Consider the following 68,248-nt stretch of genomic DNA (forward strand, 5'->3'; position numbering starts at 1 on the left):
TAAATCTTTGCCATACATCTTAACAGGTAGCAGGGGAAAGACATAATTTGTTGCAGTGCTTAACCTTTTCTCCACCCTATTTTTCTGCTTCTCTAATTTTATGGCACAGGATGAGGAATGAAGCACTTCACTCCCTACTTCTCCAGATCTGCCCAACTTTGCATGGTTGAAAAGATTAGGGATGTTTTGCAACACATTACTATTAAAAATGTTGGTGCATCAGCACATGAGCAAGATTTCTTGAACATACTCTCTCGAACCTATCAGTTAAAAGCCACCATCCACTATGGGATTTCAACGACTGAATGGGTAAAGAGCATTAGTTCACACAGCTGTCATGCCGAAGCACCACTGCTGACAGACAGGGGCGTCCATGGAGGACAAATGAAGAAATGACACAAATTCCTCTTATGTGCTTGCATGAAATGTCATGATGTACTAAAAGGCAGAACATGCACTGTGATATAACAAAACAATTTCATCTATTTGGTGTCATCATGGCTAGCTGCAGATGCTTGTTTACAGAGAATTACACAAAAATGTGAAGCAAATTACATTTTAAATAATTATGTAATGCTGAATATAAAAGATGCACAGTACATTATTACTATGGTAAGATGGTTTTTTACCTAATAAAATTCTTGCAATATTCTCATGGATAGGCTGGGAGTTGGTTTATGCCATATAATTTGTAGTATTTTCTGCAAGGGCTGGATTATCACTGCTTGTTCAGAGATTATGAGAAACTCTCCTGAAGCTGTGACACGCCTCAAAAAATTTTAATTAAGAGGCAAGCTGTATCAAAGCATCTTTTAGAAGCTATTTTGTGGTTAAAACTGCAGCTGGGTCTCACTTGGCTTTTATTATGTTGAATGCTTTGGAGGAAAAAAGATCTCTTTATAAATAGTAGGAAAGTTACGTATCAAATCTCCTAAATCCCATACTGTCATGATCTCTCCCATGGTACAACCCACTAGCTAACCAGAAATTTCGAAATGAGAGACATTTTGTATGCAGATACAAGAAACCCCAAGGGCATTCAAGTTGCTTTTTAAATTACAGTGAAGTTTTCATAGTTTTACTTTTTTACTCTCTATGGAAAAATGTGGGGCAAAATCCACCCAAATGTGTTTATCATGTAACAATACATCTTCCCAACCTGTTGCCCCTCAGCTATATTACATGAAAATAGTGCAGTCTGTTTGAGACATGGTGGTTGGCCTCCCTCACTGCCCTAAGCAGTAAACTTTTGTTTGGTGTTGGCCTAGTGCAACATATGAACCAATCTATGGTGTCTGCAAGCCACAGCTTCTGTCTGTTTATTGGATGAACTCTGCCAATTGTGATTTAATTAACCAAGGCTAAACAAATCATGGTTTGTATAATATGTGAGCCAGTCACAGAATACATTAGGTATGTGCAATATTTGGATCAAAGCAGGTTAAGGCACTATGGATCCCACACGAGTACCCTCTCTGTGCCTGCTGGCTACTCTTTAAAGGAGCCCCACCTTTTCCAATGCTGGCAGGGGAGTCATGCAGGTTCAGGAAAATACACATCTGAGTTGTAGTTTCACCGTCTCAACTGACTGTAGACAGAGATATTAAAAGCCTTGCCATACTGTCCCATGAGAAAATAAGTGATTCTCTACCTAGACTCATACTATATGAAACAAGAATTTGGTTATTTTAGTTTTGAAATGGCAGAAACAGCTTTGATTTAAATAGGCAAAGCTTACACATTCTAGTATTTTGCAAAACTAACTGAACAAATGGATGTAGTAGAATGACATTCTTGACGAGTATGCTAAAATGCCAGCTCATCTGAAGTATTAAAATGAACAGTTAATTTTTACAAAATGCCACACTTTATTTATCTACAAGGCAGTACAGTGTATTATAAAAAGTGCAGACAAGGCTGCACCTAATTCTATTAAGGCAGCAACGTCTGACATAAAAAAAAAGAAGCCACTTTCTCTTAGCACTGAGAAAAGTTCAGATATGGCAGTCCCAGGGCCATAATTTTTTGATTTTATGTGCAGAGTCCAGTTATGGAATCTTTAAACGTGAGACAATTGAAGACATAAGCAAGATTGTGTTCTCCCAAAATACTAAAAATCTGCATTCTATGTTGTCAAAAGCCTTGAAAATACATACATGTAGGCGCATAAAAGCTTTCAAGAAGTGTTTCAAAATATTGCTTGTCCAAGAAAAGGGGGAGCATCAAAACAATATTGTAAAAATCAGAAATGCTAGTGCATAGTCAAGTTAGCTACCTGCTCCCCAACCAGGTTTTTTTTATATATAAATCTTTATGGTCCTTTAGTAACCCATCTACATGCTGCAAGTCCGTAGCAGCCAAAACAAAACAAAACAAAACCAACCCAAAGTCCATTTGGCATTTACAAAATTAAATTACTGAATAAAAATATAATTTGTTTTCATAAAACTATGCTTCATACAGTAAAAACAATTAAAAGCTTTTCTTAATAAAAAAGGAGAAGCTGTCTAGAGCTCCATTAAGTGGAACAGTACTTCAAATAATTAAAGGTAGGTGAGCATTTACAAACAAGGTATGCCCCTACCTAGACTTTTATATTAGCATTTGCAGTAATGCTTTTCTCGCAGTATTGCATACCAAGACATTTGTTCAATGATTTTAGAATAAGCTACTGAGTGCCAGCTCTCAGGAAGGAAAAAAACCCAACAAAAACCTAGACAACATTTTCACTGGCACTGGAACTCATGTAGCAACTCTTCACTGAATTAATACTGGTGCACTTGATCTCCCCAAACATTTGTAATCATTTAAAATCACTCTGTTGTTAAAATCTGCATCATTAATAACTGCATAAAATTCAATTATCTGATAAACTTAGTAAAGCATCATCAATAAAGAGAATTTTGCTCTGTCCATTTCTTTTTTAAAGTTGGGTGAATTCCAACCTGATTAATATATGCTTTTGTGAATGTATGCACTTTGTGCTGCTCCCAAATGCTGTACCATAACAACAAACAAACAAACACACAAGGTTTTTCTCCCATGTAGAGGAATGATCAATCCAAATCAACTGTAAGTGTTTTGAAAAGAAAACATAATGCTTGTTGGTGGACTTTTACATGACCAGAGTTCGAGCCGAGAACGCGCTCATGTATTTGCGGGCTGGGTCAGAGAAGGCCAGCTGATCCTCTGTCTTCCCACAGAAAGCTGAATCCCATGTGTTGCTAAAATGCTAAAGACAAAAGAGAGAGAGGGAGAATTGAGAAACAAGGTTTTTCTTCTCCAAGCGTTTATCACCTAGGGGGTTGGCATTGAGAAGAGGGAAGCCCAAGGTGATAAAATGATGACAGAATGTGTCATGACACAAACCCTGGCCTTTTGTGCATGCATGCTGACATCAGACACCCAAATCATGTGTACGGAATTGTGATACATGTTTCATCACTTGTCCCGTCTCAGATGTCTATAGGGAAGCCACTGGATTGCAATGTAGAAGACATGGGCAGACTTTTTAAAAATTTATTTTCTATCCCGTTATTTTTATAAATAACTCAAGGCAGCGAACATACAGTACCTAACACTCCTTCCTCCTCCTGTTTTCCCCACAACCACCACCCTGTGAGGTGAGTTGGGCTGAGAGAGAGTGACTGGCCCAAGGTCACCCAGCCGGCTTTCATGCCTAAGGTGGGACTGGAACTCTTAGTCTCCTGGTTTCTAGCCCAGCACCTTAACCACTAGACCAAGCTGACTTAGTCTCATGTAAAGACCAGTTAAGAAAGTAAGCTCAAACCTGATCTCCAAAAAAATGTTTACCCTCTACATTTGTTACCAGCTTTCTAATTTAGCTCTATATTCTCTCCCATCTCTTTTGTTCATATGATTAAACTTCTGACTGCCGAGACAGGAGCAGATCATTACATTTTGATTAGGAATCCATTACTCTGTCCAAAGGCTTCTGTTACAATTGTTAAAATGATACAAGGAGCCATGTCTGAAGATGACAGGGTTATAATGTCTTCTGGGCCTTTTATAACATTCTGTGAATGAGACTAGGAGCAAACTTCTAAAAGATGAGTATTATTGGTTGCTTTTGATCTGGTCTTCATGCTAATTTCAGGACATTTCTATAGAAGTAATTCTGATGTTGCACTGTGGTTATATATTCAGTATACAGTGCAGCAGATAACATTCTGTACTCTAAAACAATGGAATTCAGGGTTATAATAAAATGCATAGTAGATTTAATATTATCTAGGTCTCCATTCTCCTGTGCTAAGGGAATCAGTAAGCCTTAAGACTTCCTTCTCCCATACCAACCTGCCTGGATATTAAGATCTTTTAAGGCTCCTCTGACACAAGACAAGAAGTAACAGCTGCAGAACTTCCCCTGTGCTCTTACAGGTATGCTGCAGAAGAAAATGTGCCTGAAACCTTTTTATATTAAGGTAAGAGATTCTCTTATTTTTAAAAAAGGGAGCGTTCCCAATATTGTCTGCTCGTCCAATGATTATTTCTTCTGCTGCTGAGTTTGTTATACTTTATATTTGTCTGGGCCCTTTCAAGTTTTCAGGCCTCTACTTTGGCTCCTAAGGCATGAGGCATTGTGTGCCTTAGCAGACTTGCTGCTGTTTTTAGAACTGCTATTTGCTTTGCAAGCCTTGAACTGGCGAGCAGTGTATCAAAACCAAGTTAGCACTTAAGAATATTCCAAAACAAGAGAGAAGCAATGAAAACTGTACGCTGATGCACAAAAGGAATAAAATCTTCCATAGTGAAATATAAGTGGAAAGATGAAAAGTCTGCTAATAGAAACACATTTCTTAACCAAAGTCTGTGTTTGCGATGTTTACAAAGGTTGAAAGCTCAATTTAACAGTGTTAGAAAGTGATAAACCTGTTCTGTAGACTTGCAAACTATCTCTTGCTGCCTCCAGTCATTAGGAAGGACAAAAATGTCAGCATACCATGGAATTTGCTGATAGAGATAAGTATTGCTTTCTTCTAACCCATTTGTTAAAATTTATGCTGGGCAATCAGAACTGGTACTTTCACAACAGCAATTTCAGCAACCCTAATTATAAAACTTAACAAAGACACACCACCTTTTGTCTCTGTGACAGAAAAGATATGTTATGGTGTGGAACACAATATATACATATATTTTAATGTGGCTATCCATTGACCAAGTTATCCAAACCAATATAGAGATTTTTGTGACTGAGATCTCCAATAACACTTAAACCGTACATCCATCAAAATGTTTTTGGATGAAGCAACACTTTTACTTACTCTTCAAAACTCCAGGTCATTCCCACATTGAAATGACACAGTGTGATGCAAGCATTAAATAACTAAAATCCATTTCTTAAATAGTGTTCACTGCCTTGAGTTTACTGCAAGTATATTTACTGCAAATGCAATTTAACCAAGAATGGTACTGCTGGGTTTTTAGATATAATCAAACTCCATAAAATCAAGATCAGCCAAAATCATCTAAATCCCCGGAGAGGAAAACAAGTGATGTGACAAAGAATTTAGCCCTCTAATGTGAACATAATTATGCATTTTTAACTTGATCTTTATCTCTCCTTTAGTTTTTCTTTTGTCTTCAGTAGTCCTGTCACTATGCAATCCACCTCTTGTCAAAAACAGTCTGATTATGTAGCTATGGATTAGTGATACAGCACTCTCCTGCTTTATTAGTTTTTTACACAACATAATCCTCCGCTGACTACAGCCAAGGGCAGGTGTAACATAAATTTCACTTCACAAACATGCCACAGTGCTGTTCCTCTTCATGACTTCACTAAACAGCCTCCACTCTCTTGAGAAGCTGGTCAGAATTCAAGTAATTTTCAACCTCGGTGTAACTCCACTGACTCAGATCTGCTCAGGGGAAAGAGCAGCTGCCGCCGGAATGACCGACTTGTTTTTGTAAAGGGTACTGGAAACCAAAAAATGGCTCTGATCATGGAAGGTGATTAGCTGCTGGTACGATCTGCAGGGAGCAGTGGATGTTCCTTGGCCAGAATATGGGATAAAGAATGTGAGAAAGTGCTCCATGTCCCTTCTAATGTTGCCATCTAAGATGCCTGGCTAACAGGTTTCCTTCTTTTAACAAAGAAAAGTATAACCAGGTATACTGAAGTTAGATACATCCTAATGACATAACTAGGATTTATGATTAGGTCATTAGTTGCACACCCCTTGGTGTGCCACCTTTACAACTCCAGGAAGGGCTCCTGGAACTGCAGTTACCTGCAATAAAATACAGGAGATAAACAGTTGTGTTTATACCCCCTATGGGTGCTAAGAGTGGGGTTCATTTTTCTTTGAAATGAGTTGAGCAATATGGGAAGATTCCAGCCACGTTTGTTTAAAACTGTAGTTGATAAATATGTATTTTTTCCCATGGAAGTACACATACTTTAAGTTTTTATATGGCAAACCAAGTGTGTGTCAGTATTGGCGGGATGCAGACAAAATATGCCACCTTGCAAGATAGTCTCTAGTTTAGCAATTCTAGCTTGCATAGAGCAGTGTGAAAATGCTTCAATAAAATTGGGCTTTGGCTGACCTTACAGCATACTGGCCAAAACTGACTACCTGTGAAACTAAGAGAAAAGATTTAACAGATCTGATTTAATTGAAGAGTTGATGAATACACTCAGGAAAGTGATTATGTGCATTTAATTTTGAATAGAAGATGTAAAATTAATGCCAGAAACTATGATCTGATTTTGTCTAGTTTGCTGTAGGTGCATATGAAAATAGGAACTCTTAGGTTTGGGATTGTAGCATATAACACTCCCAAAAACAATGATATGGAAGAATAAGGGATGAGTTTTGGGCAAAAGTGGTTAACATTCTGAATCAATGAAATCCCCATGTCTGCTAGGTGGCATGAATGGATGGTGGGAGCAAGATGAAAAAGTAGCAAAAAAGGCACTGAGTGAGTGAAAATAATGACTGCTTGGTATGTCCTCTGAATTTTTGTTCAAATATGTGGGTTTAGTTTAAGTTTATTCGCATGGCAAAAGAATGAATATAAATCCAAAAGCGTGATTGTTATGATTATGATGAAAGATTGAATCAGTGAAGGCCTCAAGAATGGTAAGAATTTCTGAAAATGGGAGAGTTCATTTTTGATAGTGTGAAGAGTGAATCTTGGGGAAAAATGGACATAAAAAAAAGTAGAGAAAATGAGAGGAAACTACAAGAAAAAGCTTGAGTCTTGTATGAAGAAGTATTAGAGGACAGATTAGTCTTCCGATAGGAAGAATGAGAAATGGACTATTCCAAAAATGCACAGTAGAGAATGAATGAATCATACTGTATGATATGTATGTAGAGAAAGCTAATTGAAAAGAATGTTGTCAAACAGAGCAAGAAACTATTACAGTCAAAAGAGACAGAAAAACCAAGAGATTTTGATGAAAATAAAAAATTGAAAATTTCCAGCAGAATGAACGGAATTAAAAACAAAATTGATGAAATGATTTCTGATGAAACAGTCATGAGGGAATGCTGGAAGGGGTGTTTTAGAGATTTGCATGGGAGTATGTTGAAGAGCTGGTATCCAAGAAAAAAATTGATCAAAAGGAACAAATACTGTGAGAGTACTGAAAAATGGTAAGGATGCTAGTGGAGAAACATTAAAATACGATTGTGGTTTGCTTATGGAGTGGCTGTGCAACTTGTTAAATGTGAATGTGAGGACCACTTCCATGGCTGAGGCTTGGAAGACTACAGCTATGGTTTCCTCTTCTACGTTCTATAGCCCACAAAAGCTATGCTGTAATACAACCAATTACGTGTTAACAGGCTGCAAGACTTCGTGGGATGATGACAACTCAACTTCTGAACAATCTTCGCTCTGGTATCCCTGAGTTGAATGAGAATGAATCAAAGGGCACTGTAATGCATTTCAGCTTTAAATACTGTTTAGCTTTGAACGTTTTATAAAATGATTTACTGAAGCTTTAAGGTTTCATACCACACCAGGTCCATGTTTTTCATATGGTTCATTATTTGGTAGGGAGGAGGCAGATATTATTCAAATCAATAAATATGTGGTAGCAATTAGAAAATGATAAAGGTCCCAGTCTGGCTGTTGCCTGTTTCACATGATAAGGTTCCCTATAAACAGTGGCCTGGCCATTTTATCTAAAACCTACAGAAATGAGTAGAGATCAGTATTCATTTCAAGCATACAGTGACCTGATAATTACCAGGAACAGTCACACCCTAGGGCTCATAAAAACATTGGGATTATGTTTGTAAGTAAACAAAGGTGGTTGATTTATGAGAACAATTCTGAATAGTTTCCCTTACTGTAGTTTCAAAGCATTTGACCAGGTTCAAATGATGGTCTTAGCTTCCTGCTCTTCATTATCTAGGTTGAGAGCACTATCCCACTTGTAATATGCCCAATGTTTTTGTGTGAGCTAATACTGAAGCAGATGCATTGTATTAGTTACCATATGAGAATATAGCTATAGTAAAAATATTCACATTGTTCTCACAATAGCTAGGAGTGCTTTCAATTGCTATGATATGCTAGGTTTAGAAGCTGGTTTTGCACACATATACACATAAAAGCCCTTGGAATTCTCAGCTATAATTCCATACTTGTTTGTTTATTCGCTCACAGACATACATATTCATTTCAAAACCAGGATGCATGTTAAATTGTCTTTCTTGACTTCTGGGTATTATTTTGCTGGTCTATTTATTTTTTATTATATTGGTACAGATTGCCAACTGGTCATTTTATAATATAAAGTTAGAATGCATCAAGATAAAAAAGAGAAACAGTGTAAAAGAAATCCAGAAGAAAGCTATTCTTCTAAGGCACAAGAATGGTACTTGTGCGGTTGTTGCTTAGGATAAAAGGAAGCTTTGAATGCTGCACAACGAAGGGAAGGAAAAGGAAAAGTCACAATCAGACTTCGCTATACACTAATGCAAACTTCTAAATCAGTGTTTCTCAACCTTAGAGCTGAGTTGAGCATGGCTGGCTGGGGAACTCTGGGAGTTGAAGTCCACACATCTTAAAGTTGCTAAGGTGGAGAAACACTGTTCTAAACCCTCTGAAATTATAACTAGAGGCCACCTGCTTACAGGGGAATATGCTACATAGAAAAATGCCTCCACCTTGAGTCACAGACCAGGTGAAACTGTGAAGCCAATGAGTTTTTGCTGCCTGGAGTGAATACTATGCTGCTGCTTCTGTTCCTTCTCCTCCTCTTGTAGCGACTGCTCAGAAACAGAACATACTTTCTATACAGTGTCCTATTCTCTAGGCAGGTTTGAAGACAGGTTTGTGTGATCTAGTCCTGCGGCAGCCATCCTTGGTCTGGATGCCCTCCAGTACTGTGCAACTTGGCCCCCAGAATACACGACAATGGCCATGCTAACTATGGAATTCGAGGAGTTGTAATCCATCCTGAAGGCTCCCCATGATGGGGAAGGTTTTCTTACAAGCATGTTTTGTTAGTCAATGCTAGCATCCAGATGCTCCCACGGCTTCCTTCCTAATGACGCTCACTAAGAGAAGTTTAGGATTCCACTCACTTAAAGGTGCCCCTCATGAATAGTGGCCTTTACAACAAACCACTAACTTTTCACTAACTTCCATGTGACAATGCCACACACAGATCAAGGTGTTACTAAGTCAACAGTGCTTCTGTTCTCATGCTTGTTTCCTTATTTTCAACACAGTTTAGTTGCTTCTTTTTACTTGGTTGTGCTACATCAATGACTGCCTGCATGTTTTGCATTAGGACCACAGATCCTATGAAATTGTGGAAATCCTTGTTACCTTCCCACCCTCTTACGAAACAGATTTCTTTTTTCAAAACAGATTTCCTGTTAGCACTTTTCAAAAGTTAAAATATGGGTAACAAAGGCAACTTCTGTATGTTTACATTAAGTTCACATATTATTATCAAACCATGGAATATTTTCAGCTGTGTCACTCTTAGTTCATTTTGTTACATCATTAATCCTACCTGCATATCCTTCTGGCAACAAAATTATCTCACTTATCCTGTAACGTGTCTTCTGTTGCCCCAGGAAAGAGTGAACAGTAAACAAACTCTCAGAGTTTAACTGGGATATCCAGTTAAGTAAAAGTGAACCTCCAGGGAAAACAGAGCAGTAAAAGCAAGACTGTGCAAAGGTGCTTTCCTAAACCCACTCAATGTAACAGCAGATTCACACATTACATTTTCCTGCAAATAAGTACTCAAGAAACGTATGTCACATAGGTCAAACCAGCCTTCTCTTATCTGCCATCCTCTATGCCAGTGAACTCCAAATGTTTTCAGTAAAATATTTTAAAGAATGCACCAGTCAGTCATTCTATTTATTCTATCTATCTCAAGAGAGAGAAAGAGAGAGAGAGAGTCCCAGAGTCCCTCGAGGGGGAGATGGGCGGTGATAAAAATTTGAAAAATAAATAAATAAAATATATGTACTACTGCATTAATATAAAATGTACAGTATATTGAAAATATAGCCCCAATATATAAAAATAATTTTGCATATTAAGTATAGCATAGCTAAATGTCTTTCTTATAATTTAAGAGTAATGAATGAATAAATGAATAGAAAAATAAATAAATAGACATTCTAATATTTTCTTCCTATATCCTAATCAATTGTCTTGTGTGCTTCCTGGGAAGTATGTACCCCACTCTGGAGATCACTGTAGTAGGTGAATTGAGCCATGACTCCCATAATTCTCAATCAACATAACCAACTGACCATATTGGTGGGAATGATGGGAAAGTCCAATATATCTAGAGGACATAAAATAAGAGAAGTGTGTGCTGATTCTTACCTTCCTGTAGCTTACTCCATTTTAACTTACTTTTGTGAATTTATTTATTTATATATCAAATTTATATGGCCGCCCAACTCACAAGAAGTGACTCTGGGCGGCATACAACGAAGATATAAAACAAGAAACGTGTTAAAAACAATCATTATTAAAAAGTTAAAAAAGCATAAAGCACAGAAGAAATTAGATTAGCAGGGGAGCCCCCTCAAGATGAATACATTTCAGAATAAATGCAAATGAGAATATTGATCAACTGCTTACTCTTAAAAACAAATTGGCTGTCCAAGTCTACTGAAGTCAACACTATTCAAACTATTATACTAAGTTTGAGATATTTTCTACTGTGATAGTGACAGCTCTTCTTTATCTCTCTATGCAGTCATTTTTAAATGACTATGACCTCCAAAACCCCTAATGTGGGTTTTGTTGAATTGTGGTGCTTCTGCAGAAAAATATTACCTCCGAGCAGTACTTATATGAAAACTTTATTTCAAACAAAATCTCACCCACCTATCCTAAATCTGAATTATTAAGTTATCAAAAGCAACAGAGACAACTACTGAAGCACCATTGTTCACTGCATGACATTAGAACAGGTTGAGATGCCTCATAAATTTTTTTGGCTAATTTGCTTCTCCAAAGCAGCGCCATAGCAAAATTGACTCGTGTAGTAACATCAGAGCTTCTTCTTAGGAAAAATGACCGCAGCAGGAATAAACATAATGAAAGCCAGCAACCCAATCCAGGAATGGATTGAGCCCAAATACCTGGAACACTTGGGAAGGGAAGTAAATCTAGCTTCTGTGTACATTTCCATATGGCTTTCAGAAGGGATTACCATCTTTTTAGGTTAACGAAGGGAGGAAACATCATGTACAAATGTATTTTCCCTGCCTTTTCTGATCCAGCCCACCAAGTCATTGAATGGGTGACTTAATAGCTTTTATCTCCTCATTAGAAAGGGGAAATGGATCAAGGATTACACCATCTGAGTTTTCACATTCAAGGATCTAAACAAGTGCACACACACACAGATTTGCAATCTAAAAATATCTGGCTTCCCAAGAGCTGGAATGGGCAAAAGCCCATTTATCACCCATTTGTGAGTTCACACTGAACAAATAAAGAACTAATGCCAACTTCAAGTTAAGGTAACAAGCCATTTCTACTTCATTTACTCAGGGAATAATTGTTTCTAATGTACTTATTTACATAAAATAGCAGTAATAAAATAGTCTACATATTCTGTTGGCTCAGCTCTGTAGAAGTGATTAAGAATATATTCTCATGCACTTGGCCAACACAGCAGTAATTGTTGTCTAATTTATATTTGCAAATAGCAAAGCCAGAGGCAAACTACCATGCTTCATGCCTCTGAGACACACATTCAAGCATTAGTATTTTCTTGATGGGTGAAACAGATTTTCACCATTAGGCTGTTTTATGCAGGAACAAGAAAGAAGCATGTGAATCTGGTCTGTCTACAGTGGCTATCCCAGATCCTACAGAACAACAGTGAGAGATGTTTCTTAATCATTACCTTCTGCTTGTAGGCTTCCTGTAGATATCTTACAGACTCCAGTGAGAAACTAGATACTGAACTAGATACAGATCTTTGGTTTGATCTTGCAGGGTTTTTCTTATGATTAGAAAAATTGCAGTCTACCTCCAACTATTTGGGAATAGCCCCACTGAATCCAAAAGAGTTTATTTTAAGCAGACATCCATAGGATTGTACTGCAAAAGTTTTTACATCAGTTTTCTACTGGAAGTGAATTAAGAGTCAGAACACTGATCCAGCTGGCTCAGTATTTTCCATGTGGACCAGCAATGGAGTTCTGCAGAGTTTTTTTTCCAGCTATTTGAAGATGCCTGGTACTGAATCTAGGTTCTTTTTCATATAAAGCCTGAGTTCTACCACTGAAAAAGGGCAGTCCTACAGGGTTTGCTACACTTCCATTCAACTCAAAGCCCAGGCTTCATATGGAGTTGTCATGTGGTATCTGGTTGAAAATAAGCCGATCTGAGGAAGTTCATATTTCACTGTTACAAAAACAAGGCCACCAGAAACGAGGAGACAAAAAGTATCAATGTTTCTTGGCTTCCTTTTCCTTTACACTTTGACGGGATGCCCCAAATCTCCCCCGGTCCCAGACTGCAGAAGAAAAGAACTGCCGCTTTTGCACTACCGTACCAAATGTCAGCAGGTTCAGCTATAACGTTTTCCGAAGAGCTTCTTGTTCCTGGAATGTTCTACTTGGTCAATAATACTGGATTCAAGAGCTAATTAGGCTTGTATTCAATTCTTATTCAAACACATCTATAACATTTTTTTCCTTATACAATAAAGTGAGATTTTCAAGTTTTACAAACAAATTATTCTTTAACTTGAAAGAAGAATCATTTCTCTATTTGGAAGTAAGTTCAACAACTATCTATGGAGTTTTGCAAAAAGAGGAATTTTACCTGAAGTGGGCTACTTGATGATCTAGTTCTATGAAATGTGAATAATTTATGGTTGTTGTCTTCTTCTGATGTAGGCATCTTTAAATGAGAACTGGTAAGTAGGTTCTGAAAAAAACAATAAAGTCTTAACAATGTAAGAAGAATGACGTATAACATTGAATGGATCACTTATGATACAGTATTATAGGACTGTTTAGTTATCCCTGTCTACCCTCCTTTCCACCCTATCAGGTTGTACTTTAAAGGATATTTGGAATTTTGGAGTACCCGAACACTGGAGTCCTCTGAACAAACAAAGTGTGTAACAGATAAAATTTGAAGTCTGGTTAAAGAGCATTTATGTAAGGGACAGTGTTGTGTGTGTGTGTGTGTGTGTGTGTGTGTGTCAGAAGCACCTACCAAGGCACTTCTGTATTGAAAGGATTTGCTGGTGATGTCACTGTTGCCCGGGGGATGCCTGAGGGGGCTCCTTTCATGTCCCTGTTATTTTCCCACCGAAGTGGTACTTATTCATCTAATTGCATTTGCATGCTCTCGAACTGCTAGGTTAGCAGGAGCTGGGACAAGTTGACGGGAGCTCACTCCGTCATGTGGCTCGCGCTCTCGAGTTTTGAACTGCCAGGCTGCCGACCTTAATGGTCCTCTGACTCAGAGTCTTAACAACTGAGCCACCACGGCCCCCAGGGACAGTGTTACGTATAGGTAGTCTTCAAGTTACAATGGCAATTGGGACAGGAATTTCCATCACTAAGCAATGCAGTCATAAAGCGTTAATGTCGCTTGGTGATGGCAATCCTGGCAGTCCCAGTTGCCGTCGTAACTCCAGGACCATGCAGGTTGTTAAATGGGGACCTCGCCACAATAAAATAGGAAGAGGTAGGAGTCCCAGGGAAGCAAACCAGCTGGTGGGAGCTATGGGTGGGTGCCATGGGGGGGCAGGGGCTGTAGAGCACAGGTGGGTGCTAGAGAGCACAGGCCGTGGAGTGGGCGAAAAAGTGGCAGGAGCAAGTGCAACTTGCAACCTCCTATTGGCTTTCCTACTGACCTTAATTGTGGGAAGCCGGCAGGAAAGGTAGCAAATGGTGATTACATGTCTATGGGGATGCTGCAGCGCCCAAATTGTGATCATGTGATTATGGGGATGCTGCAACAGCCACACCTTTGAGGACTGATCATAAGTTCCCCTCGTTCAGCGCTGTCATAACTTTGAATGGTCACTTGAACGAGTGGTCATAACCTGTACAGTTCTATGAATTGTCACAATATTTACCAGGAAGAAATTTCTAAATGGAACTTCAAGTGAATGTCTGAACTGGCACTATGCTGATGTTATACAACCAAACCAAGTCACACATGTTAAAAAAAGTGGTTACAAATAATTCAGTATGAAAATTGGCAGTTAAGGAGAGAAAATTATTCTGGAGTAGCTGCTTAGAAGGGCAACAATTATGAGTCAACTAGCAGAGAAAAGGGTAAATATTTTTAGGGAGGGTTCAAGGAACACTGAATCATGTGCCAAAAAATTTCAGTGTAGAATATCTAGTATAACATTTGCATACACCACGCTGGATGAGATTCTCAGAACGTAGTAGACTTTACTTAAATCTTGGTTACTTAAGCAAAGCGATTCAAGTTCATAAGAAAAAAACTTTGATATTAAATGCAAATATTTTTCATTTATTTTTAGCAAACTTCAGCATAAAATTCCTGTACAATACACTGAATTGAAAGGGATTAAAACGAGGGCATGCATAGAAAACATGATTGACAAAATATTAAACCTATAATCTGACTAACACAGGCTACATCCAGAATAAAATTATCTGGTGCTAACACCCCCCATTAATTTAATTTTAATTTAATTTTTTATCCCACCTTGTACCAACTTAGTAAACATCTTAGTGATCCTGCACCTTAAAACGTATTAAGTCTATCTTTACCAGTAGAAGGAACCGATAGACATTAGGAAAAAAAACAGACTTTGGTATGATCAGGCTGACATTAACCCTATTAATATCACATTGTTTTCAACTGAGAAATTAAATTAACTGCCTCATGCTGGAATCAATGAGATTTTAATATCCTTTTTTTATACTAAGTGTTTTGTATTTCCAAAGCAAAATGGGCAAATTATAGAGAGCCAGTTTGGTCTAGTGGTTAAGGCACCAGGCTAGAAACCAGGGGACTGTGAGTTCTAGTCCTGCCTTAGGCATGAAAGCTGGCTGGGTGACCTTGGGCCAGTCACTCTCTCTCAGCCCAACTCACCTCACAGGGTGGTTGTTGTGGGGAAAATAGGTGGAAGAAGGAATATTAGGTATGTTCCTCGCCTTGAGTTATTTATAAAAATAATAAAGGCTGGATAGAAAATAAAATTAAATAAAAAAATGGGCACCAGACCATCAAGGCCTTTAGCCTGGGGGGAAAAGCCCTTTCCATCTTCTTTCTGGTCATTATATGACTATAATCTGGGGAACATCCAGACATGGGCTACAGGTAGTCCTTAAGTTATGACTGCAATTGGGACCAGGATTGCTGTTGCTAAGCGATGCAGCCGTAAAACATGTCATGTGACTACATCACTTAGCAACAGCAAACCAGGTAGTCCTGGTTGATGTGTGGGTTGTGCAGTTTGTTAAGCAAGAAGCAGAGGGAGTCCCAGGTAAAGGAGCACAGGGGTGCCACAGGGAGGTGGGGGAGGCCGTGGGAGCCCAGTGCAGGCTGTGTGCAAATTGGGGGAGGGGTGCTCAGTGTGGCGTGAGCTCAGAAAGGCTGTGGAATGAGGGTGTAGGTGTGTGTGTGTGATTGCAGGAGCTGTGGAAAGAGGGGTGCTCTGCTTGCATGTGAGCGCAGGGAGGCCGAGGAAAGAGGGCGTGAAGTGCTTGTGTGCGATTGCGGGGAAGCTACAGAAAGAGTGTGCAAGTGCAGGGAGGCCAGAGAAAGAGGGCGCAGGGTGTGTGTGTGAGTGAAGGGGGGCACGGTGCATACAAGCGAAGAAAGGCTGGGGGGTGGGAGAGACTTATTCCAGCAACTAGCAACCTTCCTTGCTGGCTTCCCATTGACTTTGCTTGGGGGAAACCAGCAGGGAAGGTCTCAAATGACAATCACGTGACAGTGGGATGCGGCAACTGGTTGTAGTGTGCTCTGGTTGCCAGGCACCTGAATTTTGTTCACAAGACTGCGGGGTCTCTGCAACAGACGGAACTTTGAGTACTGGTTGTAAGTCCCTTTGTTCAGCACTGTTGTAACTCTGAATGTTCGCTGAACGAGTGGTCGTAACTCGAGGTATTCTTTGTTTCTTTCGGCTTCAGAATATACAAGGTTGCAAAAACAAAACCACCCCCATCCCAAGATGTTGAGATTTGTGGCACTAATACATACAGGCACATCTTCTGATGATGATGCATATGTGAAGAGCTGTGTATTTAGCCCTTCCCCTTCCCAACTATTTGAGCAAAGGAAGTTTTCTGCTTTCCCTGCTGGAGAATCCACCTGCAAGCAGAAACAACAGCCATATTGAAACATGACTGACACACTCTGCCTTGCTTAACAGCCAGTGCATTTTCACATAAGCTTTGGCACTGAACTTAATTCAGTCAGCATACAATGTCCTGAACTGTCATGTTCTTACAACAGAGATCTGCAAAATGTTTTGAACTAGAAACAGCTGTTTTTGGTGTTCTGAGTGTGAAAGACAACACATTGTTTTGTTTCAACATGAAAGCATTTAGAGCGTTTGGACTGGGCTGTTTGGTGAATTATGATTGGGCCACTTTTTTCAAATCCTTTCCACCTTACCAATATAGCAGCAGGGGCCCATTATGTCCCTGCTGCTATTGGTATAGACCAGTGTTTCTCAATCTTGGCAACGTTAAGATGTGTGGACTTCAACTCCCAGAATTCCCCAGCCATCAAGGTTGAGAAACACTGGTTTAGACTATGTGGGGTGATACAGAAGTGAACTGTTGAGAAGGAAGAAATAATGAAGCACAGCCAAGACTGCTTGTAGCTGTATAACTCTCAGCCTGCCTGGTAAATTACTGCTGTTCAAAAAGGTGAAGTTTGAATTCATGTGGATGCACTGGTGGGTCCCATTGGTTACTATAACTGGAATATTTAAGATATTTTGAGTTTTGTTCTGAATGAACACAGAACACCCAAGTTGTTTGATTATTCCAAAGGAACCAAGCCAATTCAAATCATCCTGACAGAACATTTTGGGTGGGGCTGACTTGTTCCAAGTTTGAAATAAAATGAATATCCTGTTTCATGCACACCTATAATGCTGAACTCCAGCACTCAGGATCTGTTCATTTTAAACAGATTTTAACAGATTTAAACATGCTCTTATTTGATTGATATAACATGAATTTAGCCAGATTTCAAAGGCATTTATTTTCTTGAGAAATCTTCCCAAAGTTTACTGAAGATCGCATACTATGTTGAAAGACGTCTTTTCAGTAACTGGATTACAAGCCTGGACATGTTTTGCTAAATGCAAATTATTACTCTACTATGAAGATCCAAAATGATCTAATCTTAATAGATAGAGTAAAATCAGGCCACAATGAAATATTCTTCACTATCTGCACAGTGGAATTCTTGGGAACTGTAATTCAGAAATGGCAGTACTATGCTGTCTTCATGGCAATATTAAAGCTTATCAGGCTACCTACAGTATCTGGTAGCTTCATGTGTTACTTTCAATAGACAAAGTTTAGAACCATTTCTGAATATTTTGATTCATTTCTCAACACTCTGAAAAACAGAATAGCAAGTTCTTTTCTGAAAGCAACCTATCAAAGTTGGTTTCTTGAGGCAGTGCCTAAAATGACTGAGAGGCATTTGTTGGCAAATTGAATGGAGCTTACTGCAGCCTTAAGTAAATATGGTTTAACTTGCCTCCTGTTTGATTTTCTTCAGCAAAGGGGAACCATTTTCACACAGGCTGGATACAATGCCAGATTCATCAGACTCCTGTTTGATGACCTCTTGCAGGTCATCTACCAGGTGAGTTGGGGTTTGAGGCTAAAAGGAAGACAGAAAAATGCACTTGAAAGCAGAAAATGCCTTACAGTAGAGCTAAAACCCAGAGGTTCATGTGGTTTGGTGCTGGGCTCCTAGATTCCTTCCCAAAGTTGCCACAAAAGTTTAATGTGACTTCAGGAAAAGTAACAATATTATCCATGCTTCAGTCAATATAGGCACAAATTAGATTAAATCCAATTTGGTCCTACTTACTTTTGGCATGCAGTTCTTGGCTGTGACAGCCAAGTGCAGTCATGTTCCCCCATTCCCCAAAAGTTGTGTCCTACTGGATCTTCCAAAGAAATCTCATTAAATCACCAGCCAGCTTTCTATTTCTCATTTATCACAGTTCTGAAATTCTGCCAGGCCTTCACTTTGGCCAGGCTGGATGCAGATATCCCTTCTCCTTCCTGTTTGGGTACTACAAAAACATTCTCCTCCATCAGTGCGTATGCTCTTCATTGCTCTCTCTACAAACAATCCCAGACGTTTATCTATCTTATCCTGAATAAATTTCATGGTAAGACAGCATGACTTCTGTTTGTCACTTCTCCTGTCTGGCCGTTGGTTGGTTGTATCTTTCTGAGTTGCCCAGTTCTGTGTCACAATAAGCACTATCTGCCTTTCCTCGGGTCTGAACATTTGTACTAATTTTATTTCTTTTTAGCTTTATAGATTTTCATTTTTTCTTGTTTTACCTTCTGCTGACATCTGGCCAAATGGCTGTAACAAAGGTTTGATTGACTGATTATTAAATCAGTGTCTTTATTCTTACCAGCATTTTTAGGGGTCCATATTTTAATTCTTGAGCTGCAATTGCATTTTTAAATGGAGTTGGTGTTCTTGGAGAGCTCTCTAATATTGATCTTTTGATAGCTGGAGTTCTGAAACTTACCAAAGTGAAAGAGAGAGGGAGAGGGAGAGAAACAAGTTACATTATTTGAAACATTTTGCTTGGAATACAACTAGAGCAGTGCAAGAATGAGAATGTGCTATGGCTGCAAATTCCCAGTTTCACTTTCCCATTTATGCTACGGAAATACTCATACTGGCCTGCCTTACAGGCAAGCTAAGTGAATTACTGATATAGCATGTACAAAATTATTCAAGCACTTAGAAGATGATACATAGTACTAAATATGATTAGTATTGTACAGGTACAGGTAGTCCTTGTTCAGCGACCACTTGTTCAGTGACAGTTCAAAGTTATGACGGTGCTGATTGACTGGACTTACCACCATTCCTTGTAGCTGTGGCTGCCGCAGTGTCCAACGATCACATGATCACGATCAGGCCCCTCAGCAACCGGCTTGCAATTACCACAGCTGCAGAGTCCCATGATCATGAGGTCGCCATTTGTGACCTTCACTGCCGGCTTCTGACAAGCAAAGTCAATGGGGAAGCTGGCAGGAGGTAGCAAATGTTGATCATGACTGTGGGATGCTGTGACCATGTGGGATTTTCCTAACAACGACAACTTGAACTGCTGCAATTGCTGTCGTAAGTCGGCATGGTCACATGATGCTGTGCTTTACAACTGCACTGCTTAGCGATAGAGTTGCCAGGCCCAATTACCATAGTTAAGCAAGGACTACCTGTATTTGATCTCAACATCAGTTGTTTAAATAAGATAAATTTATTGGGGTAAATAAGGCATTTACGGTGGGTACAGAATGAATCTATATGGTATTTTAAACACAGTCTGTAGAAAGGATTCTGCTCTAAGGGACAATATGAAGACATCTCTCTCAAAAGCCATGACAAAACTCTCTTATGTATCTTGCCCCCTTAATCATACAGAAAGGGGCAGCTTCACTTGAGTGATTTACACACCAAGCTACCCTTCACTGAGGCGAATGGGGAAATAATATGCACAGCAGTTCCACGTGCATATGAAATACCCACACATTCTCATTGAGGGTGAAACAATCCACAGTCAAAAGTATGATTTAAGAAGACTTACGAGTTATTTTCTTTCTGGCTCTTAAATGTTTGGTCTTTGTGAAGAGGTGTTGTAACAGTGACCTTATGAGTACACAGTGGAGTGGAACTTAAAGTGGGATTGTCCAGATCCAGACTTTCTTGGATTGAAGAAGTGTTGAAGAACTGCAAAGGTATATTTTTTAAGGGTATTAATGGTTTTTAGCTTTTGAAAACAGTGTAATCAAGTAAAACCAAAAGAAATGAAGAAAAGGAACTCACAGTGTAACTTTCTGCATCAGTGCTAATTTCATACAAGAGTGCTATGCTGTTATGCATTTTGATTACTGTATTTCCCAAATTTTACATTTCTAGTGCTTTGGCTTATTCATATCTATTTCTTTAGATCTGATCCAAGATTATATTTAAAGAACAACTACCTGTTTCAATTGAATTTTAGCTATCAAGGAAGAACAAATTTGCCTTCTGAAGATTACTGGATACTGCAGCTAAAGTAGAACAAACATTGCGGTTTTTTGAAATAGAAACAAATAGGAAAAAGCAAATTCCTATTTTCCTTGTTAAAACATGACTTTGCTTTAACAGCATGGGTAATAAAGGATGCACAGAGCTTTTAAAATGTAAATCTTTAATTTTGTTTGGAAAGGACTGTTACAAATTTAAAAAACAGGATTGCAGTACTAGTAAAGATGAACTCATTAACTCATTTTTTAGGCTGTTCCAAGAAAACGCCCAGAAACTACTTAAACTAACACACTTAAATCTTCTATATGACCAAGACAATTTAAATACTGTATATCCACTCAACTGATTTGTAAGTCACATTGCACAGTTCCTCCAATACCATCCAAATGTATTTTCATTATTAGGTTAATGTGATTTTTTTTTTTAAAAATGAACTTGTTAGTACATAATTTGGAAATTACTGTTCAGCCCAAATTCTGGGATTATATGAAACATACTGTGAAATGGATGAAATAAAAAATGGTTATAGGAAACAGGAATGCTAATTTTGGATAGATGAAGGAATTTATAAGCCAGAGTAAAGCAAACAGACAACCAATCCTACCCCAATCACAAAGAATTAAATATACAGGGAAGTTAGATTGTTTACTATCTAAACCCAACAGTGGGTAGATTCAAAATCGGAATGCAATCAACAAGCACAACAGTGATTAGTCATTTGTCCCAAGGATTAGTTTTTCTATGCTGTTAACAGTTTACTGGCTTAGAGAATTAGTAACATTTATACAGAAATCTTGCTCTACCTGCGAGGGAGAGAAAGGCAGGCTTTTGACAGGGGAACGCTTAGGAGTTGAGCTGCTGACTTCAGCAAGAATGAAGGACTTATTATGGCCATTGGCTAAATGGCTCACGGGATGGCCTCTCTTTGCACGCAGAATGACCAACGGAGCTGTGCCACATTTGGAGCCAGTCAAGGACTTTGGCAAGGCAAAGGAATCCTGACTCAACATGGCTTTGCTCAAGTCTGCAAGAGGGTGTCCTTCAGGCCTACACACACTGTCGTCTGTTTTCTGAAGCTGTGGGGTTCTGTCTGAGGGAACCTGGGTAGGTGAGGTGTCTGATGCTTCTGAGAATTCAAAACTGCTGAGATCACCCCATGATGACAGATCCTGGAAACAATGGGGGAAGCCACGAATCTATGAGAGAGTGCATGATCCTCCCACATTTTTTTAGAAGCTAAGCTAGATTACTAACATAACAGCATTAACAAAAGGAAACAGGATAAAGAAAAAGATCTGTTCCTTTTTAATTTAGTTTGACCCAGTTCTGGTACTTTTCCAAAATATAAAAATTAGACACAAATCATCCTAATGATGCATTCCAAAAAAGAGCAACTTCATCTCAAACCAGCTGTTCAATCAATTATAAAGAAGTCTTGTTACACAAAAATATGCTACTGATTAATCTTATAAAATAGCAACATCCTTAAATGGAAAAAAATCTATCAATCAGTATTTATGTTATAGATTTAATATATCTCTTAGTTTAGTAAACCTCTTGCCTCAAACTATAGTGCCTAAAAATAATAAATATTCTTAATCTTTAGTTGGAATCTTTAAAAATACAAAGTGATTTTATTAGAATTATGATAAAAGAAAACAATCAGCACTATAAAAAAGCTGGGATCCAAAAGTTCAATATATCATTGGAACAGAAGATAAAATATGGTATTATTTTTACCGCTTACATGATGATTTTGCTGCAAATAGGCACATCATATTATTTAGAAATAGTTTTAAAACTGAAATTTACCAATTCACACTGAATAACTGTTTCATCTGAACATTCATACTGAGCATAGTTTCAAGAACGGCTCTATACATGCTTTCTACAGACAAACATTTACCTGGGCTTGATAAATACTGGATTCCACAAACCTCAAACTAGCCTAACCTGTGCTTAATCAGAAATACTTGCATTTACTTAATAAGACGTAACAAGACTTAGTTCCAAGTAGCCATATAAATTACTGAACTTTAAGAAACTTAAGTCAAAAATTTTCATAATCATACAGCAATGATGAAAGCTGTTGTCTAGCCTTTTATCCTGGAGGCCAGAACATCTAGTAAAGAATGTGTATAAGAAAACATACTAATGTAGACATAGCATGCAGCATTCCCTTAAGAACTATACTTTAGAATATGACCATTCTACTTACGGAATCTATTAGCTGAAGTGTTTCTGCAAATTCTAAGAGATTCTTAACATTATCCAGGAAGTTATTCTGGTGAACAATCATGCACCTTGCAGGGGATGCACTTTCTTCAGGCAAGCAGCCATGGTCCATTGGTGGAGATGCAGTGCAGTGATGCTCCCCCAAAGAGGAAATGGCCGCACCATTACCACGAGTTCTGGTATTGTCAGCGATTGCGGTGCTGTGCCATCCTGGATAATCTGATGCGTGGTTCTGTGTCTAAAGGAAGGGGGAAGGGCGATGAGAAGGGAAAGTGGAGAAAGAAAGAGAAAGGCAGAAGGAACTTAGCAATGAAATTGCACAAGGTGTCAGATGGCTGTTGAAGGAAAAGATAAAAGTGGTTGCATCATCTAAGCACTTAATGCCTATGAAACAGTTGTCAAGATGTTTCCTTTCATCAGTGCAGCAAGAGCAGGTTTAGAAGGGTAGAAGATTTATAGCTCTCATTTTGGCATTACCTCATCTTGGGCAACAACTCTGCATCCAGGGCAAGTAAGTATAATTATAAGCAACACAACCATGTTGTTGTTTCACCAAAGTCCATAAAGTAGCTGAATTTATTTTTGTTGCGAGAAGTAAGGAAATGGCAGATTTTCCCTAATGCAAGCTCACCCTTGTCTGTACCTAAAGGATTTAGAAGTTAAATCTTTTAGGTCTGCTCCATATCACATCTGAAGTTACTTGAACTGTTCTGATTTACTGTTGTGGGTCCAGATTAAAACCAGAGTTGGCTTTTTTGTGCATTGCACCTCCCTTTGCTTCCTCCTATCCCTGTCTAGCACTTACAGCTTACACCAATGCAATGAAAAGGCTGTAAAATCAATGTGGTTAAGAAAGCAGAAAAGCAAATTAACAGAAGTCTCTTTACAGTATAACCATGCAAGACAAGAAATTGCAAAATGTGAGATAAAAATTAGAAGTGGCCAAACTAACATGGCATGCACACTGTTGCTTTGTCATATTAACTAGAAATTAAATATTAAAAGAATTTAATTATACACAGAAGTCTCTGCTGGCTACCACTTGGGTTTTTCTGCAATACCTGCATTAATTCATTGCATAAATTGGTTTGTTATTCTTTTCTTTTTACAAGAAACAGAGGAAAAACATATGTATTTAATAAAGTAATAGCCAGCTCTGGTTTGATGCATGCAGTTATGGAATCTAACTTTCCTCAAAGAAAAAACATTATCAAACATGAAAAAGATCATGACATGACTTGGACTGTGATTCCCAAACCACTTGGAGCTAGAACTGCAGTCTCCCAAGCCAATTAAACTAGATGCGACATGTCCAAGGTGCAGTGTTTACCAGAAGTGGCCTAGGCAAATGGTGCTTGTGGCATTCTGAAAGCAGCAGGCAGCCAGGGTGTGGGCAGAGAAAGGCTTACACTCTTTGCCTGCTTCTCTCATGCAGTGTTGCTCACTTACTGGTGAGAAGAGAGCTGTTGGGGGGGGGGAAGAGCTACATATGCCCTTTATTATTACAGTCGATCGCACAGTCAGCCAGATGTTTAGACTGGATTTGGTATTTTTGTCCACCTATCGAGTCCTTCCCAAGAAGCTGGGATAGGCAGATGTTATAATTTAATAATAATAAAGGTATCGTCGCAGGATGTAAGCTGTTCCAAGTAAAGCTGCCTTTTGCAATTGACTGTTGGTGATTTTGCCAATGCCGATGGTGTTCAAGTGGTGCTCCAGATGTTTTGGGATTGCACCCAAGGTGCCTATTACTATTGGTACTATCTTTGTTGTTCTTACTACTACTATTTCCTGCCTTTTTATATATAACTCAAGGCAGCGAACATACCTAATACTCCTGCCTCCTACTGTCCTCACAACAACCCTGTGAGGTATGTTGGGCTGAGAGAGTGACTGGCCCCAAGTCACCCAGTCGGCTTTCATGCCTAAAGGAGGCCTAGAACTCATGCTCTCCTGGTTTCTAGGCCAGCACCTTCACCACTACATCAAACTGGCTCTAATATGCTTTAAATATTTAAAGGATGGGCACTTTAAGGCACTAGCCAACCCCAAGTATGTCGATTCTCCTTCCTGCCCCAAGCCCGGAGGAAGCTGAAGACATGGCTCTGCCACCAGGCTTGGGGAAGGGAGGAGAATCGACATACTTGGGGTTGGCTAGTGCCTTAAAGTGCCCCTCCTACATAATGATTGAAGAGATCATAGCCATCTGGATTTTATGAGCTGGGTAGTTCAGGATTTGTTTTAGTCTTAGTTTTAATGGGATTTTATTAGAATTTTATTGTATATTTATTCTGTATTGTAAACCGCCCAGAGTCCCTCCAGTTGGAAGAGATGGGTGGTGACAAATCTGATAAATAATTAAAAAAAATGCTTTAAAGGAAGAATCAACACAATTGTCCATTTGGATTCCTCTTAGGTTTTAATTTTTCTGGCCCTAAGTTCAATTCATTTTATTTCTATACTGTGTTGACTAAGTGTGTCTGTTTTTCTAAAGGCTGCATAAAAAATTATAGATGTTTTTGTGTGTGTATTTGTCCCCATAGATGCATTTTGTATGCAATTTTGCCTAGCATACTTTTTGTAAGGAAGTAATAACCCATTTCTCTACATAGTATCCATTACTACACACATTGCTGAGTGCATTATTTTCTGGTAGACATATTTGTGTGCATATTTCTTGATTAAAGAACTGCAAAATCCAAATGGGTTTTCATTTGTGCATTATTTTGGAAGTGTGAAATTTCATTTAGAATTGAACTGAACAAACCTTCTCCTTCCCCTACCACAATACATTACATTTATTCTGGCACTAACTTATGGCACATTGGGTGAAAAGGGTGGCTATTGAATTAAATATTCTATAGTAGTTTCAGAATCACAGAGCAAAAGAATAACACATAGCTGAAGATAAGAAATCCACCACAGAGTAAAAATGTAAGAACTAGACACTACATTTCCATTATGCAAAGTAATGCAAGTTTTTCATACCCAGATTTCATCTCAGCATAAATCAGGTAGGAAGGCTATGATATTTTGTCCCATTCAATGGAAATATAGAGTCCCAATTAGTATCAGAAGAAGAGAAAATGAAGGAAGAGAAAGAAACTGAGAGAGAAGCACTGGGGTAAAGCTGCTATCCCTCCATCCAAGCGCATGGCGACATTCTTACTGGTAATGCCTGCTGCCCTTTCAGTTCATTCTCAGTCGACATTAGTAGCAATTCTAATTCCTTTATTCGCTTTTCTTTCTCAGGGTCTTCATCATTATAGTGTCTCTGCAATTAAGAGTTAAGGGAAAAGAGAAAGTAAAGGCCCGGTTGGATGCTGCAGTCACCATGACAACAATGGCTCATGCCATCTTGTAGATTGGCCCAAGAGACTTCTATGCACTGAAGAATGTCTCTGCTAAACTTTTGCAGGTATTCATGTCGAGAGCATGAAACTAAAGATAACATTCTGGATATTGACTGATTTCTAACTTTGCACCTCTCAGGTAAATATTACAACCTTTATTTAAAACAGCAAATACTACCTCTCTGATCTCCTTTTCTTTCCATCAATGTAAATATAACACTGGCTCCCTGCTAACTGTGGTGAGCAAATCAGAGGTTAATCTCAATCAAGTGTGCCTCCTTCCCTGGAATATATTCTCCCCCTTCTGCTTCTGCAGTTTATCCTCACCAAATCTGAGTGTATGTTGCTCAACCAGAGTTTCTTCTAAACCAGTTTAGAAGAGCTTGAAGATGTGTGGACTTCAACTCCCAGAATTCCCCAGCCAGGAATTCTGGGAGCTGAAGTCCACACATCTTCAAGGTGCCAAGGTTGAGAAACACTGTTCTAAACTAACAGTGGAAATCTGCTATTATATGGTTTCAATTTTGGACTCAAACGTCTAAATGGCCTGTTTCCACTCAATGAACACATTGCTTAATCCCAACTGATCATAACCATGATGGCAGACCGGTTGATTGTGCAGACGCATGTGAGGAGCTGTGAATGGAACAGGTCCATTTTCAAGACTGGAACCAAATTTACTAGCGCCAGGGTTAGCCAGAGCATTTTATCTACAAAATTACTTGTTCAGCATTTGCCATAATATATGAAATAGCTTTGCTTTCGTTTGACTGCAAGATAAAGTATTTGCATCTAATTTGCACATCAGATCCATAGCAAATTGACTCTTCAGATTATCTTTAAAATCATCTACCTGAATAGCTGCAGCAGCTGGCTGGGGTACATTAACAATATTTACATGAAGTGCTACTGGATATGGGATCTGAGGAGAGACCTATACCAAACAAATGAACAAAACAAAACACAAATAAGAAGTGCAAATTATTTGTCATGTTTAAATACTTCCCAATTACATAGCTGGTTTAAAGAAACAACAAAAGCCTTCACATCAATCATTCTATTTCCTTGAAATGCAATTGTATGTTCTTTCAAAGTTAGTAGTTTCAGTAAAATTTTACAAGGGACGTTCTCAAGTTGCAAGGTGATTAGTAATTTAAAAAAGCCTACAAATTGGTGGCATCATGACCACTACCACCATGGGCACTCCTGGAATGATGACAGACTTTTGATCAGATCCAGAATAAAATTAAAGAGCTCTGTTCTTGCCCTTTAGAATTAACTGTTGGTTTACAATATAGACCTTAATGTATCATAAACATTTCCAGAAAATATGGATAAACCATATTGTAGTGAATCTAGAGGATCAGGTTCCATGTTATAGCTCAGATACGAAGAACAGAAAAAGATGACCTGTTGGGTTACCCTACATGAAAATGCACAACCATGTAATGCTACTGATACCCACATCTCACTGAGTCCTGAAATAAAGTTTAACTATCCAGGTGTGTTTGTGTGTGTGTGTATTTATTTATTTATTATCCCGCCTTTATTATTTTTATAAATAACTCAAGGCAGGGAACATACTTAATACTCCTTCCTCCTCCTATTTTCCCCACAACAGCAACCCTGTGAGGTGAGTTGGGCTGAGAGAGTGTGACCGGCCCAAGGTCACCCAGCTGGCTTTCATGCCTAAGGTGGGACTAGAACTCACAGTCTCCTGGTTTCTAGCCCAGCACTTTAACCACTAGACCAAGCTGGCTCTCTATTATTTATTATTGAGGTATTTCACCTCAACAATTCATTACACCTCCAGTGTTGTGAAATTAAAAATGAAAAGCCCAAAGAAACTGTACCTATTTGTCATACAGGCTGACATTTTGTGAGTCCTGGCAAATTCTGAATAGGGTCTTCCATACTTTCAAATTATTCCATGCATTCAGTAAACACAGAATTGCTTAATTTTTTTTTAAAAATGGGCCCTGCTGGATTTTTGGAGGTTTCCTTAGGTCCATTTAATGCAATTGGTAATGATTATGATATATAACCATGTATAGTATATTTGCTATAACCAATTATAGATGTGTAGATTAGGAGAAAGGTATATATTTATATCCAAAGAAAGTGTAATTTTTTTCTTTATATTTACTTCCAACGTATCATTAAAGTTAAGATATTAAAACATTTACAGTATCACCAAAACAAGAACCGGTGCCGCTCTGTATTTACTCCACTGTGATCTAGATTCAACAAATATTGAGCCATCTGAGCAATTTTACTGACAAGAAGAGTTATTTGCAAGAAAGAAGGAAGCAATTTAGAGAGCAATCCTATGTAAGTTTATTCAGAAGTGAGTTCCACTGTTTTAAGCAGGACTTAACACAGGCCTGCTTTCACAGGGCAATCCTACGCATGTTTATTTAAAAATCTCCCTGTGTTCAATGCAATACATTTACAAAAAGATCTGCAAGTTAAACTGATAAATCCTAACTAGCACTCTTCCTGGCCACTTTATATATTAATGCTGTAATATTATCAACCAAAGGCTATGTAAACCTCACCAGTACCTTGGATAAGAGACTCCTCATATCCAAACAAGATAGTACCTTCTTCTACTTCAACCATGTCATGGACGCAACTGCACTATTTCAACTGCTGAGAGATCTAACTTGTAACCCATTCATCCAACTGTTTCCATTAGCTTACATTTTGAGTCTCAGAAATATGGTAATACGAATAGTCACTGGCAGCTGCAGCTCGAGTGTCTGTTGGCAGATGCACAGAAGGTGGAGTATGGGCAAAACCCATTAAATGATTATTCTTCGGAAAACTTGTGGCTACTGAAGGCTGGCTGACTTTTGAAGACTCTTGAAGATATCCTTCTTGTTCAACCTTTCGACGCATTGTAGAATTCCAATGGTTCTTGATAGCATTATCAGTTCTGCACAAGAACATTGGCGTAAGAAAAAAAATATTTCACAAATAGAATTTTCAGGCCTGATTATGTTAACTGGGAGAAAACAGTATTTTTTATTACTATGAATTTTACTTAACATTTCAGAACTCTGCTAGGAGCTTCCCACGCAGTTTAAAGGTGCTTATGTGGAAACAGCATCTTTCTTCAATCAGATGCCCCCCAGATGTGTTGGGACTCAAACTTGCACAAGTCCCAGATTAGGAGAGGTTGCAATATATAATTGTACTCATGTTCCTAAATATCCAGAGTCTCCAAAGACTGCCTTCTCCCTTGTTTTCAAAATGTACAACTATTCACTCTGCATTTTAGCAGTCCTCTATCTCTTTAACTGGCCACAAAATAGATTAATACAAAACAAATCTCCCACAACTTTTGAAGCAACTCATGTTAGCCTTCTCTGATCCCAGACAATGCATCCCTAACATATTCTGCTGCCTCGCTTGGGGTAGGAGAGGCAATAGTTCCTCCTGGTGCTGGCTGGTATCGCAGAGCCCTCCCCAAGAATGACATCTTCACTCCTTGGATTCTGTATTTATTTTATTTATATTGGTTGTTGATATTGTAATTATATTTTATGGTTTTAATTGTTGATTTTATTGTGAACCGCCCAGAGTCCCCCTTTTTGGGGGAGATGGGCGGTGATATAAATTCGAATAATAAATAAATAAATATACTGCAAATGGGGACATGGAGAAACTTCCTGGTTTTTTGGGACAGTATACCAGGGCTCTTCACTTGTGAAATACAAAGGGAAATCTGCCATTCTAAATAGAACCTGGCTGCATGACACCAATGCACATATTTAATACAAAATGATTACCTCCCCCCACCCCCACACTAGTGAATTAAAACCTGCTATAAGAAATAGCTGCTAGAATTCAAGTTCTACATGGGAATACCACAAATCAATAGACATCCATTTGAGGAATACATGCACAATATGAATCAATGACACTGAAGTCTGTCTGAATTTAATAAAATGAGAGCCTTGTGAACACATTGGAAAAAATTATGTGATTTTTCTTCTCCCTCAAGTTCTCCATGGAGCTAGAAGTGGTTAGAGGGATGGTTGGAATTTCCACTTTCATAATCTTTCAAGATCAATGGAGCTGTTTTATAGTAGTTGTTATTTACCCTGATCACAGACCTCCTGCATCCCATCCAGTTTGGTTCTCAGTTACCTTTAGAAGTCTTAACAAAACTGGGTAAACTCAGTATGCTTTTTTAGAAGAGTGTTAAAGTAATCTACAAACAATAAGGTGATAATGACTGTTATCTATTACTTCTAGTTACACAGGAAGAACCGTTCTTGTTAACAGTTGCTTAGAAGGGTACTATTGGCCCTATTTCCAGCCTTTCTACATTCTCATCAGAAAAATGGATTGGATATGCCTTTGGTCCACTCTAGCACAGCATAATCATATAAAGAACAGGCAGTTTCTGGTGGGTTTTTTTTTTTTTTTTGCAACATCCTTCAAAGAATTCAAGAGACGCTATTACTTTATGAAAAATATGTTCACTACAAGCACTTTGTATATTACCTAGGAAAAAAAAGGAAGTATTAAGTTAATTATGCTTCCTCTTTTTTTGCATCTACAGGAATCTGAATAGCGGGACATGGATCTCCACACAGCACTCACAGAAATCTCCATAAGCCAGTTTCACTTCTCATCTAATACTTATTGTGATAGAAATATTAAATACAATGCTTCTTTCCTTGCTGGTAATACAGGAAATGACCTATGCAATCATATGAAGGAATCTCCTAGGTTATCAGGGAGTGAGGTATTCAGCTGTAAATCATCTGACAAACATTGCCCAGACCTTTAAGCGACAGTACCAATAATTTATTTCAGTTGTTTGTTTTATAGATCAGACATAATTGAGAAAATAGCCTCTAAAAAGAAATTGTATTAATATAGACACAACATAAAACAACACAAAACATACATCTTATCTAGCTTGTTCCTGCAGTCACAAACATTTAGATGGGAAAATTGGTTTAGTTTGCAATTTTATATAATCTATACTTCCCAATCCTATATGCACAGTTTTTTCTCTTCATATCTGTATTTTCTCTAGATTTTGTGATACTGTTTTGCAGACAAAAGAAATGTGTAAAAAAAGGCATACATTAAGGCAGGGGCAGAAGTTTTGGGGGGCTGGGGAGTTCAAAGTTTTTTTTCCCCCTCATGCATTATTCTGTCTTAGGGTGTGTTGTTGGTGAGATCATTGAGAGGGGAAATATGTTTTTGAAGAAAAGAAGGTGGAAATGCAGGATCACAAAATGTTAACCCCATTTATCCCCACTTCTATTGTTGTTGCTAAACACAACTCTAAAATTGTATGGCTGAAAATTAGCCCTTCTGCTGTTAACATGCAATGCTACGATCTAATGGTACCCCACAACACATGAGTTTCAGGCTGGCTCCTGTGTAAGGAAAAACTTGAACAAAAAATACAATAGGGAAATGTAACATTAAACAAAAAATCACTGCTGCAAATGCATGCATTAGGAAAACTGGATGCATGCATTTGCAGCAATGATGCAAAAATGTGTCTATTAGAAATATGCACAAAAATGCATCCAAATTTTGTACAGATTTTTTTTAAAGAAACAGAAGACTACTGTGGTAGTAGAACTAAATGAACTTAAATCTGAAAAATGGAATTAAACTTGACAGACTTGTCTATCACTTGTAAACCGCCCAGAGTCACCGTGTGTGAGTTGCGCGGCTGTATAAATTTGTCAAATAAATAAATAAATAAATAAGCAAATCTTAAAAGTATCATAATGCAACTAATAACAGCATCTAATTTTTTAAGGTGCACAGTATTTTTCTGCTAAAAGACAAAGAATCTCCCCACCCCATCCAGGTTTCTTTTCAATTGTTATGTTCTGACCTTACCGTCCAGGTAGCAACTTTGCAATTTCTGCCCATCTGTTTCCAAGTCTTTTGTGCGCTTGATAAATAATTCTATCTTCCTCCTCTGTCCAGGATGTTTTTTTCACTTCTGGGTTCAAATGGTTGTGCCAACGCTCCCTGCATTGTTTTCCAATCCTTCCCTTTAAGTGCTTGGCGATGACAGACCAGCGTTTAGGGCCATATTTCTGTACAAGTTCTATTACCTTCAAATAAGGATAAAAACACTTTCTCTAGTGGGTTAAGTGTTATATAAATAGAGATAAACTGAAATCACCATATCAAATAAATGTCCAGACTGTTGCCTGATTACAGAAATCTTAATAAAAAATATGCGGTGAATTCCAGTCCCAGCTTGCAAACAAGCTTCCGTAAGTTGCAAGATTTCAATGACCTCTTCTACCTCCCTCCCTCAATCTGCTTTGGATGACCCCAAGTGCTCAGAAAGTCTGCTGAAATGAAAGGATATTCAGTTTGGTATTTTACCCTCTTTGAAATTCGATCCATCAAGATAACAATTATAAACACCCCTCCTGAGGAGTTACCCATACTAAACAGAGTTATTTATTTTTAATAACAAGACCATACTATGTATTTGTAAATAAAACAGATTTCTGAAGAATGGAAAACACTGTTTGCTTAATATGATACGCATATAACAGTAAGCAACATTTTAGGGAAGGTATCCCCTCCAATATAAAGAAGAAATGCCTTTGGTAAAATAAAGCCTATAGTATTTTGAATATAATATTAAAAATTAAGTAACTGCTACCAGCTAAACACTTTCTGAAGTTTTAATTAGTAACTTAAATAATTACACCACAGTGTACTCAGCAGCATCTATAGGAAGCTTGCTGCTTTCACCAGAATAATAAAAGCAGTGTCACGCCGCAAGCTCTGCTCCTTTCATATCCCCAACAGCGTAAGGCATATACAAAAGAGGCGGGACTTGCATTGAGACACTGCTTCCATCCTTCTGCCCCCTTATGGATACTGCTGAATGTACTTGGTTTATAGCCTAGTCTCTGAACCACTGTACACTACTGCAGATCTCATACGCACAGTTCAATAGAAAAATTTAAAATGCTGGTAAATTATCAAGTACACATGACAAGTTCTAAAAACTCCATTCTATAACAATAAGGAAAAAAAGCCAACACTCTAAATAAATAAGAGGGGGTTTTTTTGGACTATAGCTTGTTTGGACATAATATTAAATATTAAGGAAATAGATAAATCCAGATCACTCAAACATACTTGTTGGTCTTCTTCTTTAGTCCATGGGCCTTTTATAAGTTCTGGATTTAACACCTTTTGCCATCGATGCTGGCACTGTACATCTGTCCGATTCTAGCATTGTGAAATAAAATCCAAAGCAAATTATTACGAAATGCTACAGATGTTATGTCCTCCAGAAACATCTACACTGCCAATGATCATTGCAGGGTTCCACTTGCCTTTTTGTTTTACTGCTCATGTCACCATCTGCACAGCTCCAAGGAATATGCACAGCGGTATTGAGAGAAGTAAAATGGACATGCAGCTACACATTGTCAGAAGTCAGCTATCTGGCTGTTTCAACTGCCACGAGCTTCATTGTAGTTTTTCACAATGCAGCGCATTTTAATTTTTGATATGTATCACCCCAATAAAAGCAAGCTATTCTCACCAATGCATACTTCACCTTTAGCATTTCAGGAATTACATCTACTAGAATTGTGTATTTAAAAAGCTGCAGCAACCCAAGATCACAGCCATCTTCTATTCTGAAGTTTTTGTTGCTGCTTCACTGAAATCTATGATGTATCAGCCATCTGTTGAGTATAAAATCTTCCCCCAAAGGCTCTTTACATTTCCCGTCCTTTATTTCACACGAGAAGTGAAAGAAGAATGTATACATTTGAGTTCTGCAAGTCTCCCAAATGCCTATTTGGTCTCCATCTGTAATTATGAAACAACCTCTCTCCTTGCACACTGATAAATGTGTGGTTATAAACAGAAAAGAGGCCTACTTACAGGAAGGAAATTGGCAATAACTTTCCAATCATCTGTGCCATTCTGCTCCACCAGTTTCTTTAGCTTCTCATCCTAAGACAGTCATACAAATTCCATTATTTTCTGGTTTCATTTCAAAACTAGAACAGGGAAAAGGCCAAGCCAATATTACGCATTGTTGCATATCTTGCTTTCCATAAACATAAAGGGTGAAATTTCCAATTTAATTGTTTTAGGCAACACTGTAGTCTTTTTTCCTCCCCATTCCTCAACTGGATATTTTTCTTCAATGAAAATAGTTTGACACTTTATATTTGGAAACTTGTCAACTGGTAAGTTAAGCTGAAATCAGCACTGCAAACTCAGTATGCTTGATGAAGATCAAAAGTGCCATAGAAGTCAGGACCTTGTAAAAGGTCACTCTTTTTTTAAAAAATCTGCTGGGGTTTTGGCTTCAGAGGAGGAAATATGGTACCAGATTCTGCCCATTTCCCTCTCCATCCATTTATGTATGCATTGACTGCCAAGGTTGGCTCTTCCTGACATCATCAGAAGTTCAGAGTCAAATGTGGGTGTGGGTGGGACTGGTCAGAGATGTGTGTATGTGCTTGGAGGGGCCAGGATTCCAATAATTCAATGGCCTGAGTCTACAACCATGATTACAATTTATTTTTAAAGAAAAACTGATGGAAGGAGCACCAAATGTATCTCTCTTCACAATTTCACCTTATCAGTATGTTGCTGGCAGAGAATCGGAACAAACAAATGAATAGGGTTGGTTTATTTGCTGCAATCCTACATACACACCCATTTTAGACTTGCCTGCATCACATGCTTTTATTACATTCAGTTAAGTCAAAGTTTGGGAGGAAATGAATTGTAACAGTGAACAAGCTGGGTTATGAACTGGTACAAAACACTACTTAGGAAGTCAGTACTGTTATGTACTAATAGGAATTATTCTCTAAGAATCACCCCTTATGTTGGGAGTATTCCATACACCCACATGGGAGAAGTATTAGCAGACCTCTGAAGGGAAAAGAATTCCTAAACAGCCAAGGAAGTCAGTAAACAGAAAACTCGTGTGCAGAGAACTAAATGGAGTAACCTGGCTGATTAGCCTTCCTCTTAAAAAGAGTCAAGCACATCACACATTTAGTTAAGGTCTCATTCATTACCCTGGTATTCCAATGAACCTATACCTGTGTAGATGCATTTATTTGACCTATCCACACCAACTTAAACTATGTATATACAACAAATATAGATCTGCCACTGTAGACACCCAACTTGCAGGAAGTTTGGCATCTACTATCACTGGCTAGAGATAGTGGATTGGTTAAGTTCAGTTTTACTATGTGAGAAGAATTCAATGGGAGCAGTCTTCTGGACAGCAACCTCAATGTAGCTTCTCATAGTCAACCGTCCAAAGCCACCAAATGAAGATCAAAAATAGAAATAAAGAGATACAGACACAGTATCCCATAATCCAAGTTTCATGTGTAATCCCAGCATCCCCTAACCTGATGTACTCCAGACAATTTGGAACATAGTTCCCAACTTTCCAACAAACATGGTTATCAGCTATGCTAGCTAAAAATCATGAAGCTGTAGTTCATCTCATCCAGAGGGTTGAGTTGCAGAAGGCTGCTTTAATCACTTCATATATTGGCACCTTTTATGTAGAAGTTATTTATCTCACAGTACAAAAACAAGTTAGTGTAACTGGAAAGTTCACTAAATATGAGGTTAAAAATCTTTTGGCAACCATTAAGTCATCTGCATTTCAAAATTATACCTGGTTGCAAGCATTGTTATTTGTAATCATACAAGATAAAGCAAGAATGGTCTTCACTTTGATAGTGCCAACATATCTTGTGAACCACTCCAGATATAGAACTCTTTTTGTACTACTGGTAGTCCTTGGTTAATGACCACTTGTTCAGCTACCATTTGAACTAATGATAGCACTGAATGAGCGGTACTTACGACCAGTCCTCAAAGTTCCAGCCACTGCAGCATCCCATGGTGATATGATTGTGATTTGTGACCTTCCCTGCCAAGCTTCCCACAAGCAAAGTTAATGGGGAAGCCAGCAGGAAGTTGGAAGTTGCAATCACGTGAAGTCCTTACTTAATGACCTGCAAGATTTGCTTAACAATGATAACCAGGGACTACTGGAACTGCTGTCGCTAAGCGGCACAATCGTGTGATGTCCCACTTTACAACCATGTTGCTTAGCAATGGAAATTCCAGTGACAATTAATGTTGTTAAGTGAGGAATACCTGTATTGGGCAATAACCACTGAATGCTGAAGTCTAAAATATGGCTTTTTTCACACTGATGCTAATAAAAAATGTGCCTGTAAGTGGAAAGTGTTGTTCTATCTGGAAGTATCACACAATATCCTCTCATGCATATTACCAAAAGTGTGTTCAAGCTGTGTTTAACTGAGACAAAGCATGAAGGAAGAGATTTTTCAAATATTATGCCACAGCATAAAGAACCACCATGCAGAAGCACTTTTCCAGATGCAATTAGGGCATAACACTTTAATTGACACCATATCCAACTACTGACTTAACCTAATTGTTGATTTGGACAGCCCAACAATCATCCTCCAACTTTTCTCTATGGCCCTATGAAGAAATGAACTAATTTGAGGCAATTTTGATGACTACTTCCTTGTGATTACTTGACCCAGTAACCTTCAGCAAGGGTTTAGAAAGCACAACATTAAGTCACAGAGGCTATTTTGGAGAGTTGCCAAATAGTGCAATAAGTTTTTATAAAATCAGTGGGAAAATGACCCGTCAATGTTTACATATCAACATCAGTTAGTGAAGCTAAAGCAAACCAAAAATAATATCATGAAAATTGGAGTGTATAGCAATATAGCCAGCTGACCAGTCTTCAATATTGCAAATGTAATATTTTAATACAGCAATTTGTGCTGAAAATAAAGAGTACAGTACTCATGTGAATTAAAGATGCTAAAGCATTTAATTCTTAAAATTCTGCTTTCTAAGAAGAAAAGCTAAATTCTTATTATGTGGTTAGGTGGTAAACACTCATAATATCTTAAAAACTTCTGTTCTACAGGTAAATTCAGTTATTTAGAAACTTTATTCGAATGTACTCAAATAATGTATTAAGCTTCATACCAATTTTAATAAGTGGTCAGCCTTACATTTAGTGTTTGTTTGGAAACTAATTCGTTCCTGAAGTCAAAAACACCTTTTAAACATTGCCCTGGTACACATATCACTTTAAGCCATTGTCTGTTTAACCATGATTTATTGAGTAAGCCACAACTAGCTGAATTGAAAAAAACCGGGAAACTGAAAACAGAGAACATTTTAGCTAAGCATAATGTGTGAACCCAGTCATTCCCCATCCCATACTCACACTGTAGAAACTAACAGGATCACTCTCCTTGCAACACCTGGAATTGGTGATCTGTCCATAAGGGGAACAACAGGTTATGCAAGAAGCTTCAGTCTTTGTTCCTTGTATGACAATCATTGCAAATTAGAAGAGTTGGCATTAATATCAAAAGTGTATGTGTTATTGCCTCAGGGCCTGACCCTATGAAATGGTGGAAACCAACCAAAGCATAGCATATAAATCCCAGCAACATGTAATACTGATGTTTTTAACAGCTTCCATGTATTTTCTATCAAATGCATAATGTCAGTCTGTACACACCTTACTGTGGCTGACCAACTGCTACGAAATCAGCCATTATCTGTGGTACCAGGTTGAACCCCATATCTTAAAAAAATAGCTGAGGCAATGCCTCACCCTAAAATCATCTCCATTATTCATATGAACCAAAGACATGATTACTGCTGCACTGATTTTCATGGAAACAGTGGAGGATGTAGATTTTCCGCTGCCTGATTGCTGTTCTCAGGCTTCCAAGTGGATATAAGAATGATTTAGTCAATGCTTCTCTATCTTCTTCCTGCTAACTGGTCTCGCTGCGGGTTAAACCACTGAGCTGCCGATCGGAAGGTCGGCGGTTCAAAACCGCGCGGCGGGGTGAGCTCCCGTTGCTAGTCCCAGCTCCTGCTCACCTAGCAGTTCGAAAACATGCAAATGTGAGTAGATCAATAGGTACCGCTTCGGCGGGAAGGTAACGGCGTTCCGAGTCGTCATGCTGGCCACATGACCCGGAAGTGTCTATGACAACGCCGGCTCCAAGGCTTAGAAACGGAGATGAGCACCGCCCCCTAGAGTCGGACACGACTGGACTTTACGTCAAGGGAAACCTTTACCTTTACCTTTTATCACAATGTACTGGCGCCAGTATGAGTAGGCCCCAACATCAGTAGTAGATGTCACTTTCCTCTCAAAAGGTATTGCTTGTTTCTAAGCTACTTATTTTATTTATGGTTTATTTTGTAAAACAAGCTCTGCCTTTTTAGGCATAGGCCTAATCGTGGCAACTTAAAATAAGAGTTTTAAGTGTTCTGATTCATATTCATTACCAAGAATGTTACATTTACTCATTTGCTTGAGAAGCCAGCTGAAAGTAGGACTAGAATTCTTGTCTCCTACACATTATTAGTGAGAGCTGGGCCAGTTTACCTCTTCTCGGGTCCATCGTGTTTTCCCTAAATGACGTTTTCCACCCTTGGGCAGCAGACCATCATAGTCATGATCGTATACCTCGACATCTTCATCCTCATCATCACTGCTGTATATGCTGAAGAAATAAAATGCAGAAAGCAAAATAAAGATAGAACACTAAAGGGGAGAGTTGAATTTCACTATCACAGATTTTACAAAAAGTTAGCAAAAGACAACAACTTTTGCAAAGGTTATAGGGGTAATTGTCTGGAAAGCTGCATGACAAGATTTTGTTCTACATTCTGTTCTAGTATTCTGAACTGGTTCTGCTGTTTCTGGTATCCACAGATACAAGCAAAAGGTTGGCAACCTTCTGCTTACTATGCATGTTTAGACCTGCTCATGCTGTTAGATCTGTGGTAAATTACACATTTGGCAGCTGTTCAACCAATGATGGTTTCAAATTAAAATACAATGTTTAGGACAATAAAGGGAACAGAGGCTGTGTCCTTTGCCCAAGTACATATTTGGAATCCTTATGTCAAATCATTCGAAGAACACCTCATACTTTCATGAAGCGACAAAAAAATCTTTCATGTTCAATTTCCAGATGAAAAATCAAGCCTTAGAAAGGATCAAGCATTTTTTGAAGAGTAACATTTTGTACTATTGTACTGTCATATTATTTAATAACCTTCTCTTATGCATGATGACTCTAATGCAGAAGTTCACAAACTTTCTTGGTTCACGTGGCACCCCCAGTGGTTCCCAAACTGTGTGCTTTGGTGCCTTGGCATGCCACAGTGAACCCACTAACAGTCCCATTTATTAACTAGTAAAATATCCTGTGGTGTCCTTGTGAATTCACTGTGGTGCCCTGGAGCACACAGTTTGGGAATCGCAGTCCTAGTGACTTCAAGTTAGGACTATCATATCTGGGCTGCAAAAATACAGAGGACCACTGGATGGCAGCAAAGAGCGGGAGTTTTCCTTCCTGCCATTCAATGATCTTCTGGATATCTGCAGTCCAGATATGATGACCCTAGTTCAAGTTATACTGCTAGCCCTTTGAGGTAGTCCAGACAAGAGCAACAACATTGAATACTAGCTCTACCTTTATTCTAAGGCTACATTAACAGAACCTTGCAAATCTGAAAGTATTTCCCCTCTCCTCTCTTTTTACTCTCCAGAAAACTAGGAAGGATCCCTTCTGAAACACTTCCCATGCCCCCTCTCCTTCTGTGGACATAAATATCTTTTATATGCTGGTTATGCGTGGTGTCCAGTCTGCGGCTCTTCCTCCTGTCTCCCAAGGTCATTCCCACCTACCACTACATATACTAAGCAAAAATTTTATGCACTTGAATAAGGAGCAGACTTATTTAGAAGGATATACCCTACTAAATTCTTTGGGGATGACTTTGAAGAGGGTCAGTTTGCACATATGCATGGCAATTAGCCTGACAGTATCCAAGGCCAACAGTCAATTCAAAATAAATTCAACTGGTCAGTTTTGTTTTACTCTTCAATGCCAAGAAGCCCACAATTCATGGCCAAGTACAGGTACCTCTAAGAAGAATACAATCTGAAGTCTTCATACTATTGCTACTTTAATCCCATCTAATGTTTTTTCAGCTGCTGATCTGCCCCAGCTTTTCTCCAAAGTTAATATGAGAGCAGAAATTACTACAAACATCCAGTTTAATTCATGCAGTTTGGTAAAATTAAAACGAAGTATTTTGCAATGAAGGTTGCCTTACTTCAAATTCTATTGAGCAACATTTTATTTTCAACTTGAAAATGTAAACATAAGTTTTGAAAGTTTAGCTTAAAGATTGTATCTGCAGTAGAAAAAAAATATGGACGATTTAGAGGTACTTATGGCAGTATGTTAATAGAATGCACTTTTCAAATGGCATTTTAAAATGCATTTTAATAAATCAGATTAAAGCAATCTGGTCCAACATCAGAATTTTTAAACGAACAAACGTATTTTAAATAAATAAACATTTATACAAATATTTCTGTGCCACCTATTCTCATGATTCTAGACAGGTCACAAGAAACCCAGTCCAACCTTTGCTGCCCAGGAAACCCACATCTCTGCAATCAAAAGTGGCATGTTTTAAGAACAGATATGTCATATACAATTGCTGGTCATATTATTTGGCTGTTCCTATGAAAAATGAATTTGTGGTTTATTTTATGTGCATAATTAAAGTGTGTGTGTGTGTGTGTTTAACACACATACATACATGCATACACACTCCATGCAAAAATGGCTTGGGGAGGTATGTGTTATCAGTGCTGGCAGAAAACAGCTGAAAAACATTTCTCTGCTCTCAAATGTTGGTACAGATTTTAATAATATGTTTTAAGTTCTACCCATTAGTGAGTCACACTTATTTTAACAGGCATCAAGGCAATGAAAGTTATGACAGTGTGACAAAACTGTAGCTTCCATTTTTGCATCTATTTTATATCCTCTTTAGCTGAGTTCTACAACTGTTCTTTGTTTTCCAGATAGTGAGGACGGTGTGAGTCAGATGCTCTCACATTTTGTCATCAAGAAAACCCGACCAGTAAGCAGTCCAGTTTTCTTTCTATCCTTCCGTCTGTCCATCCACTTTTTTTTTTTTTTAATCTCTGGAACCCACAATCGGGCACTCTTCAGTGAAGCACGCCTAAGATGACGTGTCAGGCTGCAGAAACGGAAAGGGTTAAGACCGTTCCCCAGCTAATTGTGCATAAATACTCCGCACGCTCATGAATACTACGCTCTTGCCAAGGAAATTCAATTGTGCAACCAATTTGAGAGAGAAAGAGGAGGGTGGGGATGGGGCGGGGAGGAAGTGATTTGTTGCTGCCGCTTACTACTACTGCTACTACTATTACTATTACTACCACCGCTGACACTGTGATTGAAGAAAAAGCGAGCAACTCGCCAGTCAGTCGAAGGGCAGTCACTTTCATTCCTCTGTTGGCGTTTCTTCTGGCCAACCTTCTAGTCAGTCAGGTGCTGGAAATAAGCAAGTCCCAGAGTTTTATTTTCTGTGTACCGCACGCCCTGCCCTTGCCAACGGAGGAACTATGGCCCTTCACCAATCCCGCTGGAACACAGGAGGCGGTATCTTCGTTCCCTCTTCTATTCAACCTCACTCTTGCAAAGAGGTGCATTATTACACATCACTTTAAAAATAAATACCGAAAGCCCCGCGCTGCGTTCAAAAGGCGGCGCCTTTGGCACAGTCGAACGCTGTCTCCTATTTCGCTCTGCAAGCGCAAAGCTCAATAGCCCCGCGTCTTCCCCGCACTGCGCCGCTGATCTACTCGAAGGAAGCAGACGTGCGGCCCAGAAGTCTGCCACCACCCAAAGGAGACAGGCAGCGTGCAGAATGACTTTCCCCCCAATCGCTACAACCAGCCGGATAAGCAATTTCGTCTGCTTGCGAGCAACTACCATATATTCCCTATGTGGTTGCAAGGCTGCCGCCTCTGCCCTCGGTCATTTTTCTTTCTCTTCCTAGAGTAAATGCAACTTTTGGGAGAGGAACCAAAGGTTAGCCTTCGCTTTCTGTACCAAGAAGAGCCGGGGGGCAAAGGGCCCGGATTAGAAAGGGAGGGGGCAATCTTAGGTGCTGAAAGGCGAAAGAAAAAGACTTGTAATTCTGAGTCCACGTGGACGCTGTCCCAAGCTAATTAGCGAACAGTCCCGCACTGAACAAGCGTTTCTGCAGACCACGAGGCGCAGCTTTTCGCTTCCCGGCTGCTGCATGCCACCGCAGTGCAGAAGGAAGGGAAAAGCAGCAAGCAGTGGGTAGCCTCAGCCACCTCCACCCTGCAACATTTCCCCACAACCACAACCCGTCCTCGCCCCGGACGATCTCCAGTCACCACAAACACCTTGCAAGATTTTTTTGTAAAGTTCCTTCAGTAGAAACTGTCAAACTCAGGCCTGCAAAGCAAGGTCAAACTCCACCATTACCAAATAAGTGACAGTTGACAACTACCACTCCTTTCCCCGTCTGCATCTTCTCCTGTGGTGCCAAACTGTGCCATGCCGCACGGCAAGGAACGCTCGAACTCCGCAGAAGTAAAGCAGCACATGCAATGCGAACACAAACTTCATTATCAAACAGTTTTTTAGAAAAAAAAACCCAACAAAGGGATCCAAGGGGCAATGAGTTTGGAGTTCCGAAAGAAATCGGTCGGCAACTGCAAAAAGGACCTAAATTTCTTTCCACCCCGCTTGTCATTTACTCAGCCACCAAGAATGAATGAAAGGATGAATGAATGAAAACGGAATCGGGTACCTGCAGCTCCGACATTTTGCTCCTTTTCGTAAGGACTGTGTGCTCGCTTCCTTCAACCCCGAACAATCGCAAACCAAGATCACAACTGTCAGAAGCAACGGATCCCGCTTGCAAGCCTTGAAGGGCTCTCGAGTCGTTATTGAATTCTTTCGGCTCGCGTACAACGTGCAACTCGGTAGGACGCTCACCCACCCCTTCTGGAAATTTTGCACGGATCCGAGTGTTTTTATCTATTCCCAATCGGCAATAAGCGGCGGAGGTGGGGGGGCGGAAATCTGGCTAGCCGAGGAGAAAGTGAGTTGCTAAGCACCAACTGATTCAATTCAGCATTTTATTTAAATATACCAATTTAACGCACGTTCTGACAGGTGAACTGGCAGAGAACGCTTCCTCTTCACCCTGTGCAACAGTTCTCAATCTTTCTCGAACTCTTAACTTTTCCCCCAAAGAATCTTGCCGCTATAAAACAAAACAAGACGCACGCGCGCACACAGACCAACATATCGAGACAGAAAGAGCGAGAACGCGAGAGAGAAACAACAACAAAAAGTGCCTCGATGTTGCAAAGAAATTTGCTTTGCTCTTTCCAGTCTTTGCCTTTTACCTGTGCCTAGGTCTCCTGGCCATCCTTGCATTAGTCACTGGGGGAAAGGCGAAAAGTGGGTGGGCGGGCGGGGGAGGAGAGGGCTTTATGCAGCTGGAAGAAGTGCTTGGCGTGTGTCTCCTCTTAAAAAGGGTTCTTATGCTGTTAAGTTCTCGGGAGCCAGAGAGGGGAGGAGGAAACAGGTTGAGATGAAAGCGTAAACTCTGTAAACAGATGCCATCTAACAAAGGCTTTTTGGACACTCCCCCTCCCGCCAAATCTGGCGCCCCTGCAGTGCGCAGGCGCTCCTCGAGCCGCTGGCCCTGACTGCTTGCTGGCTCTCGGGAACTTCTCCCAGCCCATTCAGCTCTCGAAGCGCGCGCGGCGGAGGTGGTGGCGGCAAGAGCTCGGGGCTGATCTTCAGGGGAAACCTTCGAGCAGGCGGGAAAGGCGCCTTTGGCTGCGCCATGCCCGCTCAGCGGAGGCGCGTTTAGCACCCTCCCCGCGGGCTGGTTCGTGAGCGCAAAGCAGCGGAGTTGGGACGACTCTGACGCCAAGTGCACACTCAATTAAAAAGATACCCTGGGGTTTCCGTCACCCCCTGGGCATTCTGTAGTTCAGTGCTTGGTTCAAACTTCCTCTGGCGCTATGCCCGTTTTGCTTGCCAAGGAGGAAACCGGCTCATTTGAACTGGAGCGTGTTTCTTCCAGGTTCTGGAAGAATGGGAGCGGGTCCGAAATCTGCCACTTCCTTTGCTTCCTAGAATTCCCCCGCCTTGATTGGGTGCCGGACAGGCAGGAATTCAACAGGAGAAGTACAGATATCTCTGTCGGTGACTTTGCCTATTGAATGAGCATTTGCCTGCGAAGCTCTTAGAAAAGGCACAGGCAAAGGAAAGAGTGGTCGCAACTCCGTTTGAGGCTAGATCTTACTGTAGAGTCTGTGTGACATTCCAGTATTTACAGCCCAGGAGTTGCCTCTGCTAGAATGGAAAGAGAAACCTGTTAGGAACAGCTATGAAGAGTATGTAGGGAGGGGTTGTTTTGCATATATACAAGAGAAAAACACAAGGGATCTTCCTATCCAGGTGTTTGCACCCTGTTGCATGGTTTTCCCATTCAAGGCCCTAGCTAGCCAGCTGTATACATTTCCAAGGTACTTTATTACTATTCCCACTTTTCTGCATTCTTGATGGCCTGTTATTTCATGGCTGGCCACTAAGTGTGTTCCGCCCAGATAGAATTGGTTTGTGTGTTTTCTGTGTGTGTAGGAAGGGTATATGTGTTGGTCTCTGGCTTGTTTCTTCTGTATCTTATTTTTTGTTTGATTTTTTTGCAACCTTTGGAGTTTTCTGTGCATGTAGTACCTCATTCCTTTTTTCTGTGGCCAGTTTATAATCTTTGCAGTATTTAGGTTAAATTCATTATGAGAGAATAGTAAGTAGGACAAGAGCGTGTGACTTTTTTTGCTCTGCAGTTTTATGTTTTGCGTGCTAAGAAGGCGAGGAGGACCGACAGTTAATCAATGAATGGTATACATTCATTGAGTTAATCAATTAATGGTATACATTTGCTGCATCTGACCTTTCTTTAATTATTTTTTTTGTATTTGCAGCTGTATGCAGGTGTCTGTTGGAAAGCTGTCCTCTTACGCAGCCAGTGAACCTCTAAATGTTTGTGCCCTTTCCTGAAGCACAAGCAGGGGCTTTCCAAAACTTTGCCTGATGTACTGACATGCTACAGTGCAGCCAGAATCTATTTGACAAGACAGAAGTATTGGAAATTGCAGTATTTTTCCCACTTGCAAGTAATAAGAACTATTTATTTAGATCAGAGCAATGGCTGATGTACTGTAAATCCAGGTCTCTGTCCCTATGACTTAAGACCTGTTTCACCCCTCATCGCTTTGGTAATGGAGCCTGCATATGTCTGTCAAGGTAATCTTCCTTACTGTCTACAGTGTGGCACCACAAGCAGTAACAGGCACTTCTCATTATGCCAGGGCTGCAACTAGGGTCTGTGTCACTCGGGGCAAACATGGATTCCGCACCCATTTTGGCGCCCCCCAACGCTCATTTTGGCGCCCCCCCTACGCGGCGCCCGGGGCACATGCCCCGCTTGCCCCCCCTAGGTGCGGCCCTGCATTATGCCCCTTGTGTCATCGCTCCTACATGACTACATTGGTTGCCAGTTGGCTTCTGGATGCAGCACATGGTGCTGGTCATCACCTATAAAACAATTCATGTCATAGGTGCTCCCTCAGATTATCAGGCCCTATCTCCAATCATTTCAGTAGAGTGGGTGTGCTCCAGGCCCCCTCAATTAAACATTGTCAACTTGTGGCACTGAAGAAATGTGCCTTCTCTGTTGCTGCCCCTGTCCTTTGGAACAGCATCCCCCCTAGAGAGACATACAGAGCTCATTCTGCTGGAATTCTAGAAGGCCCTTAAGGCCTGGCTCTGTTCCCAGGCCTGGAGTTAGTATGTTCAACTGGTTTTTTATTGTTATGGTTGTTTTTTAGTCTGTGTTGTCACATTTTCTTGTCATGTTTTTAACTTTTAATTTTATATTTAGATGTTGTATGTCTCCCAGAATCTTTGGAGTGGGCAACTAAGAATAAGAATAATAGCAACCTTTGTTGATGCTGCCATACACGAAAAGAAAATTTAAAGCTTCAAAGATAGAATTATAGTGGGAACATGAAACATAAGCATGAATATTGAAAGCTCAAAAAATAAAATATGAAATGAACTTATACATTGACATCTTAGGCATCAGCAAATGAGGATGGACTGGAATTGGACACTTTCAGTCAGAAGATCACACTATTTACTACTTAGGACATGAAAAACAAAGAAGGAATGATGTTGCTTTCATAGTCAAGAAGGATATAGCAAAGACAGTATTTGAATACAGTGGAGGCAGTGATCAAATAATATTAATTAGACTTTGAACAACCCTTTAAAATGGCTATTCCAAGTTTATGCTCCAACCACTGATGCAGAAGAGGAGGAGGTTGATGAGTTTCATGGTCAGGTTCAGTCTGAAATCAAACAAAACATGCAAGCAGGATGTGTGGAAATAGTAAGGAGAAAAATGTAGTTCAACTGTATGACCTAGGAGACAAATAGAGAAAGTAGAATGCCTTACCCATTTCTGTCAATCCAGTTATTTATTCATTGCTAACATAGTCTTTAAATAACCAAGATGATGCCCATACACATGGGCATGACCAGGAGTACAAAGAAATCAAATTATATTATTGGCACAAGAAGGTGAAAGAGCTCAGTTATAACTGCAAAGACATGGCTGGGGGCTGACTATAGAAGGGATCATGAACTGTTCATGTGCAAATTCCAAGTCAAACTAAAGTGGGAGAAGAAAGCAAACTAGTTTCCACAACATGATCTTGAACATATATCCACCATTTTGAAGGAGAATGTCAAGAATAGGTTTGAAGTCCTGAACCAAATTTGATAAGGAACCAGAGGAGCTGTAGAATGAAATCAATGAAGATGAATGTGAAAAGAGACTGCCAAAGACCAAGAAGCAGTAGAAAGCAAATAGGATATCAGAACATATGTTGGAAATTGCCAAGAAGAGAAAAGAGGCCGAAGCTAAATAAGGAAAAAAACCTCAAGAAGGAACTTAATGAAGAATTTCAGGGAGCTGTTGGAAGTGACAAAAAGCAGTATTACAACAACTTCTGTAAATATACTGAAGATGGACATACACATACTGTAGAAAAACAAGGGACTTTTTGTGATTCTGACCTCAAATTGGTATGCTAAAGAACACCAATGGACAAATAATAATTGACTCAAAGAAGGAATATACTTAAATGCTGTACAATAGAGATGTCAACATTCAAGATACCTTAGCAGATATTCCCTACTTTAGTACTAGAATATAATGTTAGATTAGCACTCTAGTCATTACCAAGTTGGCTCCTGGAACTGAAATATGGCAAGCGGCAGCAGCAGAATCTGTAAACATTCCAACCAGCTGTGCCAGCCAATCTGGAAAATGACATAGTAGCCAACAGATTGGAAGAAGTCAATCTATAGACCAATACCCCAAAAAGACTTAACAAAGTATGCAAACTATTGTACACTATCTTTAGTTCCACATTCTAGCAAAACAATGTATAGGATTATCCAACATGGATTAGAGCCATGAAAGGGAGATGCCAGAAATTCAAGGTGATTTTAGAAAAAGCTAAGAATTTAATTGTTGATGCATGCTGGGTAACTGAGAAAGTCTCTTGAGGCACAAACAACCAGATTCAACTTACTCTGTTTTGGACACATGTGAAGATCTAGCTCTCTTAAGAAGACTATAATGCTGGGAAAGGTGGACCCAAAGAGAAGAAGATGACCATCAGCAAGATGGATGAACTCAATTACAGTGGTGACGGGTGTACCACTGGAAGACCTAAAGGGCCAGGTTGGAGACAGATTATCCTGGAGAAGGCCCATCTCTGTGGTCACTAAAAGTTGACACAATTTGAAGGGATGTAATTAATCAAATACAATACAGCAATTATAAGGCAGCCATGTAGTATCCTCATTCAGTGCCATTAAAGGTTGTCTTGGTAACTTCAAATGAACTCGGAATGACCAGGGAATCAGTGAATACTATGACGATAGAGCATGCCATTGTGCTTGAGTTAACCTGGATATATTCTGCAGTCCTTAATACTATACAAAATCATCTTCATCTAAATTGGGCTGCATTTGGTTGCACCAGCTAAATTGATGAAAGATGATGAGTAGCGGGACCTCAGTTAAATTATCCTAAATACCTATTTTTAAAAGGAAAGCAAATGTGCAAGATACCATTGATTTTAGCACTCTAAAATATATATACCTAGGAATATTTCTACAGTATATGGAGTCACTTTCCACTAAAAAATAAAAGATTGGTGAAGACAGTGGGATATCCAAATGATCTGAATTTTCTTTCTGGCTATGGATTCTGAAGTGTGACTTTTTCAGTGATGTTCCAAATAACATGAAGATTTTTTCTCTTCAAGCTGACTGCTTGAAAGGATAACCTGGTGTGTGTTTGTCTATTTGTAAGAAATACGTAGCCACTTGTTTCAAATGACATTTTATGGTCCTTTTTAGCATTGTTACAATCTTTGAACATTTCTGCACTCTAAAAACCAGCATGGAAACAAGTCAGGCAGAATGCAAAATAAATTTACAGAAGGAGCTCTAGTCTTGATGACAGAACAAACTATACAAATACTAAAATAGCAACTGTATGTCAGATTTCATCATCTCCCTTTTAATGGGTAGACAGTGTCTCATGTGGTTCCCTGGCTAAAGAATGCTCCAAGGAGATAACTTTGGTCTTAGTACTTCAGTTTTTAGGAAACTGGCAAAACTGCATCTCTTTTGCCCTGCTTTTACCAAGCACTGGACCTTAATGTCAAAAGAATTTGCTGGGCTGACTAAAGCAAAAAAAGGTTGAAAGACAAAGGAGTTGAAGCAGAAGCAGCAGCAAATAAAAATATATTGTATATATTGTATTGTCTGAGAATTAACAGGAGCAGAGATGAACACCAATGCTCCTTACAAAGACAAGAATGGGAAGATTCTGTTCATTAAGGAAGAACAAGAAATAAGATGTATAGAACATTTCAAAGAGATACAAAACCAGCCAAGTTTAGCCACAACATATGGTTTTAGTGTGTCCAGTCTTCTAATGTAGACCCGGGCATAATCACAATCAGAGAAACTCAGCAAGCAGTAAGAACATTAAAGAATGACAAAGTCCCTCATTTACACCAAATCACAGCACAGCTACTGAAACCTAGTGGGAACGGCAAGGAGCGAGAATTAACAAGACTACTGAATGCCTGGAAAAAATAGTCTGTTTTAGGCAAGTGGAAAAAAGTCATTGTCAAATTGGCAAAAGTGTAATGCCACCACCTGTTAAAACTGGAGAAGCATCACGCTCCTTTCAGCTCCCAATTAAGTTTTTCGTTTCATTTTATTAAGACAGTTTCTGGATGCAGCAGGCAATACATTATGGGAACAACTAGCTGGGTTCCACCATGGATGCTCATGTATTGACCAAATTTTTATGCTGTGCAACCAGGCTTGCAACTAGGGTCTCTGTCACCCAGGGCAAACATGGATTCTGCACCCATTTTGGGCCCTGCCAGTGCTCATTTTGGTGCCTCCCCAGCGTGGCACCCGGGCACATGCCCCGCTTCCACCCCCGTAGTTGCGGCCCTGTGTGCAACATCACTGAACGTATTGAATTCTAACAGCTATTGTCAATCAATCATATTGATTTCAAAAGCCATTTGACAGCATATATAGAGAATCCCCATGGAACATCATAAGAATTTATGGCATCTCCCAGCACTATCTCAATATATTCTAGAGCCTCTCCTTGAATTCCAGGTGCTATGTGAAGACTAATAATGGCATCAACTATTTTTCAACAATGCTACATTACAGCAAGGGCGCATCATCTTGCTGCTGTTATTCCTTCTGACTGTAGACTTCGTCATGAGAAAGGCTGAATCTGGCATATGTAAACATTCCATGGAAGGACCGCTATAGATTTGCGGATTTGGACTTCAGGGATGATATTGTACACCTAGCAGAATTGAGGGAACATGCCTGACAATTTGGAAGTAGCTAATAAAATCAACCTGAGGATAAATCATTACAAAACAAATGTCATGCAGCTTGGGAATGCAGAAGAGAACAAGTGGTTGGTTGTTGAATGCCAACCCATCAAGAAAGTGTAGGGGTTCACCTATCTGTGTAGCATACTATCAAATGATGAGGCATTGAGATAGACATCAACTGCAAATTTGAAAAAGACATAGGTAGTGTTCCAATGACTGCAACAATGGCTGACACGGCAACAAAGATCCAGCTTTACAGTATTGTATTATGAACAACAACCTGTGCAAGTGTGGAAATTACCACATGGACAGCACACAAGCTCAATGTATTTTACAAGTGTTGCCCGTAAAACATGTTACTGTGACCATATTTCTGGAGATGAGACTACAGAGAAATGACTCATGCAGAGTACAAGAGATTGTGAGGGTAATACAGGGTATGTTTTGCTGGTTATATCCTTTGTCTGCAAGATAAGCATCACCCAAGGACTGCCATGGAGTGGATACCACCTGGAAGAAAGAGGAAGAGAGGCAACCCTACCCTTCAAGACTTGGAGAAATATATTTAAAATCTTAAAAAACATTAGAATCACATGGGAAGAAATCAAAACCATTGCATCTGACCAAAATCGTTGAAGAAAACTTGGCTCTAGCATGCCCCAAGTCTTAATTTCCAGACAAGATTTAGGAAATCCATAGGGAATTAACATGGACAATGATTTTCTCTTTTTACTTTTCTACTTGTCTGCAGTCATTTTAAAAAACATACCAATGTGTAACATCTACAAAGACCCTTGAAGTTCACAAATGACATGCAATGTTAGTGAAGTGGAGGTGTAATTTCCATATTGATACTTCAGAGGTAGATAATTAGAAATGTATATGCAGTGAGTTGGCAGCTAAATGTAATAACTGCTTGCGAAGGGTCTGGATATTTGTCATATGCTCATGTCTTTGTAATACTGGCTGTCATACTTGTGTGCATGGTTTGCTTGTATAATTCATGCAACTTTGTAGAAGCTTCTCTTGAATTCCTATACAACTGCAGTATGCAATGCACTTTTCTACATGGTGCATGTCTCTACCGTATATGCCAGTATGACAGCTTTATGCATATATTCTCTGTATTTCTCTGTAAAATTGGTAGCCTGCTTGTTAAAGTACATCTTCACTTCAATTTAAGCCCTGCTGAATTCAGTGGAATTAAGTCTCATAGAATTATAGCCTAAGTGTATAAATTTGTGGTGCTGGGTTATATTTATATAGGAGCCCTCATTCTACATGAGTGTTGGATATTTTAATTTTTGCATGATGTTGTTTATATACGAGCCTCTATAAAAAGTTCCGATTAGAGTTTTTAAGTCACTGGGAACTTTAAAGGCTTAAAAATTATTATTATTATTATTCAAATTTTGTTACTGCCCATCTCCCCCAAAAGAGGGACTCTGAGCAGTTTACAATAAAATTAATACTATAACAATAAACATTAAAATCACATAGAAAATAAAAACAAGTTACAAATATAAAATACAATATAAATAAACATAGAATCCAAGTGGCTATAAAAATTCCAATCTGGTGGGAGGGGCTCTAAGGCGCGAGCCACCCCCAAGAATGGCTACCCATCTTCCCGCCCCAAACGAGACGGCAGAACAAAATTGCAGGGTTAGAAAGAAAAAAAAAGGTTATTTTGATTGATTTTGTATAATCTCTTAGAGTTCTTATACTTACTTTCTGTACTTGTGATAGAAGACCTACTGTTACTGTCATTGTAAGAAAGTGATAACATTTAAAATGGCTCAGAAAACACCTTAAAATATAGAAATGAGTCACATTTTGAAAGAAATCAATGAAATATTCTGCTTCAAGAAAAAGAACTTCTGGGAGATCGTGAGATCACCCACATGTACTCCATACAGTTGCTCCTCACGAGTAGACTGCAGGAATAGAGGTTTTTGCAGTCAGCTGGTGAGCTGAGCAGCTGGGAGTCGAAGGATTCCAACTAAGCTCACAGTCATAATATAGTCTATATGGACATAACGCTCAGCTGAGCCTAATTTCTTAATCACTTTAGGAATTAAAGTGATTAAGAAATTAAAGAGTTTAATTAAAGAGTCCCCTGTTGGGGGAGATGGGTGGTGGTACAAATTTAAATGAACAAATAAATACTTTTTTTTTACTGCTTTTCAAATATTAAGAACCTTCAGAATGGTCAGTTTTATGACATTCACTGGGTGAGTTTCAATCTTTAGTGAAAGAAGTTTTAAGTATGAGTTTAAGGACTTAGAAAAATTCTTTTGGGGGGGAATAAATGGCAAAATGGTGATTAGAGTGTTGTTTTTGGAAAGTTATAAAGGGACTAAGGGTCCAGATGGATTTGAAATAAGATTTTGAAATTCATTATAAGAATCCTTCCGGTGGGAAACAGCTGTTGTTTTGAATTCTGAAAAAAACAACAGGATGGGACTTTGAAGGTTGGACACTAGAGGGAACAAGAAGGAACTAAAGATTAAAATTAAAGGGGAAGAACACTTAAATTCGATTTGCTAATACAAAATGGAGCAAAATACTTTAACATTGGATGCATTGAAGGATATTTTTGAACAACGGATCCAGAAGTTTTAAGAGTGTCTGCCATTATAGATAGACTGAGTAAATGATGTTATGGAAGAGGAACATGTTTTATGGACAAGACTGAAATTGATTTGAATGTGGATTTAAAAATGACAGGCTACAAGAATGATATGGAAAAAGATATACTGGATATACCAATGAAACTGGCTGATGTCTTAATAATTAAAAGGGATAAACAAATAACAAACCAGAAGAGTGATTTGGATAACTTTCCTATATTGGATTTACAAAAGAGACTTGTTAAAGCTTTGAAGAATTTTGTGAGAAGGGACAAAGAAAAAAGGAAAAGAAATCAAGTTCTAGGACATTATTTGAAGGGATTAAAGACCAAGATGGTTAAAAGTAAAAGGGATATAAAGTTGGTTTATTTGATCAAGGTTAAAATAGATACGTTGCTATCTCTAGTGACCCTTAATGGATTTTTGCTGACATCAGGACTGAATGACGTTTTGTTTATAGGTAAGAGATAAGATGCGGGAAGAAGAGATCATATGTTGTATTTTAGGAGAAGGTGATAAGTTACTAAAATTGTTTATACTTGTGATGAAGTGGGAAGGCACTTCTTCATATATTTCTTTACTACATTCTTATTTTTTCTTTACTTTCTATTTTCATACTTTCTATCTTTTTACTCTTCTTTTTTTAGTTTGTATTAGCTTTTATCTTTTTAATTGTAACATTTAATAAAATTATTGGAAAAACAAAAAGAGAAAAACAACTTAAACTTAACTGTTTTTGTGGCTTTTTTGTTCTTAATTGTACTTATGTGAGAGTTCCTATGAAATCAGTGAGATTTTCTACCCAGCAAATGTCTTTAGGATTGGAGTCTCATGAAGTTAGTGGGTACAAAATGTTAAATTGTTAAATGATGCTGCCGTAAAGGCTGAATATGGGGTCTGAAGTACAACTACACAGAGTGAACAAGTAGGTCCATAAATACAGTATGGCTGGCTTACATTTTAGCAGTTCCCCATCAGACAAAGCCTGAAATTCGTGTATTCAAGCACATGGTGAAAATGTTTTTAAAGATACTGAGCACCATAGAAGACTGCAAGTAAGTAAGTAAAGTAAAAAAGGTGGAACAGGAATAACATACAATTATTATCCTAAGCCTGAAGCTGAAATCAAACTCAGCTCTGATTTAAAGTACTAATTATCAAATGTGGTAACAAGCATAGTAGTCAGAAATTGGATTCCTTTGAAAGAAAGTGTTTCTGTACAGATTTACAGAAACAATGTATAATCTATATATAGTTTGTAATGTACAGCAGTTCTGTTCATAGGATTTCCCATGTGGGTACATGTGTGGGAGGTCATGGTTTCCAGCTTCCTAGTATGCAGCTCATGTACTTTTGTGTACTTGCAGCAAACTCTCAACATGTGGGGGGTGATACAATCTATGCAGTGCATTACAATCAAGTTGCATGAGTTTCATCCTAGTGAAACTAGAATGTATTCCATGGCAGAACACAAAACAAGTATAATATTTGCAGAATTGATTGGGCCTCCCACTCTAATGCTAAGCACACTATATGGAAGTAAATTTCACTAAAACTAGTATGATCTATTAATGCATTGTTTAGAATTGTATGCAAGCGCACATTCCATGCTCACAACTCTTGGCATATTAACTCAAAAACAAGCGCAGTCACAATATTATGAAGTATTGCTGTGCATCCTGCTTTGGAATTAACTCTGTCCAACAATGAGAAAAGAGGATTGAAAGCCACAGGTTTAATCACAGAAGGACATGGAGCAACTGTTTAGTTTGCACAATTTTAGTAGCCCGTGCTGTGGTCAGATACTGGTTGCAGAGATGGTAAGATATGTGAACCTCCAATCCTATTGCCATCTCTATGGATTCTCTCCTCCTGAGTCTCTAGTTTTGGAAGGAAAGGGTACATTTCTATGTCTCATTTCCTAGGAACTGATGTTATTGCTAGGAACTGTTCTTCGTTATCTGCCTGGATCACCACTTTCCAGGGCATCTGTTTTTGATTCAGTTATTTCTCTTAGATGGTTTGGAAATCTCTGCAAGATGTTCTCAGGTTCACAGTTTGTGAGGATGAATGTAAACATTGAAGTAAATAATACAAAAGTAGAGAACTGATATTAGCTTCCCCTCTATCTATCTATCTATCTATCTATCTATCTATCTATCTATCTATCTATCTATCTATCTATCTATCTATCTATCTATCTATCACTGTTCATCTCCCGCACAAGGAGGGATTGTGGGTGGTATATAATCTATACTTTTCCTTCATTCTCCTGCTTAGAAACAGTTTTCTTCAGATTCACCTGTTTGTCTCATCTCCTTTTAAATAGGTTGTGGGCCCCTTTCATATCCTACTTAACAAAAGGGGGTTCAGTAAATAATACATTAGATTTACTGAATAAACCAGAATTGGCAGAGTTTGTTTACTGCACTAGATCGTAAAGTATAGTTCAGAAACCACAGTGGATTTCTATTAAAATGAATAAATCCACATTATTGTGTACTATGTTTATGTGAACCAGTTTGTAGGTTGTATAAATCCACATCAAGCCTCAAAAAGATCCCCAATGGCTAGCAAAGAATCGCAACACTACTTCCACAAACCCAGTGGAATTTTGTGCTTTTATATTTTTATCAGTCAATCATATGAAGTGTTTAACTTGTTAAAAATCCAACTCTTAAGATTTTACAATACGCTGCAGAACATTTCACTGAGTATCAATCTATATTCTTGCTTTAATTATAAGTAATTTGCAAGTAATAAAACCTGGTAATATAAATAATAAAGGCTTTGTGGTCTTTGAATAGGTATATTCAAAAGACAGCACATCCGGCCATGCCTAACAAAGGTAATAAAGATAGAGGATTTTGTCTTTAGGTTAACAGTCTTTCAATTTGTTAATGCTCATTCAAATTGCAGTATGTCACTGATCAAATTTAAGAATTAAGGACTTTGGATTGGATGCCCCAATTATTAATAACAATTTCAAAAATATACATTATTTTTAACATATATTCTTAGAGAAATTGCACATGAAGGACCCAGTTTAGAAGAAGCATGCTGCGACATACAGTATATAAGAAATGATTCTGTGCTTTCATCTCCAAAACAATGTTCCTTTATAAATTTATTCTGCATAATGAAAATGCTAAGTTATCTTGTACTATAATCAATTAAATTTTCTTTATCTAGGCATCTACCCCAACACTGGTATTTTATAATACATTACAGTGTAAACAATCGGTCATAGATCAAACTCTATAACCGTAGCTTTAGATATCCCTCAGGGTAATTATTTCTTTCTCTGTGGATACTATCTGAGCATTCAGTTGAATTCATTAAGGGTAGATACACTTAGCAATGGTCATGCATAGGTATTGGTTCAGAGATACCATGGGTCTTATTGGATCCACTTTGTAACAGGCTCTCAGAAAAGGAGGAAGAAGAGGCAAGAAGAGGAGGAGGAGGGGAGGAGGAAGAAGACGGAGGAGGAGAAGAAGAGGAAGAAGACAAGCGAGCAGGAGAAGAAGAGGAGGAAGAGGACAAGAAGAAAGGAGGTAGAAGAGGAGGCAGTACACATACACCCCTCCTGCCTGACCAATAAAGTCACCCCCTCTCCCAGTTGAGATTGTTCTGTTACTTTGAAAAATCACAATATAGTGTAACAAGAGGAAGGAAAGTTCCATCCATTGCAGCTCTATTCCAATTACAGTAGCTCATAGTCATGCTAGCTGGAAGAATGGCCTTTGCGCCTTTTCTTGGGCACAAACTGTGCTTTAAAGGGACAGCAAGTACTGTATAGTATCTCCACAACACAATCCCACTTAATGAAAGAAACCTGGATTCAGTGCAGCAATCAGTGAAAAGTACAGCTGTACATTTTGTACATGTACTTAAACAAACATGCAAATGGAGAGTTAATTGTCCTCTAGATTCGCAAGGTAGGGAGAGGTTTGAAAGTGATTTCCCCACCATGTTCTGGTAACTTTTTAAGATTCACCACCCATCTTCGTGGCTTTCATGATGAGGGGGAATCCCTAATTAAAGACTTGATTCTCGTGTTTATTTTCATGAATGACCTGTTTTTGACCTTCCTTTTAAAAGTGTCAAGCACATACAGGCAAAGTATATAATCTGCTTATTTACTTTTATCCTGATTATTGTTTATAAATGAATAATACATAAATTAAGAGAATACAGTTTTCTACAAATGGGGGGATTAAGCAAATTTTACTAAAACAATGGACCAATGTATTAATACTTTATTATGGTCACAGACTAGAATTTGTATTTCTCAAATGTCTACTTTTTCATGATAATTTCCCTTGGTCTGATGTACACTGTCAACATGGTACTGATTATTTCTTGCTTTTTCAATTACTTGAGAGTATTTAGACTGATTTAGGAGCTGCCAAAAAGATGCAGAAGGAATTGTCTTCCCATTGCATTGTGCAGTTTATTAAACTGTTTCAAGTCTACATTTCTAGTGGAGAATCTTTAATGTCTATATGACTATACTGTATGTGCAACAGCTTGAATGGCTGTCAGGTAGAAGATGGGACAGACTTATTTTACATTGCCTCAGAAGACAAAATAAGGAACAATAAGCTTAAGTTACTAGGATGTAGGGTTAGGTTGGATATTAGGAAAAAGTTCCTAACAGTAAGAGCTGTTCAACAGTGGAACGTACTTCCTTGGGAGCTGGTAGACTCTTCTTCAGTGGAGGTGTTTTAACAAAGGCTGGATGGCCATCTGAGGGAGAAGTTGTAGTAGTGGACTACTGCATTGGGCTGAAGTCAATGATCCCAGAGTCTCTTCCAAGCCTTACATGATTGGTAATGCAAAGTGACTGATCTAGAAACCTATTAGCAATCCTGCTTATTTTATTCCAAAATCCAGTAAAAGGGCAAGTCCAAATTACATGGTCAATATCTTGATTTCTGAGCTGTATTGCCAACAATAAGACAACATTCTCCGAGTTTCTCGGTATATACAAAGCAATTGTTTTGTATTACCCTCTTTTTAAGATCATGGGAAACTAATCTCGTGTTATTTAAAGTAACTCTCCACTGGTTTACTAGGGCAGGAATCAAAGCTCATTATTTTACACTACAGGTAATGTAAATAAGTAATATCAGTTCCATCAAATTTCTTAAGTTTGCAAAATTGAATTCCTTCCTGTTTGCAAAAGAAAACAGGAGAAAAAACCATTTACCTGGTTAAATTATTTAAAACATTTAACCATTTATTTAACCATTTAAGTGCAGGTATTAAAACTGATTCCAGCATAAATAGAAATCCAAATATTTTCCTGGATTTTAATGGGTCTAAATAAGAATTCTCAAGCTGAGCTTAAAGAGGAGCTGAATCCTGAAGTTCCATAGTCTTAACTAGTGACTGCAACTATGATAAATTCCCAGGAGTAAGCCTGAAACTGTGGAAAGTTAAATCCAACTTTAGCAACAGGTAATAGTAATTTACAAATTGAAAATCACACAGGATATCTTTGCAGTAGAAATGTCTTCAATATCCTGCTAGTTCAGATCCAACCACCCACTGCCAGCCCTACACTTCTCGAAATTATTGCTATGACCCAGTGGCATCAAGTCTGCTTATTACACAGTTTATTTACTGCCCCATGCTATGTCTCTAGGTGGTTTACAACCTAGTAGAAATACATCTAAAAAATAGTACTAATTAAAACAGCTAGAAAATAATTATACCTATAAGCAGAATACTGTATAAAGAAATCCAGACTCAGAGGTGTCAGCCCAGCCAACCCTACCAATCAAATGTCTAGTGGAACAAGACTTCCTGCAATTCAGCCAGACAGGATATCAAAGTCATTATCAATGCAGAAATTCCCAGAGTATGGGTCAGAACCCTGCAGGAGGATGCAAGCAACTTAGAGGTGTTCACTTACCCTTTTTTTTAAAAGCGTTGATTATACTTAGGCAGGCAAAATGGGAGCACTGTCAAAACTCACTCTGGGACCGGCTCTGCATTTTACTTCTGCAGACCCACGGTAGGCTGTTGTAGTTCCACAAAGTTTGAGAATCCCTTTGATGTATAGATTAAATTTGAATCTATAAGAATGTGGCCACGTGAGTGGTCTTGGTTGCCCCAAGGATGGCACATGTAATACCTTTGCTGCTGGAGTTGCATTGGGTGCCAGTTTGCTTGCGGGTCCAATTCAAGGTGTTGGTTATGACCTTTAAAGCCCTACATGGTGTGGGTCCAGGTTACCTGAGGGACCATCTCACCCCCATTACATTGACCCGTTCCACCTGGTCAGGCAGAGAGGGCACGTTACCGACCCCATCCATGAGAGATTGTTAATTGGTGGGACCCAGGAAGAGAACCTTCTCCGCTGTGGCCCCTGCCCTATGGGACACTCTTCCATGAGAGGTGAGGCAGGCCCCCACTCTCCTGGCCTTCCGGAAAGGGGTAAAGACCTGGCTCTGCCATCTCGCTTGGGGTGGGGGCGGGTAATCAATCCTGGGGGTGGTTAGAGCCCTAAAGAGGCCTCCATGAATTCATGAATTTAAATTAATATCTCCATCCTGGATTTTATACTTCACATTTACATTTACAGTATATTTATATTTAAGAATTACTGTTTTTATTGTATTTTAATCTGCATTTATTTTTAGTTTTATTGTAAACCACCCAGAGTTTCTCTTTGAGTGAGATGCGTGGTGACGAAATTTGAAATATAAATAAATAAATAAATTAACAGTTAGTGGCATCCTTGTTTCTTGCCCAGTCCTAATCAAATTATTATTTCTATTCAAGAGAGGGAGGATCACTAAAATGTATTGATCTTTTTAGAAAGTTGCAATATTGCAAAGTTTGAGAACTACTACAGTAATGAAAAGAGATTAAGAATAGAAATGTTGGATTTATTTACAAAACATAAAATAAAATTCTATGTACACGTAACTGCATGCAGTAGAATTCTATGGCCTTCCCATGCCACAATTCCACTGGTATTTTCAGAAGGTCTAATTATACAAGCAGGGGATTCTAAAGCATGAAAAAACAGCATGAAAGATGACATCTTTGCCATAGATTTCACAAAAGAAAGGGCACACTGTTAATGATCATTTATTTAAGGATCCAAAATATAAAACTTTGGGAAAACTCAAAATAAATAAAAAATGCCTGAAAAAATTCCAATAAATCATACCAAAAGCTTTCTCAGTTTCTAAATAAATTGTAGATATGGGTCTTATCTATTTTATTAGAGCAAGAATGCTGATTAAAATCTGATACTGTCATAAACTCAGCTTGACCTGTGTGCACAACAGAGAGATGAGCAAATTGTAATTTATGGGTCAGAATAGTTGTTTAAAAAGTAACATCTATACTAGTCAAGGAAAAGTTCTATAATTAGAATACCTAGCAGGATCCTTGTCTTGAGGATATTTGTTTCATTAAAGCTGAACAGCAAGGATTTATCTGAAAACACTATATATCTTCACTTAAATAAGATATAAGTATCTAGTGTATTTCTTGTACCAATTCATTGGAAAACCATCAGGTCCAGCAGTCTTTCCCAATTGCATAGATTTAATTAAAGTTACAGTTTCTTGAAGTGAACAAGGTAAAGTAGCATTAGTGATCTGGTCCTATGATATTGCAAATTCTTCTCTCAAGCAATATGTCTCATTGTGCTGGACATCTTTTATGTGTTGAACTTCCTTGAAGTAATTTGGGAAAAAAACATATCAGACCTTTAAACTTTTCTTTCAGTTACTGGAGGTGAGTGGGCCTGAACTAAAATTTATTCCTCATGCAGGCCCAGATTTGGGCTATGGCCAAGTAGGCACTGGCCTAGGGTACCAAAGCTTAGGGGGTGCTAATGCCGCCACCCCTCCTTTCGAATCATTCCTAAAACACAAATCTTCACATCGGTGGGAGGTGGTGCCATCAGTCAGTGTGGCCTAGGGGCACCACATGGCCTTGATCTGGCACTGTCCTCATGACAGATCTTCAGTGGCTGGCCAAGGCTCATTAGCTGTATGAACAAGAGAAAGTGGAATGTAAGGAATCCTCTCAATATTGAGCAGATAATCATCAGGCAAAGTGAACACTTCCTGTATTAGAGTTTTCCTAAAGAGAACTGGGTGGTCTCTCTTAGTTTCTTTTGGAATTTAAATCATACATAATTTGGCCTAGTGAGAGTGAAATTCCAGGTACTGTACTTTATTTTGTTCTGAAAAATCTTACCTCAATATAATTCAATGTTAGGTTATTCCACTGACTTCTGACTTTCAGCTGAGATATTTCATTTTCCATCATCACATCACACACTGAGATTAACTGTCCTATTACTGAGTAAAGAAGGTGGTAGAACTTTCTTGGACACCAGCCAAACAAATAAGAAACAAGCCATCTCCACCATGGAGATGCATCCATCCTAGCGCTTCTTGATCTCTCAGTGGCTTTTGGTATTGTTGACCATAGTATCCTTCTGGACTGGCTGCTGGGGTTAGGAGTGGGAGGCACTGTGCTCCAGTGGTTCACATCCTTCTTCAGCAGTCAGTTCTAGTCAGTGTTGACAGGGGTGGGTGGGTAGGAGGAGAACATATCCACAGTCCCTCACATGTCTTGACACTCTCCCCTCTCCTGTTTAACATCTACAGTACCTGAAACCATTTGGTGAAGCCATTCGCTGGTTTGGGATTCAGTATCATCAGTATACTGATGATACCCAGCTCTACATCTCAATCTTGAGCCACACAGGTGAAGCTGTCAATGTATTGACCCAGTGTTTGGAGGCTGTTTGGGTCTGGATGGGGCAGAACAGACTTTGGCTCAATCCTAACAAGACTCAGTGGCTGTGGCTATTTGGCTTCCTGGGTTGAGGATATTACCATCATTGGTCTTGGATGGAATTGCACTTCCCCATTCAAGACTGGTATGCAACTTGGGATCCTTGTGGACTTGCAGCTACTGCTCAAAGAGCAGGTGGCAGCAGTGGCCAGGAGGACCTTTGCACAGGTTCATCTTGTGCATCACTTGCGCCCTTTCCTCGATCGGGAGGCCCTTCAGACTCATGCCCTGGTCACCTCACACTTGGATTATTGCAATATGTTCTACATGGGGCTGCCCTTGAAATTCACCCAGAAGCTACAATTGGTTCAAAATGCAGTGGTGTGAGCAATAATGGCTGCCTTTTGGTGTGCCTATGTGTCACCACTGTTACGCAAAGTTGCCAGTCAGTTTCCGAGTGCAGTTCAAGGTGATGGTTATTACCTGTGAAGCCCTATATGGCAGAGGGCCTGGATATCTGAGGGACAGCTTGTCTACAATAATTTCTGCCCACCCAGTATATTCTGGCAGAGGGGTGCATTCCAGGTCCCCTTTATTAAACATTGTCATCTTGTGGGACCAAGGAAACATGCCTTCTCTGTTGTGTCCCCCACTCTCTGGAACAGCATTTCCCCCCACGCCCGAGATTAGGACAACGCCCTCCCTCCTGGGGTTCCAGAAAGCTCCTAAAACCTGGTTTTGGTCCCAGGCCTGGGGTTGACGTATCAATGCATTATTGTATATCTGGAGCCCCTGTTTTATTTGATGTGTGTTGTTTATAAGATCGTTTTAGTCTGGGCTGTCCATTTGGTTTCCTGTCTTATCTATTTTTATGGATTTTCCAGTTTTGAATGTTGCCCAGGGTCCATTGGAGTTGGTGGCTAATAAATTTGAATAAACAAATAAATAAATAATCAATGTAACCAATTGTTTCTGGTTCAGATAGTCACATTTAAAGAAGCAATTAAATGGTTACTGGGATGAAAATATTATAGGGAAGGCAAAAGAATACTAATACAGCACCCATCACTGCCCTCTTGATCAGAACATTATTATTTTGAAGAATCTTCTGAAGCCCTTTCTTACACAGCCAGGAATTTTGAGTTAAGAGGAAAAATGGCTTTAAAAAGGAAGTTAAACTAGCCTTCTCCATTCTAATATTAGACTACAGTTCCAATCAACCCAGCCAAGTAAATATTCCTAGGTTACCAATTCTGCATTCCCACCCTTGGTACTTTATTTATGTAGTGATGTTATTTTATTTATTTATTTTATTTTATTTTATTTATCAAATTTGTCACCGCCCATCTCCTCCAACCAGAGGGACTCTGGGCGGTTTAAAATAATAATCAGTAAAACAATAAATATACAACAAATTTACAAGACATAAAAATACAATATCTAAAAACATTTGCCAATAAACAATAATTATGGATAATAATAGAGTCCAAATGGCAGATAATAACTCAGTCCTTGTATGCGACGAGCGCTTTGATTTATATATCACATTTATATGGCCACCCATCTCATGAAAAGTGACGCTGGGCGGAGTACAACAAATATATAAAACAAAAAACTTATAAAAAACAGACATCAGTAAAAAAATAAAAAAATCACAAGGCACAAGAGAGAATAGATGTTAACATTATATCCTAGACTTTTCTGGCTATGGTATCCCTTTTAATGGTTTATGACTACTTATTACCCATATCTTTCAGGAAGAAACAACCTCTGTATTTTTCTAATCATGTTTTCACCTGTCCTCACAAATATGTATCTGCCACGTTTTTGAGGAAAGCTTTGTATGTATTTCTTTTCCTTAAAGTGTTATGTAGGTTTTTCTATAATCATTGTGTGAAAAGTGGGCCATCTACTGCTGGTTTGAAGTATGAACTTTAAAATGAGTGCAACAGTGAGCATAGCAAAGTCATCAGGTTGAGTGTGCATATTTACCATTCTAATATATGTCACTATATTTTTCTGATTTTGAAAAAAATGCATTTTATATATTAAGCATAATAATTCATGGGCTACTTTTATTAATTTTAAAATATCCAGCTAAAATCTTGATCCTTGGACAATAGTTTGGTTACTGCTTTTCCTCAAAACTCCTCAAAGTCCATAACATTTTCTAACATAAAGACCACCTGTTAGATATGGCCTTCATTAACTGAAATTCAGATAGCACAAGTTACAGGAATAGGCCATATTTCTTAAACTTAACAGCATTTGATTTTATAGGTTGGCATTTCCAGATGTTGTAACAGTCAGGAATCACGCTGAGAAGAGGAATAGGTCTCTAGTGTTTATTACTGCTACTTAAGACAGAAAATCCTAACAAACTGAAGAAGCGTGGGAAAAACCCAGACAGATAAACCCAAAAAGTCAAGGCGGGTCTGATCTGTGTCTCTTTGAATGGCTGCTTAATTCCTCAATACTACGCATGCGTTTCCCCCCCTGGATAGGGGCCCCCACCTGCTCGCCATCAGTACTCATGACACCAAAGCTGGTATCTTCCAGATACATTTAACTGCAATTACTACAGTATTTCTGGGAACTATTGCTTGAAATATGTGTGAGGTACCCAGGTTGGGGAAGACTGCTATAGAGACATTTGAACACAGCTGCTTCTCTTACACTTGAACATGTGGAAATCTCTCTATCTCCCTTAATTTAAATGGAGAGATTTTGAAGCAGGTAGAGTGAGTTCCTCCATTGAAACCAGCACTGTGCTTGTATTAGGGCTCTTACGCTCAGAAAAAGTAGCTGGGGATATATGGATTTTTATTTCCAAAACTTTAGAGATATGGCAGGATAAATATTAAATATGGAGCAGAAGGTAATTTGCCTGACACCATGTAGATTAATTAATTACCATGAATAGTAATTGAACTATAGACATAGCTAAGGAAGATCACCTTAAAACTTACATTTGGATAATAACTGTAGGATCCTATTAAATATCACCCTAAAGTTGCTATACTTTATACTTACTTGTGATATGTCTAAAGCATAACATGATCTCTTGAGGGGAATACTTTTATTCTGAATTACACTACAGTCTAAGTAACAGTGTACTTTTCTGTCAGCCATGATGTTAACCTCATTTCCAGATCTAAAATGGCTATCAGGATATCCTACATATCATATGATCTCTAGTAATTAATGGACTGTTGCCTTTTATTAAAAGGGCTGCCTAAATCACAGTTTACTACTTTTCTTTCTGCTTTACCAAGCTGTTACAAATTGAACGGTACAAAGAACCATTTAAAAAAGTCTAACAACTGTAATTCCAATCTTTCTTCAGGCTTGTGTTCACGCAGTGGGTATTTTCATTTACATGCAGAAGCTGGTAAGATGTCTTCCTGTAAAGAAGGAGCAAATGGCCCTGTATTTAGTGTTTCTGTTGGAAATGCTGTATGGTATAAGCCTATATGTAGGGAGAAGTTGAAGCTTCTGCACTTCTATCCAGAAACATGATCCACAAGAACATGGATAAGATGTTGTTGTTTATTCATTAGTCGCTTCCGACTCTTCGTGACTTCATGGACCAGCCCACGCCAGAGCTTCCTGTCGGTCGTCAACACCCCCAGCTCCCCCAGGGACGGGTCCGTCACCTCTAGAATATCATCCATCCATCTTGCCCTTGGTCGGCCCCTCTTCCTTTTGCCTTCCACTTTCCCTAGCACCAGCATCTTCTCCAGGGTGTCCTGTCTCCTCATTATGTGGCCAAAGTATTTCAGTTTTGCCTTTAATATCATTCCCTCAAGTGAGCAGTCTGGCTTTATTTCCTGGAGGATGGACTGGTTTGATCTTCTTGCAGTCCAAGGCACTCTCAGAATTTTCCTCCAACACCACAGTTCCAAAGCATCGATCTTCCTTCTCTCAGCCTTCCTTATGGTCCAGCTCTCGCAGCCATATTTTACTACGGGGAACACCATTGCTTTCACTATGCGGACCTTTGTTGTCAGTGTGATGTCTCTGCTCTTAACTATTTTATCGAGATTGGTCATTGCTCTTCTCCCAAGGATTAAGCGTCTTCTGATTTCCTGACTGCAGTCAGCATCTGCAGTAATCTTCGCACCTAGAAATACAAAGTCTTTCACTGCTTCTACATTTTCTCCCTCTATTTGCCAGTTATCAAGCAAGCTGGTTGCCATAATCTTGGTTTTTCTGAGGTTTAGCTGCAAGCCAGCTTTTGCACTTTCTTCTTTCACCTTCATCATAAGGCTCCTCAGTTCCTCTTCACTTTCAGCCATCAAAGTGGTATCATCTGCATATCTGAGATTGTTAATGTTTCTTCCAGCGATTTTAACTCCAGCCTTGGATTCCTCAAGCCCAGCATGTCGCATGATGTGTTCTGTGTACAAGTTGAATAGGTAGGGTGAGAGGATACAGCCCTGCCGTACTCCTTTCCCAATCTTAAACCAGTCCATTGTTCCGTGGTCTGTTCTTACTGTTGCTACTTGGTCGTTATACAGATTCTTCAGGAGGCAGACAAGATGACTTGGTATCCCCATACCACTAAGAACTTGCCACAATTTGTTATGGTCCACACAGTCAAAGGCTTTAGAATAGTCAATAAAACAGAAATAGATATTTTTCTGAAACTCCCTGGCTTTTTCCATTACCCATCGGATATTGGCAATTTGGTCCCTGGTTCCTCTGCCTTTTCTAAACCCAGCTTGTACATCTGGCAATTCTCGCTCCATGAAGTGCTGGAGTCTACCTTGCAGGATCTTGAGCATTACCTTACTGGCATGTGAAATGAGTGCCACTGTTCGATAGTTTGAACATTCTTTAGTGTTTCCCTTTTTTGGTATGGGGATATAAGTTGATTTTTTCCAATCGGATGGCCATCCTTGTGTTTTCCAAATTTGCTGGCATATAGCATGCATTACCTTGACAGCATCATCTTGCAAGATTTTGAACAGTTCAGCTGGGATGCCGTCATCTCCTGCTGCCTTGTTATTAGCAATGCTTCTTAAGGCCCATTCAACCTCACTCTTCAGGATGTCTGGCTCTAGCTCACTGACCACACTGTCCAAACTATCCCCGATATTGTTATCCTTCCTATACAGGTCTTCCGTATATTCTTGCCTTTTCTTGATCTCTTCTGCTTCTGTTAGGTCCTTGCCATCTTTGTTTTTGATCACACCCATTTTGGCCTGGAATTTACCTCCAATGTTTCTAATTTTCTGGAAGAGGTCTCTTGTCCTTCCTATTCTATTGTCTTCTTCCACTTCTGTGCATTGCTTGTTTAAAAATAATTCCTGATCTCTTCTGGCTAACCTCTGGAATTTTGCATTAATTGGGCATATCTCCCCCTATCACTGTTGCCTGTTGCTTTCCTTCTTTCTTGGGCTACTTCTAGTGTCTCAGCAGACAGCCATTTTGCCTTCTTGGTTTTCTTTCTTTGGGATGTATTTTGTTGCTGCCTCCTGAACCACGTTGCAAACTTCTGTCCAGAGTTCTTCCGGGACCCTATCTACTAAGTCCAGTCCCTTAAATCTATTCTTCACCTCCACTGCATATTCCTTAGGAATATTAGTGAGCTCATATCTAGCTGATCTGTGGGTCTTCCCTAATCTCTTTAGTCTGATCCTAAATTGTGCAAGAAGAAGTTCGTGATCTGAGCTACAGTCAGCTCCAGGCCTTGTTTTTACTGACTGTACAGATGTCCGCCACCTTTGGCTGCAAAGGATGTAGTCAATCTGATTTCGGTGTTGTCCATCTGGGGAAGTCCATGTATAAAGCCGTCTCTTAGGTTGTTGGAAGAGAGTGTTTGTTATGCAGAGTGAGTTGTCTTGGCAAAATTCTATCAGCCTATGTCCTGCTTCATTTTGTTCTCCCAGGCCATGCTTACCTGTAATTCCAGGTATCATTTGACTGCCCACCTTAGCATTCCAGTCTGCCGTGATGAAAATAACATCTCTTTTAGGTGTGTTGTCCAGTAGGTGCTGCAGATCCTCATAGAACTGCTCTACCTCAGCTTCTTCAGCATCTGTGGTTGGGTCATATATTTGGATCACTGCGATGTTAGATGGCTTGCCCTGAATTCGAATTGAGATCATTCTATCGTTTTTTGGATTGTATCCAAGCACTGCTTTAGCCACTTGACTATTAATTATGAAGGCTACTCCATTTCTTCTGTGGTCCTCTTGTCCACAGTAGTAGATCTGGTGGTCATTTGATGTGAAGTGGCCCATTCCAGTCCATTTCAGCTCACTGAGGCCCAAAATGTCTATCTTTCATCTTGACATCTCACCAATAAGCACATCCAATTTGCCCTGGGTCATAGATCTTACATTCCAGGTTCCAATGGTGTGTTGATCCTTAGAACATCGGATTTGCCATTCACCACCAGCACCGTCGCCGCTAGCCATCCTTTCGGCTTTGAGCTAGCTGCATCATCACGTCTGGGGCTAGTTGAACTCATCCTCTGTTCCTCC

The 68,248-nt window shown here is 39.1% G+C and overlaps 1 protein-coding gene across 2 annotated transcripts; it reads right to left on the bottom strand.

Moving 5' to 3' along the window:
* Nucleotides 1-1,848: 1,848 nt before the first annotated feature.
* On the bottom strand, nt 1,849-43,823 carry MYB (MYB proto-oncogene, transcription factor). Of its 2 annotated transcripts, XM_063309678.1 has the most exons (16): nt 43,717-43,823; nt 38,818-38,935; nt 34,245-34,316; nt 33,486-33,578; nt 32,214-32,434; nt 29,034-29,268; nt 27,184-27,264; nt 26,147-26,251; nt 22,961-23,215; nt 21,546-21,911; nt 20,300-20,442; nt 19,112-19,226; nt 18,211-18,336; nt 16,690-16,800; nt 13,312-13,416; nt 1,849-3,232 (listed from the first exon to the last, which is right to left on the bottom strand). In XM_063309678.1, the coding sequence occupies exons 1-16, from the start codon at nt 43,737-43,739 to the stop codon at nt 3,116-3,118; spliced, it is 2,286 nt and encodes a 761-aa protein (XP_063165748.1). In that variant the 5' UTR covers nt 43,740-43,823; the 3' UTR covers nt 1,849-3,115. The 2 variants fall into 2 exon arrangements, with proteins under 2 accessions (XP_063165748.1, XP_063165739.1); XM_063309669.1 differs by lacking the exon at nt 21,546-21,911.
* Nucleotides 43,824-68,248: the final 24,425 nt, after the last annotated feature.

The sequence above is a fragment of the Candoia aspera genome, chromosome 1 (assembly GCF_035149785.1).
Source record: "Candoia aspera isolate rCanAsp1 chromosome 1, rCanAsp1.hap2, whole genome shotgun sequence".
NCBI classification, from domain to species: domain Eukaryota; kingdom Metazoa; phylum Chordata; class Lepidosauria; order Squamata; family Boidae; genus Candoia; species Candoia aspera.

Excerpts from the sequence above, each read along its gene's own strand:
- MYB (XM_063309678.1), bottom strand. The coding sequence starts at position 43,739 with ATGGCCAGGAGACCTAGGCACAG. Across the intron at positions 16,801-18,210 it reads TGAAGAAAATCAAACAGGAG|GTGGATTCTCCAGCAGGGAA; the intron begins GCAAGTTAAACC and ends TTCTGCTTGCAG. Across the intron at positions 3,233-13,311 it reads CATCAAGTAGCCCACTTCAG|CATTTTAGCAACACATGGGA; the intron begins GTAAAATTCCTC and ends TTTTGTCTTTAG.